The sequence below is a fragment of the Eucalyptus grandis genome, chromosome 7 (assembly GCF_016545825.1).
Source record: "Eucalyptus grandis isolate ANBG69807.140 chromosome 7, ASM1654582v1, whole genome shotgun sequence".
NCBI classification, from domain to species: domain Eukaryota; kingdom Viridiplantae; phylum Streptophyta; class Magnoliopsida; order Myrtales; family Myrtaceae; genus Eucalyptus; species Eucalyptus grandis.
In genome coordinates, this window is record NC_052618.1 from 19,434,233 (window position 1) to 19,506,321 (window position 72,089).

Sequence of the window (72,089 nt, forward strand, 5' to 3'; positions counted from 1 at the left end):
TAAATTGCAAAATTCTCATCGATCGGCATTAAACTGATTTTTCTGTTGTTTTGGTACCTTGTGTTCGTATTTGAAATCTTGAGATTTTCACAACCACTAAGAGTTGCCAATGTGTCGAAGGGGTTCATTGTAGCTCGAAAAAAATCAACCACGGGTCATTCGCATTAAAAATTTCTGAAAGATATCGGGTTGCCTAGGTAACGTTAAAATCACGTCAAATCAAAATTAATTGAGAATTTGAATCTGATTTCAAAAATTGAAAGTTTTTTCATGTCACAAATCATTTTAGGAACGTCAACTCAGTCTCTGAAGATTTTTCTGCAAAACTGAGACTTTTTGGGAAAAATCAAGATAAGATCATTTTTGTTCAGAAAATTCAGAGGACCGTTTTTTATCGCGAAATTGGGAAGCAAGTGAGTTCTATTGGCGAGGAAAAATGCTAATTTGATCGAAGACTCGACGGTTGGATTTTTCGAAGCCAAATTGAGTTGGTTCAAGAAGGAATGAAGTCCAATTTGAGGGAAATCAAATGAAATTCGTAAGACCCCCATGAACCTAATATTTGGACCACTTCAAGCTTCTAGAAGGGGTGTTTTAGTCTGGAAATTTTACTGTGGAAGACAACAAGCCAAGTGGGGCCACCAAGGGGGATAAAGGCATAAGAAAGAGAGACCAAGGTGGTCCCTCTTGTCCAACCGGTCCCTCTTCCTTCCTCCCCCTTCATTTCGGTCAAGCTCCTCCATCTTCAGGCAAGAAGAACTCCGGCAAATTGAGAAACTGGCCGAGCATACCCCCCCTCTATTGCGGCCACACGCCGAAGTCAGAGCCATCGCCGTTCGCCGTTGCGCGCCCCTGCGTGCTCACCCGCTTGTTGCGCTTCGCTATCACCCCAGCCGTGTCTTCTCGCCCAGCCCATGCTTCCAACAGCTTGCCAAGCCTGCTTAGGTCACCGCTGGAACTACCACCGTCGTCGTATGCCATTGCCTTTGCTTGCCTAGGCCGCTATAGCCCTCCCTCTCCTTTCCAACCATTGTTGGGGCCGTTTTCGGGCCGTTCCCAACCCCGAAAGGCATTCCCACTTTGGAGTTTCTCGACCCTCACCGCGTCCCCATCATTTTGATCCAATCGGATTGCAAATCAAGTGAGTTTAACTCACTTATCCATGGTTAGTAGGTTAATGATGTTTAAGGGTTGTTTAGTTTAGACTAAGTATGGATTAAATGGATAATTATATTACATTAACGATTTAATTATCCGTTATTGCATGTTAGGTGGTCAAAATAGTGTAGTTAGAGCCTAAATAAGCTCTAGTATTTATCTAGAGTGGTTCAAAAATTTCTTAGGCCCATCTTGGTTTTTAATTAGGCTTTACAGGCCTAAGTTGCATTTATTGACATTTATTTATTATTTTTCATAATTAATTAATTATTTATTTATTTATTTTCAGAAATTAGACCGGGATAGTCGGTGATCGGAATTTCGTGCTAATTGCATTGATGTGATCTATTTATTTAATTGAGTTCTAATTTGTACTGATTGAATGTGATTTGTGATTATGGGTAATTATCCCAAAATTAATTAATGATGGTAATTAATCAGAAAATCATTAGGTGTAATTTTACAACACGAAAAATGAATTTGTGAACTGTTAAAATTAATGGGATTTTCAAGATAAAAATATTGTATTTTGGCTAAGGCTGACCGTGTACTCACACACGATAAATTTTTATTGGGTATTTTTAATACAAGGGTTATAGGCCAAAATATTAAGTTAATTGAGGAACTTAATGGTGGAGTACAATGTCTTTGGCCCTGAGCGAATAATCGTGTGAGAATGTGGGTTAGGTTAAGAAAATCACCAAATTTGGAATTGGCTATGCCCATTGATTGGGCCATAATTATCCACCTCATAGAGAATGTGCCTTTTTGGGCCATAATTATCCACCTCATCGAGGTTGTGCATTTTTGGGCCGTAATTGTCCACCTTATAGAGGTTGTGCCTTTTTGGGTCGTAATTATCCACCTCATAAATGTTGTGCCTTCTAGGCTGTAATTAACCACCTCATATAGGTTGTGCCATTGGGCCGTAATCTATCACCTAACTTGAATCAGGCTGTGCCCATCGAGCAGTAATTCACCGCTAAACATTTAGCAGTAGGCTGTGCCCATGTGTGGCTATAATTGGGATGATCGTGATGACATGTAATCGATTAAGTCGATTGATCGAGAATTCAATATGATGTGATTGGATGGTATGGTTTGTAAGCATTTAAATTAAATTGATTTGTAGGAGGAGTCTGAGGCAAAGGTAAGTCCTCTATCTCGTGATTTTGCTTAGGCAGTTCTTGTGGGCATATTTTCTTACTAGTCGGGACTTAGGGAGTTAAACTTGCTAAGACGTCGTCTCATCTCGTTGTGGAATAACATTTTTAGATCCCTAGTTGACAATCGTGGAAGACTTGAAGCCTCGGAGTTTGGGAAAGTGGAGAGACCAGAATCGGCAAACGGGTCTAACTAGTAGATCATAAGATAGTTCTCTTTTGGATGAGCCGACATTTTGTAAACAGCCTGGTCTTGTAAATAAACATGTTTGTTTATAAAATGTTTGTTTTAGTTTTGAAAAATTATGACCCTACTTTTCTATCACATTTGATTGTTGTCTTGGATTTATTTATTTGCTTTCACATGTGTATTAAAATGAATGTGTTGATGACGCGTCCTAGGATGTCGCATTTAATCTACCGAGGAGAGATGGGCACTCGCTTGGAGGATCGGGGCGTGACAATATAGATGTCGCGTTAATTGAATGTTAAGATGATGGCATAATATTTATCATGTTCGAAAATAAAATAATCAACATATTTTACTTTATCTATCTTTGATGCCAAATGTAAGTTCTAATAGATTTTTAAGGGAGTAGTTACATAAACTCAAGTTAGACATTAGGTATGTTTGAATTATTATCCGTATGGTATTGAAAGTGTAGATATATGCTTAATGGAAATAAGTTAATACCGTAATACGTATTTCAGATTACGTATGCATGAGATGATCAATAAGAGTGGCAAAATTTTTTATCTCAACTTTTATGCCATGTGAGAATTTTGAAAAAAAGAGTTCCTCAATTAAGTGCATTCATGACTCATACTCATTCTCAAGAATTCTATTAAATGTTTGCTATCGTAGAATGTTGCAAATGATCATGAATTAATTCGATTTAATGAGATATTTTTAGAAAAGCAAGTTGAACTGAAATTGAGATTTTCAAGAATAGAGGAAGATCGAGTTTGGAGAGTTACATTTTAGTTTTGTATTTACTGATCAACTAATTATAATTGTTTTGAGATAATCATAATTGTGAATACAATATATCATTATTAAAAAAGATTAAGAGAGATATAAATATGATCAATCTATTTTAGGGTATTGTATACTATATCTACTAAAAAATGTAATGTCCATTATGAGCTGTTATATATTCCTAACAGATGTATGGCAACGAGTTCTCGAAATATGCTGGTAGCACATATTATTTATTAGTATGAACATTGCAGAGAGGTGAAGAAAGAGTTTTGTTTAGCTTACCATGTGCGAGTGGGAGATGATAGATTTTTTTATTTGATGGGCCAAGTTAGGCATGTCCGTCCATGTTGGGCCAAACTCCAAAGATTTCAATCCATTCCTTTGTGACTGCAGCGGCTACTTAATTGTGAGGTATGCTCGTCTTTGTGATATGGTTACATGTTTCTCGGGCATGTTTTCGCATTCGTTTTCGATATTCAATTCTTTGAGTATCGGTTCATTTTATTTCAGGAATTTCATTTTCGACAGATATAAACTAAGGTCGAGAAATACTCGAGTGTGTGAGTGATTATAAACTCTATAATTCTCTAATTTATTAATGGATTATTTTCCGACTCTCTCAGTGGAGGTAGGTTTTGACATTCGAATTGAACCACATAAATTTCTTGTGTCCTTTTATTGCTCCTTTTTTTCTTTCTTGTCGATTTTATAGCTTCAGACTTAATTACAAAGGCAAGATCCGCTTCCGCTACGTTGCCAATTACAACAGAAAGTAATTATTATACTCTAGGTACTTCAAATAGGCGTCGCTCTTTGGCTCATCATCTGTCTTCCATGGGACATAATTGTCAAAGGGGCGGGTGCGTGTGTATGGCTTTGGATAACCCTCCTTGCCCTCGGGGATTCTCGCGGTACCATAAGCAAGTTTATAATCGCGCCACAGCTGGTGCACGAACTTTCCAAGCAACTCGACGAAGAAAACCTCAGAATAGGAATCTTTCATGAGAGCATTGAGCTCCGCGACGAAACCGTGCTTAAGGCCATTGCAGTAGTCGAGAAAATAAGCCGTGACCGCATAACCTTCGTCCCATCTCGATCCTGATCCCCTCCTCGGCCAGCCCTTAGATGCGTACCCCGCTTTCAATCTCACGTAATCGGCGATGCCGTTGATAAGCCCTGCGGGGGCCATGCCGTGGCCGGTCCATTGCCAGACATGGGTCATTTCGTGGTACACCACTCCGGCGAACTCTTCTTTTATATCTCCTCGATAGCGTCGGAGATAATCCGCGTTCAACCGAATGACGTTGTCTTCAGTACTGGCAATTGCGTGTGGCGACTGAGCAAACCTCTCAATTTGGAGAGTTACCATATCGTACTTCTTGCCCTCACCTTCCTTCTGACTGAAGGTCTTCAAAACTTGTTTAGCCGCGCCAGATAGAACACTCGCTCTGTAGTCTCTGCTCAATTCATCGGCATATTTGTTTCCTCCGGGGTCTGTAGGAGAATGGTCGATGATTTTGTACATCATCACGGGCGTCGATGTCAGAGAAATCAAGAGCAGGAGTGCGAGAACAAATTGTTTCGGAGACATCCTGAACTATGATTTTTGGATGATCGGTAGTTTTCGCAAGAAGATGCGACTCTATTTATATAGAATAGGAGAGGAACATGACTTGAAAATATCGATTAGTCGACCTCTGTTTCTACGTTGTTTTTGCCGTCCTCCGGTAATTGATGAAGGAACATAAATTGAGGAAGGAGCACAAAGCCCGGAGCATATATTTTATCGAAGTATCGTGCGCTTCGATGTTTTTCTTGTAGACATGATGCGCTCACTGCTCATCATTCGAATTACTTATTCTTTTTCCACCCCAAAATCCTAGTAGAAAATAGGGATGCCACAACCTATCTTTCGCTCGAAAGATGCGGTGTCAAACTATATTCAAAAGTCAAACTTCAAAATGTCCCCATCGATATGCTGTCACCCTATGGAGCACTCTTATTTCATAATAGTTTGAATAGCACGCTTTCGAAGCATTTGTAAACAACCAAGGAGTAGTGCATGCTTGATTCGGCTTTTTATGCAAACACAATGTTATTTTGTAATTCAATACTATATATAATCCACACTATTTTTGGAACATGAATTTTACAAATTTAAATAAGATAGAGCATTGCTCATCTTGAAGCGCGTATGACCAAACAATAAATGTTACTCGAAACGTTGAACTTGGCCTCCTATCAAATGAGTGAGAAATATATTAAAATTGAGTAACATGCCACCAGAACCATGAAAACACTATACTAAGGGTTCATTTGGTAATAATTATATTCATAAGAATAATTTATGCTTCAAAAAATATATATTTTTTAATTTGTTCTCCGGACGAGTTTTTTGAGCATTCAAATGCATTTGATAACTATATAAAATTTCTATCCTTAGAATTGAAAAAGAGTAGGAATATGTTTGGTACTATTCTTAATTTATTTTTGTGACTAAGAATTTCTTTTAATGTTTTAAATAATTCTATGAGATTTTTCTTTTTTTTTCTTTTTCCTTTCTCTTATTCTTCCTTGTTGTTAGCCATCGCCGAGCCGAACAGCTAGCTAAAGGAGGAAGAAAAAACAAAAAGAAGAAAAGAAAAGAGAGAAAAAAAGAAGAAGAAGAGAAAGTGGTTTGATTTTAGTTCTTGATTCTATTCCAAATCTATTTCCGGAATTAAAAAAAAAAATTAACTGACGTTACCAAATGGGTTTTTGTTCTTTTTTTTTTTTTGTTTCGGAAAAAAAGATTATAAATAGCCAACAATTGACCAGTTATCAAACATGCCCTAAGTCTAAACATTAATGAAACAAGTTTTACACGCTAACAAATTGCACACTTGAAGAGATTATTTAAACCGTTCACAATACATTGTCCAAAAAAAAAAAAAAAAAAAAAAACCGTTCACAATACGGAATTTGAGTGCGAAACTTGGTCATGCCATTGTGATCTCCATTGAACCACGTTCCAAACATTTTAATATAAAGCCTTTTCAATGTAATACAAGAACCCGAACTTAACTGACCCAAAATTAAGTCAAAAACCGACAAAATATGGCCCCAAAGTTGCTAAACGTGCGTTGTTCATCTTGCATGGGAAACTTCATAATTTTATTTTGGATAAACTGTAAGTTCAAATCAAATTCCGTAAAATTGTACAGCTCCACAACGCCTAAACTATTATTTTTTTATCAAATTTTATAGATCAACAACTCAAAAATCAGTTTTCATAGCTCGAAATTTAACATAATTCCAAAATTAAGTCTTAATCTTGAAAATTAATCTAATTGAAAGAACAAGGGACGCGATAACTTACGGCACATGACTTTATGGAATTAAATTTACTTGATGAGGGGTTCCAGCGAGCACTTGGCGTGAACCCTCTTTTCTTCTTCTTTCCTTTTTCTTTTCTCTTTCTTTTCTTTCTCGCGAGCTCTCTCGCTTCCGAGGGTCCCTTTTACTCCTATCGTTGATGCCCTTTTTATTTTTTATTTTATTTTTTTAAGGTGGGTCCCACGACCTTTTCTCTTCGGACGCGGTCAAAGGTCCCAAATGGTACAGACTTATTATTATTCTATTGAGAGAATTTTATTGTTTTAGTAAGCAATACATGACCAATAAATAAATGGCAGAGTCTAGCCTTTAAGTTATATCGTGATTGGTCTTGGAGATTTGGTGACCCACCATTTTAAAAATCAAGTGATGGAGGGTACTACTCCTTTATTTTATGAGTATTTTAGGTAAGAGACGCGTTTTTTTTTAAAAATAACAATACAATAGTTTATTAACAGCATTCAACACTACCCATTGGCGGGGCCATAAATTCAGGGAAGATGTTTTTAGAATTTTAATGCAAAGAAAATATACGTGCTAAAAGTGAATGGGCAATAAATATTGATGAAAAGACAAGAAATTAAACACATTGGCAACTTGCGCATGTAATCATTTCTTTTACAATGAATATCACGGTGTTTATAGGCTAATAATCATGACTACAATAAGTGGTTATTGCTCTAGACGTAACATGTAATTTGTATGCTGCCAATCATTATTCACAAGAAGTTATAAGGACGTTACATCAAGGGTTGCTAGTGACCCTCGCCGGCACAATGACAAAAAAAGGGAAAGAGAATATTGCCGGCGCGAAGATAAGGAAGGACAGTGGTTGTGAGATTAGGGTTTTGACTGAGCAGCTGCCCGCGTGCGCTGCTGCCGGCGAAGAAATGATAGAGGCAAGGGTGGTGCTTGCAACGTTCAAGGTAGAGTTATGCCCATTTAATAGATAATTAAAGAGTCTTATGATTGCGGCGCGGTGGCGTTTGCGCCCTTTTGGAAAGGTTTTAGCATGAAATAGCTGGTGTGACTATCGAGGCGAGGTCCTGTTTGGCTTTCCGCTGGAAGATTGTTACTTTAAGTGTTATGACTCGACTAGGATTCTTGCTGCGGCTTTGCGTAAATCTGAGAATGAGAGAGCAATGACCAGGGTCTTCTAAGAAACTTTAACGTGTGATTCACAAGTTCACATGTAAAAATGTCATTTGGTTTCCTTGACCGATAAAATTGACTGTCGTTTGTTAATGAACGAGAACTGGAGTGTATTTTGTTCCCATTTCCTTGCCTTGTGCTGTCTAAAATATTGCATCAATGATCAATTAGATGTTGCTACCTTATGGTTCACCTCATGGGAAGGGCAATGGGGTGGTCTAGTCGCAAACAATTTGTTACATAAGAAATACAAACAGATTGTCTGCTAGTTTTATTCGGAGTTTTGACCTTATCATAATATGATGCTATTATCATTTGCCTGTGTCACTAGATATGGGAAAGTGGTTAATTAAGTGGAGTTTGTTGAGCCCAAGGATGCCATAAGGAATAAAGTGATGTTTCTCCTAGTAAAATTATTATTGTGGTGTTGCTATGTGTGTAAGTATCCACTCATGTGGCCGATTGAAGGGGAGGTTCATGGAGTAGAGAAGGCACTTGTTGCGGTCTGTGGCTGCCTTCAAGTATGTCCACCAACTGATAAGATACCCGACAAGTCTCGGACAACTGGTGGCAGAACTCTTGATTCTTTATCCCGCCATACTTTGCCTGACTTTTACGTAGATCTTCCTCAGCGGAACGCAGGGTTACCCGCAATGCCAAGTGGAGCAGTTAGTTATGGTGCAAGAGTTCATCCTTTGACTGTTGAAGCGGACCGGGCCCCTACCATTGAAGCAAAAGCACTTCAGCAAGAAGTTAGCTACAGGATTCTTTGTTCCAATGACAGGGTTGGGGGTGTCATTGGAAGGGGGGGCTCCATTGTTAAGGCTCTTGAGAATGAATCAGGTGCTTCAGTAAGTGTTGGACCTACTGTTGCTGAGTCTGACGAGTGACTAATAACTATTATGGCTTCTGAGGTGTGTTATTCGGTATCTTTTACTAATTAACATCCAGTTAGCCTTTGATGGATTGTGATGTACGTGATGTTGGCTTTGAAATACAATGCAGAATCCCGAATCATGCTACTCACCTGCACAAAGGGCTGCTGTTCTTGTTTTCATTAGGTCAATTGAAGCTGGCACCGAAAAGGGTCTGGATTCTGGCTCAAGTCCTGTTACTGCTCGTCTTGTAGTCCCATCGAACCTCGTTGGTTGCTTGTTGGGAAAAGGAGGCTCTATCGTTTCAGAAACACGGAGGATAACAGGAACTAACATTTGGATAATGGTGGGTGACCAGGTCCCTAAGTGTGCTTGAGAAGATGATGAAGTGGTACAGGTGTGATGCCGCAGCTATTTTAATTTACCATAATTTTCTTGCAGAAAAATATATTTGAGTATATGAACAGTTTGAGTATTCAAGTCAACATGGGGTTAGCGTTGTATGCTACAGTTTGAATATGATGCCAAAGGCCTAAACTATTGTGGTGCAACTGTTCAAGAGTTGATGAAACTTTTTGTCGATTGCTTGTTTGTCTTTGCAAGTAGGCAAGCTTTATCCACCTATCAAGAATCAACTATTTTGATTCTTAAGGGTTTTCATGGATGCTTGGAGATGACCTGAGTCTCATGAAAATATTGCAATTATGTCATCATGTTGTGATTCATCTTTGTCGTGTGCAAGAAATGTGGCCTATGTTCTATGCAAGATGAAGCACAATATAGTGGACCAAAAAAGAAAAAAAAAGGGTTTGTACGTTTAGGAGACTCTATGCAGATTTTGTTGCAAGCCACTGAGGGATGTGCCATCTCCTGGATTTACGAGAATTCATGCTAATTAGATGCTTGTTACAGTGTTATTAATATTCTGGGCGATTTACATGAAACCCTTAAAAGTTGTACGGTTGATATGTGATGGTAGCTTTGTGTGTATGCTAAGGTTCTTATGTGTGTGGACCATATTGATAACTTTTAGCATGTCTAGTGAACACAACTTGTTGAGAATAGTTTGCAGATATACATAGGTTTCTACTATATTCTAATTAGTCTATTATGCAGATTTCAGGGGAGTTTTCTAACATTCAAAATGCGTTATACAATATAACTGGTAGACTGCGAGATAATATTCTTTCCAGCTCATCGAACAATTTGGGATGCAGGATGGCTTCCTCTGTTTTGGCAGAGAGTAGTCCTTATGGAAGACTAAAGGATCCTGTTTCTCTGGGTTTGGACATATCACCTGGTATTTCTCCAGGTCTTAGCAGATACATGACTTTGACAGCTAGTACAGATCAACTTGAATCAAGGCATCATCTTGATCATCCTTCCCCACCAAGGTTGTGGACATCACAGGTGTGTTCTCTTTGCTCAAATTTCTTTGGTGCATACTTAATGTATGTGGGGATCAAATGGATATTTTTCTGAGCACATTCACTTCTATAGTCATTTTATTTGCAGGGAGTTGCTGGAATTCCACAAAGGAGCAATTCAGATGTTGGCAGAGGTTTGACATCACTAAGAAGTGGTACAGAACTTGGCAGGTTGGTGGTCTGTGGTCTACCTATAAGAGCATATTGCATTACTTATTTTGTGAAGAATATGAGAGGTGGCATTTAAAGGTAGAAAGGAATTGGGTTTATGGATCATGTTGGCTTTTCTTTCTTTTTGAGGGCGTGATTGAGCAATTTCCATGTTCTAGATTTCCTTTATCACTTGAAAGTTGGCCCCAATTGATTTTAGTGTTTGAAAACTAAGTCATGGCAGTCCATGGCAAGAGACCTGCATGTTACTGTTTAACCATTAATTCACTGTTGATGCTCTTTGTGGGACTGCTGTTAACTGGGATTCTCAGTTTTTGTTCTTGAGGCTTGCAAACTTATTAGCCATTCGGTTCCAAGTTATTAATATTTTCCTATTAGCGAATTTTGAAACACGTCTGCAGTTGTAGAGACCAAATTACTCATTTGCAGCGAGATAATGTAAACGATGCTTGTCTTGTGCATACGCATAGAGTGAAGTGCCTAACGAATGTCAGGAATTTGTAATGGATACCACAGAAAGCATACTTATTAGTTTTAGCCTTGCAACTCTTCTGTTTACTAATCTGCAGAACCTAACTGGTGCAGTGGGAGTAAATCTGCTATTGTGACGAACACTACGGTCGAGATCGTTGTACCTGAAAATGTCATCCACTGTGTGTATGGGGAGAACGGTAGCAATTTGAGTAGACTGAGACAGGTAGACTCATACATGCTTGTTTGGCAGATTAACTGTTTCATTTGGTGTGCTTAATTTGGCAAATAAAAGTTCTGCTCTACTTTTCAATTTGTGTTTGTAGTCAGTTGAAATGTTTCCATCACTCTGTCTAAGTGTTAAAAAAATGATCTATTTTTAGAAAATTCTAGACTACAATAGACTACACAAGACAGAAAAAGTTGGCGGAAACAAACCGGCAAAAAGCAAGCCTAGAGACTCTCAAACGCTGAAGAATTTTCTGGTACGTGGACAGCAAAAAGGCCAAAGAAAAGTCAACAAAAGCTGCTGAGATTAGAAAAATGAAGAAAAATGAAGAAGTCCCCAGAAGATCCGTAGAAGTCGCTCATGTAGCAAGTTTGTAATATTATATTACTTTTTGTACTCAATGTCGGTGAAGGAAAGGCGGTGCTCACGCCTATAAATAGGGGTGTGGTGTCTGTGTGGTGTCTGTTTTAGGTAGCCGAAAAACCAGAAAGCACTCCTTCCCTTGTAATATTAACTTCCATAATAAAAGTTCCTTTTTTTACCTATACTCTCTTGCCATTGTAGTCCACTTTTATTCACATACACACTTGCACAAACACTCAAGATTCCACAAAAACATCAACAGTGGTATCAGAGCCACGTTTTTGGTTGGTATTGGGCGTTTGTCCTACCTACCCATTCCTAAAATTACCCTTTCCAAATACCCACTAACTAAACCATGGCCAACTCTGCCTAATCCTCATTTCCCATTCCCATTTTTGATGGGAACAACTATGACTTTTGGAGCATAAAAATGACTACATTCTTGATGGCCCAAGACTTATGGGACATCGTGGAAAAATGTTGCGAGGCTCCGCCAAAAGGTGCAAGTGTTTCGAAGGATCAACTACAAATGGATACAAGGGCGCTATATTTTATCCAGCAAGCGCTCTCAGAAACCGTATTTCCAAGAGTTATTGGAGCGAGGACTGCAAAAGAGGCTTGGGATATACCATGAGAAGAATTTCAAGGATTGGAAAAGGTATGCACTATTCGCCTTCAGACTCTAAGAAGAGATTTTGAGAATTCTAAAATGAAAAGTTATGAGACCGTACAAGAATATTGTGGAAAATTAAAGGAACTTGTTAATCAAATGAGAGCCTATGAGATGGGATAACTTATCAAAGGGTTGTTGAAAAAATATTGGTGTCACTTACCAAAAAGTACAACTCCATAGTTACAACTATTGAAGGAACTAAAGACTTGACGACCCTATTAATAAGTGAATTAATTGTCTCTCTAGAAGCACATGAGAAAAGACTAATGGCACAAGATGAAGATTCAGTTGAAAGTGCCTTTCAGTCTAAAGTAAATATACGGTCTCATCAAACTAAAAATGGTGGAAGGAGCTCATGGAAAAACAAAAGAGGAGGAGAAATTATAAAAAAATGAAAATTATCCACCTTGTGGTATTTGCAAGAAAACAAATCATTTGGAGAAGGATTGTTGGTTTAAAAATAAAAAACAATGCCGCTTTGTAAAAGATATGGCCACGTAGAAAAGATTGTCGCTCAAAAACAAATAATCGAGCAAACTATGTAGAAAAAAAAAGAAAGTAAAAAGAATACATTCTATGCAGGCCAAGCGGCAAATAATAATAAAAGTGAAACATGGTACATCGATAGTGGGTGTAGCAATCACATAACGGGGGACGAATCTATACTCACTGATATTGATAAGTCGGTGAAATCACAAGTAAAGTTGGGCAATGGTGCATTAGTAGATTTCAAAGGAAAAGGCACCATCGCCGTGGAAACGAATAATGGGCCAAAATATATACGTAATGTATATCTAGTCCCTCGTCTTGCACAAAATCTCTTAAGTGTGGGCCAAATGATACAAAGTGGGTATTTTCTATATTTTAATAGAGATACTTGCATTATCTATGATAAATATAAAAATATCATTGCCTCTGTTAAGATGAAAAATAACAATTTTCCTATTCAATGGAAATTGGTCAAAGATATAACCATGAAAGTTCAACTTGATGATTCATGGCTATGGCATCGAAGATTTGGCCACTTCAATTTTGTTGGGCTAAAAATTCTCCATCAGAAAAATATGATGAGAGATTTTCCAGTCATCGGAGAAATTTCAGATGTTTGTGAAGGCTGTCTTCTTCGAAAACAATAGAGATAGTCCTTCCCATCTGGAGGTGCATGGAAAGCTAAGAAGCCATTGGAACTTGTCCACACGGACGTGTGCGATCCGATGAGGACACCTACACCCAATCAAAATAAATATTTCATCCTATTTATCGATGATTATACAAGAATGACATGGGTATACTTTCTTCGAGAAAGATCTGAGGTTTTCTCTATCTTCAGAAAATTCAAGAACCACGTCGAGAATTAGAGTGGCCAAAGAATCAAAGTCTGAAGGAGTGACAGAGGCACATAATACAATTCAAATGAGTTTAATAAATTTTGTGAAGATGAAGGAATCCATCATCAACTAACTGTTGGCTACGCCCCAAAACAAAATGGAGTAGCTGAAAGAAAAAATAGAATTGTCATGGAGATGGCAAGGTCTATGCTAAAGGAGAAAGGTCTTCCCAACACTTTTTGGGCAGAAGTAGTTTATAATGCAGTATACCTGTTAAACAGGTGTCCAACTAAAGCTGTTCAAAATAAAACACCAGTCGAAGCATGGAGTGGACAGAAGCCTTCAACAAAGCATCTCAAAGTGTTTGGATGCATTTGCTACGTCCACATCCCTGCTCAAAAAGGAGTAAGCTAGATGAAAAGACAGAAAAAAGGAATATTCCTTGGCTACAGTGACCAATCAAAAGGCTATCGAGTTTACAACCTAAGAACCAAGAAGCTTATGATTAGTCCAGATGTCGAGTTTGACGAGAATGCTGCCTGGAATTTGGAGGACGAGAAGATTGAGAAGAAGTATATCACCTTGCCAGACATACCACCTGCTCAAGAGGAGTCAACATCACAAGAAGAAGGAGAAACACTGGATTCCACCACTCATGACATAACTCCACCAAGCTCTCCAAGAGTAACGCAAGAAGAATCTACTCCAGAGTCTCCAATACTAAGGGTAAAAGCCCTTAGAATAATTTACGACACATGCAACTTTGCTATTTTGGAACCAAAAAACTACAAACAAGCGTCCAAAGAAGAAGTTTGGATAAAAGCCATGGAGGAAGAAATCAAGATGATCGAGAAAAATGAAACTTGGGAGCTTGTCGATCGACCCGAAGACAAAGAGATCATTGGCGTCAAGTGGGTCTATAAAACAAAGCTCAATGCTGATGGATCAATCCAGAAGCATAAAGCAAGGCTTGTGGCGAAAGGATACTTGCAACAACCAGGTATTGACTATGTTGCTCGCCTTGATACTATTCAGGCACTCATAGCTCTAGCAGCACAAAAAGAATGGAAGATCTACAACTAGATGTAAAATCAACATTCCTAAATGGATATCTTCAAGAAGAAATATACATAGAACAACCACAAGACTTTATCCTCAAAGGCCAAGAAGAAAAAGTTCTCAAACTCAAAAAAGCCTTGTATGGGTTAAAACAAGCACCACGAGCATAGTATAGTAGGATTGATGAATACTTCATCAAGCAAGGATTCAGGAGGAGTATGAGTGAGCCAACACTCTACGTCAAGACCCAAGGTAAGTCCGACACTCTCATGTCTCTTCATATATAGATGATCTCATATATGCAGGAAACAATGAGACAATGATTCGAGAATTTAAAGAAGAAATGATGAAAACATTTGAAATGACGGACTTGGGCTTGATGAACTATTTCCTCGGTATTGAAGTCAATCAAGATGAAGGAATTTTCATCTCGCAAAAGAAATATGTAGAAAAGCTCCTTGAAAAATTCAAGATGAGTAATTGCAAAACAGTGGCAACACCACTTGTGATGAATGAAAACCTATTGAAAAAAGATGGAGCTGAAAAAGCAGACGCTTCACTCTACATAAGCCTAATTGGGAGTCTACTATATCTTACCACTACACGGCCATATATTATGTACGCGACAAGTTTACTATCACGGTTTATGCAGAGTCCAAGCCAAATTCATTTTGGAGCAGCCAAGAGAATTCTAAGATACTTACGAGGAACCACTAATTATGGTATTTGGTACCAACCTAGTGCAACAACTAAGTTGATCGATTATACTGATAGCGATTGGGTAGGATCATCTTATGACAGGAGGAGCACCACTGGTTATGCATTCACATTAGGTTTTGGAATATTTTCATGGATATCTAAAAAACAAGACTTAGTGGCACAATCCACTACAGAAGCATAATATGTTACGGCTGCTACAACTATTAGTCATGCAATATGGCTTTGAAGAATTTTAGAAGACGTTGGAGAACGGCAAATGGAATCAACGCCAATATTTTGCGACAACAAGTCCGCGATTGTAATATAAAAAAATCCAGTCTTTCATGGAAGAACGAAACATATTGATATAAAATATCACTTCATTTGTGAAGTGCAAAGGAAAGGAGAGATCGAGCTAAAATATTGTAAGACTGAAGATCAAATTGCGGACATATTCACTAAAGCACTACCAACAACAAAATTTGAGACATTGAAAAGTATGCTTGGAGTATCACAAAAATGGATCAAGGAGGAGTGTTAAAAAAATGATCAATTTTTAGAAAATTCTAGACTACACTAGACTACACAAGACAGAAAAAGTTGGCGGAAACAAACCGGCAAAAAGCAAGCCTAGAAGACTCTCAAACGCTGAAGAATTTTCTGGTACGTGGACAGCAGAACACGTGGACAGAAAAAAGGCCAAAGAAAAGTCAACAGAACCTGCTGAGATTAGAAAAATGAAGAAAAATGAAGAAGTCCCGAGAAGATCCGTAGAAGTCGCTCAAGTAGCAAGTTTGTAATATTATATTACTTTTTGTACACAATGTCGGTGAAGGAAAGGCAGTGCTCACGCCTATAAATAGGGATGTGATGTCTGTTTTAGGTAGCCGAAAAACCAAAAAACACTCATTTTCTTGTAATATCAACTTCCATAATAAAAGTTTCGTTTTTTTTACCTATACTCCCTTGCCATTGTAGTTTACTTTTATTCACATACACACTTGCACAAACACTCACGCTTCCGCAAAAACACCAACACTAAGCCCTCATCTTACAGAAGCACCGTTTCTGTGCATGTTTTGAAGGCCAATTATATTCTTGCCCAATGCTATGTGCCCTTGTTACTCCCTGAACTCGAGTTGACTGATACACTGGAATACATGAGTATCTTGTCTCAACTAGTGTTTGATACTTCTGTTTGTTTCTTTTGGCCTAAAAATTTGTAGACTACACTCTTGTTTTGAAGGCAAAGAGGGTGAAGGAATGAAATTTGAGTTCTTTTAGGTTTTGATAAAGGTGAATGGCCAATGTGCCAAAATTTCCATTCCTTTATCTTTTGACTATTAATGTTCAGGATGTTGAAAACTATGGAAATTCTTTTATTGGTTCAGTGCTTTGTTCCTTGCCTTGAATACATAAACTACATTTCATGTGAAGGTGCAAAATGTCAACATACCATTCTTCTGTTCTTGAATATTAAAGTACATGGATATTATCATAAGGGTACTTTAATCCTTTCTTTTTATTCTGTACTGTATTTCAATCTGTAGCTATCAGTTTTTGAGTGGGCATAGTTCAGTTCAACTTATGTTTACGCTATGATGCCTTTCCAATAGATCTCTGGTGCGAAGGTTACAGTGCATGAACCTCGTCTGGGGAAAAGTGAGAGTACCGTTGTCATCTCTGGCACACCGGATGAGGCTCAAGCTGCGCAAAGTCTTCTTCATGCGTTTATTCTCACCGGTTCATGACTACACATTCACTAACGAAACCATCGGCTCTGCATTTTTGAGCAGTTTCTTCTCTGTAACGGGTACACAAACATTAGAAAGCCAATTCATTTGGAAAGATTTTTGTCATAAATTTCATAGCTATTCTTTTTCTGCAGAGAGATATTTATATTTCATTCTTGTACATTGTAAAATAGGAAATTGAAAAAAAATAAAATGTCTATTTCAAGAGTCTCCATTGGATCAAGTTTTCTCTTTAAATTATTCTTTTCTGCAGGCCAGGGACTCTATACTTTTACTTGAATGTTTTATACATATCCTTTTATTCACTCATCAAGTTTCCTTCTAGTTTCTAGAGGTGCTATGAGGACCCATGCGGGCATCTGCCGAGCCGTGAAGAGGGAGAGGGAGAGATTGGGCGAGAGAGAGATGTTGCGCTGGGGTCATTGCCATGACGGTCGTCGGAGATGGCGCGACTTGGTGTCTGTTGAGGCTGATACTAAGGCAGGATTGAGAATTTTTGGACTGGGGATTTTGAATGGCCTAGATTATTTTTGTATTTTAGGGATAAGATTCTATTTGTTTCACAGAAACTGATTGATTCTGAAATGTTTTTTCCTAAAAATGATTAATTATATCGTTTGCAAAAATGAACAGTAAATGTTTTCATGGTTCATGAAAATGTTTAGTTATAAATTGTTATTGATAATGAAAATATTTTGCATTGATTAATTATTTTAAACACTATAAGCGATTATTTTCAAGAAAATATTTATTAAATTATTTATTTTTTGCAAAATAAACTGTTCCTAATCTTCATAAAACGGAGTAGCATGGGCAAGTACAGCTAGCACTGATTGGTCGTGCAACTTTGAATGAGACAAATGGGATAGGTCATACCTGTCTGAAAATGGAGATGGACTCTCATCTATATGGTAAGGAGTGTACAATCTTTTCCACAGCTCGAAACATTCTCTACGGTCTCGCCATTTCTGCTCACTTGATTTACGTCGGGCGAGAACAAGCAAAAGTAGACAAGTTTCGCGTTGTTAATTAGTTTTCGAATTGCGCAAGTTAACGGGATCAATCTGTATATTGATACAAAATGAATTTTGTCAAGGACCGCTACTGATGCACTTGTAAACAAGTTGATCAAGAAAACCTTACAGTTTTTAATGCACCGACTTCTTCTTCTTCGGTTTTTTTTTTTTTTTTGTAAAATGTAATCAGCCTATACCGATGCTTAATTACATCCTCGAGACCCTTGTTAAGGCTCCATTTGACCATATAAAGCAACCACAACGAGTGTGTTCATTTAACGAAAAATGAATGACTTGAAAAATATTTTCCAAAAATAATAGATTACATCATTTAAAAAAATAAATGGAAATTTTTTTCAACCCCCACAAAAATAGTCGAGTATAGATTGTTATCAATGATGAAATATTTTTTGTTGACTAATTTTTCTAAATAATGAAATAATCATTTTTTTGGAAAATATTTTTCACATTGCTCATTTTTTGCAAAATAAACTCACCCTAAAATTATCGTCATTTTCCATGATCGTCGAAAATGGTCACTAAGGAACATATTATTGCTAGAATCTGGACTGAATAATCTTGGTCGTTGATCCTGTGAATCTCACGTATAGTTAACTTGTTTTAGACTTTTATGATTAAGCCGGTCCCCGTGGATTGGGTCAGCGCAAGTATTTTTTCTCACGAGGCCATAGAAGATCTCGAAGTGGCGATAATGCGAAACAACTCCTACAAGAAGTAAGGCTGACAGAATGATTTGGCGTTCGAAACTTTAGGAACTTATTGCAGTCTCTACGACAAATGCATCGTGTGTCAATCTCCACGTCTCGTAGCCTTATCATAGGTAGAACCAGACTGTTGTCGTCGCCGGTGAGCCGCCGACAGTACAATACAATCGATGGGTCTAAGAGTCTTGAAAATTTATCGAGAACAGAAGGGAATTGCATTCCGTGTCATAGAAGATTCAACGGCAGAATAACATAGTTCAAACTTCCAAACGAAATATACGTACGCCTTTCACAAACCAACAAGCATACTGAAAAAATACAGAGCTTGCGAACGAAAACGTAGCACTTATTTATTACCGAGCATGGCTGTGCATAATCATGGACGAGTCGCCCGTACTAGCGGAATAAAACCGCTGTTAAGCTTACCAGTTGGTCACGGGCACATCTGTTTCCGATCTGGATGTCCTACCTTTTGCTCTCTGCCAATTTGGGTCTAGTTTCCTTGAATTGATCGATGGAATCGGTGCGCCATTCTTTTCGAGCATGGTGGAGAGCTCAGCGAGCCAGCCCAAGGCTTGTGAACTCTCTGCATTGTCATTTTGTTGAAAGTCTTTAGCGTCAAGCACAACTCCATCGAACTCTATGCGGAAGTAATTGTTATTCTCCAGGGAATTCAAGTCGCCGTTGTTCTTCAGCACATCATCTATCTTCCATGGGATGGAATTGTCAAAGGGGCGGGTGCATGTGATTGGCTTTCGATGGCCCTCCTCGCTACCGGGGATTCCTGTGGTACCATAAGCAAGTTTACAATCGCGCCACAGGTCGTGCAGAGACTTTCCGAGCACCTGGATGAAGAACGTCTCAGAGTAGGAATATTTCATGAGAGCATTAAGCTCCGCGACAAAGCAATGCTTGAGGTCATTGCAGTAGTCGAGAAAATAAGCCGTGACTGCATAACCGTCGTCCCATCTCGATCCTGAACCCTTCCTCGGCCAGCCTTTGGATGCATACCCGCCTTTCAATCTCACATAATCGGCAATGCCATTGGTAAGCCCTCTAGGGGCCATACCGTTGCCAGTCCATTGTCAAACATGGGTCATTTCGTGGTATGCCACTCCGGCGAACTCTTCTTTTAAATCTCCTTGATAGTGTCGGAGATAATCTGCGTTCAACCGAATGATGTTGTCTTTAGTGCTGGCGATAGCGTGTGGCGACTGAGCAAAGCTCTCGATTCGGAGGGTTACCACATCGTACTTCTTGCCCTCGCCTTCCTTCTGACTGAAGGTGTTCAAAACTTGTTCAGTCGCGCCAAATAGAACACTGGCTTTGTAGTCGCTGCTCAATTCATCAGCATATTAGTTTCCTCCGGGGACTCAAGCAGAATGGTCGATGATTTTGTATATCATCGCATGCGTCGTTGTCAGAGAAATCAAGAGCAGAAGCGTGCGAATGAATTGTTTCCGAGATATATTGAGCTATGATCGCTGGATGCTCGGTAGCTTTCACAAGAAGATGTAACTGTATATATACACCGAATAGAAGAAGAACAAGAGAGGGAAGTCTTGATTAGTCAGCCTCTCTGAGGAGCTATCGTGGAATGACATGGGCAAGTGTTTCTGCAGTTTAGATTCTCTACGTTGTCTCTGGAAAACTGATGAGAACGTCGCCTGATGGGCTAGGGAAGAAGCACAAAACTGTCACTCTCCTCATCATTTGTTCAATCGAAGGATTGCATCTGTTTTGGGCAACCAACACTTCGATGTTTCCTAGGAAACCTGACGTGAATGCGTCCAACTGAATAGCAGCGATGTCTTAGGAAACTTGGCGATAAACCATTGAGACCAGACACAAAGAAACTCCAATATTCAATGTGCTCACAGCTCTCATTAATGAGTTACTTTTTTTTTTACTTATTTCTCTATTGAGTACGTTTCATCTTTTAGTAAGAAATGGATGACAATTTGCAAATTCTAGCTTTCCCTTGTGTCGTAATTGGTCTTGAAGGAGCTTTGGTGACCCACCATTTATAAAATCATAGTAATCGAAGGGCAATTAATTCTTTAATTTTACTTTTTTTTTCATAAATAAAAGTAAGAACATTTTATTAATAGACTTTTGCGCAACATAATGTGGCCAGGCCACAAAATTGAGGAAACGACATTGTGTGAATTCTAATCCAATATGGATGGCCTATTTTTGATTGGATCGGTGGAGTGAACTTAGTTTGGTGCATTTATAATGGCCTAGAACACCGATAAGGCAGGGGGGGGGGTAGTTGAAGGCGCAAGACATTTAAGGAAAAGGGAACAAAAGCTCCTAAAGCTAGTCGCAAAAGTACAATTGAGTACTAAAACTTTTTAAAAGTGCAATCAACACCAAAATTTGCCAACTTGATGCAGTAATGGATTGAACGACATTGGTGTATTGGAAATAAGACAAGTGGGTAATTTAAAACGAAACGAAACAAATAAACATCGGTATCTAACTCAAATAAGAGTTAGTAGCGTGAAATTAGTTGGCAATGTGATCGGAGAAAAGTTGGTAATCACTCTGATTGACATTGGTAGTTACTTAAAAAAGAGTTCGTAAAGTTTGAGAGTTCATAAGTAATGCAAATAGAAGCCTGAACTCAATAGAGAAATTATTACTTTAAGAAAAAGACATAAATGTTGGAAAGCATGAGATTTGAAACTCAACACAAATTGGAAATTTAATAAGAGAAAGTTTCATAAGTTACACAAATAAAGTTTGATAATTTAATATGATGGATGATAATTTTAATCTGTTGCTAAAAAAGGAAAATAAAATTTGGTATACAATAGAATTTTTTCCCTTAAAGATAATAAAGTTGATATCTAAACAAATCGAACCAATATTGGTAACTACTCAAATAGGAGTTGGTAGTGATTTAAGTGATAACTAAATAAAAAATTTCAAAATAGAAAAGAGCATAAACGTTGGTAATAAGCTCCCGGATGAGATTTGGTAAACCAAAACTAGTTAGTAACTCAATTGAACAAAAATATAAGTCACTCAAGTAAAGGCTGGTAAGTCAATGTAATGGTTAATATATTTGAGGCGTTGGTAATAAGGGTGGCAAAAGAATAATTTTTCCATCAGAGAAGAGAGAAGTTGGTAAAAACATCGAATAAACGTTTGGTAACTAACTCAAACAAGAGTAGATAACCAAATAAGAGAAAAGGGCAAGACACAGATAAAGGTTGGTAAATTCATCAAATTAGGATTTGATACCCTTACGGCTTTTGTAAGACAGACAAGGAAAATATGGTAAACCATAACGAAGGTTCAAAAATCAAAATAAAAATCAAATACATGTTTGTAAGTATCGAGAGTTGGTAAACCAGAACTAATTAATAATTTAATCCGTAAAAGGTTAGCAAGGCACTAAAATAGACATTGATAGACACATATAGAAGATGGTGAATTAAAGTCTTCGCCCAAAATAAAATTTAAGTCACTAATAAGAAAGAAAAATAAATTCAATAAAAGGTCAAAACTCTCAAGAATTTCTAATTGTTAAAAAAATTATCATTGAGTGCTGGTAAGCTATCAACAATTTACCATAAAATTAGGTGGCCTATAACTTCTTATACTGTGACTGAAATAAATTCCGCTTCGGAACAAGTCAATTGTCCAACATTAATAAGTGAAAGGAGAAAGTGAGAGAAGATAGAATATGAAGATTAGGTGTATTGATTCTTAAGCAGTTCGTTTCCCACTCAGGAATCAGGAACTGGACCAGAGGGGCAGATTGGGAACCGGACTACTTGGTCTTGGGACTAGATTAATCAGGCTGGTTCGGTTCCTGGATGGGCCAATGAAACCGGTGGTATTTTTCATTTTTATTTTTAAGCATGTGGTCCCAAAAAGCAGTAATCCGGAAGACATGATAATGATCCATATTTAAATTGGTTTTATTTGCGGGAGAGAACTCAGATTGTCTTTGGCCGTTCGTTGTTCTGAGAACTGCACCGAACAAGACCAAACATGAGTACACGAACTCTCTTCGAGTCACTATGATTAAAGGGGGCTAGTCAAGCAACAACCCAGAACGCACACGCATAAAGCAGGCAACGAGAAAATACATAGCAGAAAAGAATAAGAAACTAGCAATAATAGCAGCCAGAAGAAACTCTCTTGAAAATTCAGCGAGAAGCAAAGCAATATCAGAAAGGGATTAGGGCTTTTTACTTTTACATATTTGTAAGAAATTTTTAAAAGAATTAATTGGTCTGATCAAGATGGTCCGGATCGAAGATCACTAATTCCAAAAAATTGAGAACTGAGAATTGGACCGATGCCTTTAGTAACTGCTCAGAAACGACCAGTTCGGTTTAGTTCGAATGGTTCCTGTTGCTCACCCTACATAAGGTCACCAACTGATCCTACAAATCATTATCGTGCGCAGGGGATTGGCAACAAGAGGCGGAGGGCTTATCTTCTTCGTAAGAATAGAGACCTTAAAGTATTATCGGAGACGTAAAAATGGAAAACAGGACTTTATGTGATAAAAGAGAGTGTTAAAATATACTCTTATATGGCAGAATCAGTAACATCTGAACCATATATAATCTCCTTTACAAAGTAGTTTCATATATCAACAGTAGAGTAACATAGTTCAAATTATAAAACAACGTACACGTATGCCCTTGCCAACAAGCACACTGAGGATACATAGTTCACAACACGTAGCGCTTATTTATAGCCGGACCATCGGCGATGTATGTTCCGATGGCTGCGCATAATCATGAAGAAGTCATTCATACTAGCTGATAGAAACTGCTGGGAAGGAATCGAAACTGCGGGTGGGCGGCTTTCGATAGCCCTCCTCGCTGCCGGGGATTCTTCTGGTAGCATAAGCAAGTTTATAATCGCCCCACAGCTGGTGCACAGACTTCCCAAGCAGCTGGACGAAGAACGCCTCGGAGTAGGAATACTTCATGAGAGCATTGAGGTTGGCGACAAAACCGGGCTTTAGGTCATTGCAATATTCGAGAAAATAAGCCGTGATTGCAAAACCATCGTCCCATCTCGATCCTGAGCCCTTCCTCGGCCAGCTTTTGGATGCATGCCCGCCTTTCAATCTCACGTAATCAGCAATGCCATTGATAAGCCCGCTAGGGGCCGTACCATTGCCGGTCCATTGCAAGACGCGCGTCATTTGGTGGTACACCACTCCAGCGAACTCTTCCAGTATATCTCCTCTGTAGTGTTGGAGATAATCTGCGTTCAACCGGATGAGGTTGCCTTTAGTACTGGCGACCGTGAGTGAGTCGTTGAAGCTCTCGGTTAGGAGTTTTATTACCCCATTGTACTTCATGTCTTCGCCTGGCTTTTGATTGAAGGTGCTCGAAATTGCTTGAGTAGCACCAATTAGAACCCATAATTTGTAGCAGATGTTCAATTCATCGGCACATTGGTTCTCTCCGGGGACTTCGTAGGAATGGTCGTCGATTTGGTCCCTCGTCGCGTGTGTCAACTCCAGAGAAATCAAGAGCAGGAGCGCGAGAACAAATTGGCTCGGAGACATCCTGAACTATGATCTTTGGATGATCGGTAGGTTTCGCAAGAAGATGTGACTCTATCTATATAGAAATAGAAGAAGAACAAGACACGAACATCTTGATTAGACAGCCTCTCTGTTTCTACGTTGTTTCTGCCGTCCTCTTGTAAAATAATGAAGAAGCAAAAAGCTGTCGATTCTTTTTAGTCAACCTGATGTGCTCGCTGCTCACATCATTCGATTTACTTATTCTTTTTCGAAACCCCACATCCCAGTAAAAAATGGGGATGCCACGGCCAATCAATCATTCAAAGAAATCAATCTCAAACTATATGCAAAAGTCAACCGACCAAAAAAAAAAAAAAAAAAACTATATGCAAAAGTCAAATTTCGATAAGTCAAATTTCCAAAAGTCCCCATCAATATGCCGTTACTCTATGGACCACTATTACTTCACAATACTTTGCATAGCATACTTTCAAAACATTCATAAACAATCAAGAAATAGTAAATGCTCGATTTGGCTTTTTATACAACAACAATGTTATTTCGAAATTTATACTATATGTAATTCACACTATTTTCGGAACATGAGCTTTACAAATTCAAAGAAGATAGAGTACCACTCATCTTGGAATGCCTAGATCAAACAACAAATGTTACTCGAAACGTTGAACTTGACCTCCTATAAAATTAGTGAAAAACAACATTAAAATTGAGTAACAAGCTACCTCAACTACGAAAAGATTACACTAAGGGCTGTTTAGTAATCATTTTGTTCCCGAGAATTATTTTGCTCCAAAATAGTTTTTTCTTATTCTATTCCCTAAATGAGTTTCTCAGCATTTGAATGCGTTTGGTAACTGTACAAAATTTCTATCTTAAAATTGGAAAAGGACAGGAATGCGTTTGGTACTATTTTTAATATTTTTTAGAATTAAGAATTTCTTTTAATTTTTTAATAATTCTACGAGATTTTTCTTTCTTTTACTTTTTTCTTTCTCTTCTTCTTCCTTGTTGTCAGCCATTGCTGAGCCCAGCGACTGACTAAAGGAGGAAGAAGAAGAAAAGAAAAAGAAGAAAAGAAAAGAGCAAAAAAGGAAAATTGCTTGATTTTAAAATTGTTCTTGAGAACATAAAAGTAACTTTTTTTCTATTTTTTATTTTGTTCTAAATCTAATCTTGGGAGTAGAAAAATTAGCTGACGTTACTAAACAAATTAATGTTCTTCTTTTATTTCGAGAAAAAAATTATAAATAGCCAAGAATTGTCCAGTTATTAAAAAATGCCCTAAGTCTAAACATTAATGAAACAACTTTTACACGTTAATAAATCACACACCCAAAACGATTATTTAAGCCATTCATAATGCAGAACTTGAGTGCGAAACTTGGTCATGCCATTATGTCTCCACTAAACCCCATTCCAAACATATTTATGGTTAATAGAAAGCTCTTTTAACTTCCAAACTTGACCAACCCATGATCAAGTCGAAAACCAACGAAATATGGCTCCAAAGCTGAACATGCACTATTCATCACGTGCAGAAAATTTCGTAATTTTGTTTTGGCAACATGCTGCTCCACAGCGCCCTGAACTATTATTTTTATAAAATTCTATAGATTAACAACTCAAAAATCAAACTTCGTGGCTCAAATCTCACATAATTCAAAATTTAAGCCCTAGTCTTAAAAATTAATCCGATTGAAAGAACAAGGGGCGCGATCACTTACGACACATTGCCTTACGGAGGTGAATTGGCTTGGCGAGGTGTCCATAATAAGCACATGGGGTAAACCCTCTTTTCTTCTTCGTCTTTTCTTACTTTCCTTTTTCCCCTCTCTTATATTTCTCCCGAGCTCTCTCGGACCCGAGCGTCCCTTTCGCTCCCATTGTTGAATCCCCCTTTCTCTAAGGAGGGTCCCACCAGCTTTTCTGCTTAGAGCCGGTCAAAAGTCCCAAAATATTTCAGACTTATTATTACTGTATTTAGAAAAATTTTCTGTTTTAGTAAGAAATACATGACCAATAAATGGCAAAGTCTGGCCTTTAAGCTATATCGTGATTGGTCCACCACTTTACTCCTTTATTTTATGAGTATTTTACGTAAAGGACGCCTTTTTTTTTTTTTTTTTTTTAATAAATAACGGTATGAATGGTTTATTAATAGCGTTCGGCACTACCTATTGGCCGGCCCACAAAATCAGGGGAAGATAATTTCAGAATTTTAATGCAATGAAAGTATACGTACCAAAAGTGAAGGCAAATAAATATTGATGAAAAGACAAGAAATTAAATACATTGGCAACTTGCGTATGTGATCATTTCTTTTACAATGAATATCATAGTATTTATAGTCTAATAATTATCTAAGTAGCACCGACACTGACATGTGACACGCGACATGACAAGACACAACACGATACGCGGACACGGCGTTTATAAAAAAATAGAAAATTTCGACACGTTGGGACACGTTATATATTAAATATATATTTTTATATATACATAATAAATTATCATTTTTATGATTATTTCAATCAAATTAATTTGAATCAAATTCATAAATAAATAAATAAATAAATAAGCCTAGAATGAATTTACATTAAAAATATTAATCCGCCATTTATTAAAATGATTCATTGTTCTAATTTGACAAATTCAACTCTATTTCAATAATTCATAAAACTTGGAGAAAAAACAAGCGATCCATATTCTGGACTTGCATGTTGAATATGTTGGAAGAGGAGAAAAAAAACTTAAGGGCTGAATTTTATATCACGAGAAGTGGAAAACAGAAGAGAAAAGAAGACTATGTTTTTATTCTTTCTCAATTTATTATTTTTATTATCTTGTTTTATTTTTCACACATATATATATATATATATATATATATATATATATTGACATCTCATTTATTGAATTTTTAAAATTGACATCGATATCGGAATCATATATTGGAAACTCGTATGTTAGAATTTCAACTCGAGTGTTGGAAAATGTCAGAAAAGTTGACGAAGTGTCAGATTTTCCAACACGTGTTGATCGAGTGTCCGAAAGTGTCTGAGAGTGTCGGACACGTGTCGAAGTGTCCGACATGACATGAAAGGTCTTGGAGAGTGTCAGTGCTTCATAGATAATCATTTTTACAATAAGTGGTTATTGCTCTAAATGTAACATGTAATTTGTTCGATCACAATCATTATTCACAAGAAGTTTCCAAAGTCACTAGGATACTACACCGATGGTTACTAGTGACCCTCGCCGACACAATGAGAATGAAGGAAAGAGAAAAAAATCATTAATTTATAATTACATAAATTGTCTATGGTAGTGCTGGCAATGCTACATAGGATGACTGATGTTCATGTCACGCCCCAATCCTCGAGCACATGCCTATCCCTCTTTGGTTGATAAAAATTATGCGACTTTCTAAAACGAGTCGTCAACCCTTTCATTTTATTGCACATGCAAAAGCAAAAAAATAAAATCCCCTAACAATAATTATCTCGGGATAGAAAAGTAGAATATCACATTCACAAACAAACCACACTTTTATAAACATACCGAGTTATTTACACAAGTCTATAATCAAAAGACTAGTTTTCAAAAAGAGGCTGTCCTATCTGACCTATTCTTCAAGTCACCTCAGCTCAGCTCTAGGTCCTCCCTCTATGGCCTTGAAAATTTTAAGCCCACGACGGGGTAAGATATAAATCTCAGTAAGTTCACGCTCTAAGCCCCGATTAGGAGGGAAATACACCTAGAAGTCTCCTAACCATACAACCACTCAATTAGTACAGAGGACTTACCTCGTCTCAAATCTCCTTTGCAGGTCAATACAATTCACATCACAAGGCATATAATCAATTCACATAACAAATGGAACACCTCATCCACACAATTAATCACAAGGGTCCTGATTATAAGGCAAAATTATTACGATATGTCCCATATCATGCCACATAATTTTATCTCATAATCAAGCGCATCACACTCAATCAATCTTGCGTTCCAACGATTACATAACCCACTCAAGGCACAACTGACTCCCATGTTCGGCTGTCTACTGGCGTAGCCAGGTATCGTCTCTTCTCCACTGAGCACGGCTTCGTCTTTTATAGACAATATTCCCAAAGGAGCATAGGTTCAAAATTTACTGCGACCCGATACCCTAATGCATGGGTAACCTGAAAAAGGGATTTAATAATGTTTGACATAATTGCTCAAGATGGGTTCTCTTAACCAACACACGACCAATCAATCTCGGTCCAGGTCACCGTGAATTGCATTCAAATGCCTTAATTAAAATAGTGATCCTGGCCTATTTTCTTTGTATTAAAAATACACAGTAGAATAATCGTGTGTGGGTGCATGGTCAGATTGGATCCGAAAAATTCATAACCTCCAATTTAAAATCTCACTGTTTTATATAGCATATAAAACCATTTTCAGTATTAAAATCCAACACCTGGGATTTTCTAAATAAATATTGAATTTCACAAATTTTGAAATTAAATACTCAAATTTTCAATCAGCACTCAATTTGCACAAATTAACATCCAATTGCATACATTGCACACATCATTACAATCAACACGCAATTCCGGTCACCAGATATCCTAGTCTTGTCACGCCCCGATCCTCGAGTGCGTGTCCATCCCTTTTTGGTCGATAAAATTTTACGACTTCCCAGGACTAGTCGCCGACCATTTTTCTTTATTGCACATACGGAAGCGGATTATAAATCTCCTGACAGTAACCATCTCGTGATAGAAAAGTAGAACAATAATTTCACAAACAAACATGCCTTTATAAACATATGCTGAGTCATGTACAAGAGTCTATGGTCAAAAGACTACAAAAGACTGTTCTCCAAAAGAAGCGGTCCTATCCGACCAATACTTCAAATCACCTCCTCTTTGCTCCAGGTCCTCCACTCGATGATCTTGAAATGGTTACTCAATAACCAGTGAGACAATGTCTCAGCAAGTCCATGCTCTAAACTTCAACTAGCAGGGAAAGACGCTAAGAAGCGTCCTAAACACGCAATCACACAATCAAGGAGACTTACCTCGTCTTAATTCCACCCTGTAGGTCAGCACAGTTCATATCACAAATTAGAGTATAACTCAAGCTCAATTAATTGGAACACAATACTTAATTCATCATGCGTTCTTAGTTTTGACCTCGGCATATAGCACGGCCTACTCTCAGTTCGGCGGTCTTCTGGCATTGCCAGGCTTCGTCTCTTTATTAGACGGCTTTCCCAAAGGAGCATAGGGTCCAGAATCTACTGCAACCGACTTCCCGTTGTCTAGAGGGTATCCCAATAAGGATAACGTTCAGCTTAATAGCCCGGGACGATTTCTCTTAATCACCACACGATCACTCAAATATGGCCTTGGGCACTGTGCATTGCAATGCTTCAATTAAAATGGTGAACCTGGCATTTTTCTTCGTATTAGAAATTCACTGAAATTACTAGTGTGTGGGTATACGGTCAACTTGACCCAGAAAAATTGATATTCTTTCTTTTTTGAAATCCCACTATTTCATATAGTACTAAAAACCATTTTTTGTGTCAAAACCCGACACTCGGAATTTCTAAATAAATATAGGAAATTCACAATTTTTTTGGAATTAAATACCAAAAATCCAATCATCACTCAATTTGCATAATTTAACAATCAATTGCAGAATTTAACCACACCATTGCAATCAGCACGAAATTCCGGTCACCGGCCATCCCGGCCTAATTTTCCAGAAAAATAATTAATAAATAAATAATTCGAAAATTAATTAATTAACTCAATTTAATTTCTAAAAATACTAACCTAGGCCAAAATTATTAAATTAAATACCAATACGGACCCGGAAATTTCCCAAACCCTTCTAGATAAATAATACAATATAATTAGGCCTTAGCTAAATTATGCTAACCACCTAACATGCTCAATTAAGTAATTAAATCACTAATTTAATATAACTAAACACCTAATTCCTAATTAAATAAATCTAAACACCCCTTAGCATCAATAACAAACTAAGAATAGTTTAGAGTATAAACTCACCGGTTAATGGCGGAAATCGGTTCACCGCGGCAATGGCGCGACGGTGGCCAAAATCTGAATTTTTGGCGGCATCGGCGGACTTGGGCTGGGCCTAAAACAGGCCCAACAAATTTCAGCCCAACTAAGATTTGTTGCTGAAATGGGCTGGGCTTCACTGGACTGAGCTGACTTCAAGATGGGTTGAAAATCACTAGGCTGAAGAATTCGCTGGATCCATGGGCTTCAAAGGCTGGACTGTGAGCTTCTTCTTGCCAAAGATGCTGGATTGGGCTTGCGAAGGTTTGGGCTGGAATTCCTGGGCTGATACGGGCTGAAGAAGAAGACCGCTTGGGCTGAAGAAATGAAGCTGGGCTTCGTGCGTTGCTGCTGATCCACGAGCGGGCCTCGCTGGCAGCTGGATGCGGGAACAACCGAAACAGAAACGGAGTTGAGAGATTCGCTGGCGTCGAGCTAGCCAAAAAAATGAAATCGCTGAAGATGATGGCTGGCGTGTGGATCGACGGAGGCGGAGGAAACGTGGACACACGGGCAGAGGAATTCACGGATGCAGGGTCAACGAAGGGAGAGTTCCACCGGCTGTTGGCTGAACGAGAGGAGACTTGGACGCGTGGAGAGGGACACTCGCTTGTTGACCGAACCGAATGAAGACTTCGGCGTGGCAGCTTCGGTCGTGCGGTGTCGCTTGAAGACTTCAGCTGAAGATTTACCGAAGAAGACACGAGCGTGGAGATGAAGACACGAGGGGCAAGATGGAAGAGCTTCGGTGGTCGAATCGAGGGCTTCGCTAGCCGAACTGCTCGGTGGGATTTGGTGGAGATGCTGGCCGAGACGGTGGGATCATGGGCAAGGAAGTTGGGTCAACTAACTTGAAGAAAATCGCTGGAATTGACTAGCTTGGGGACAGCAACGAGAGAGACAAGATCGGTGGGTTGTGGCTTCGATCTTCGTGGGGAGCAGCTCGGTGGACTTTGCTGATTGAAGGAAAAAGGAAAAAAAATGAAAGCAGAAGCTGAAGTTTGCGTGGAGGAGGAGGGGTCGGCCGAATCGTGATCGAGAAGCCAAAGGAAGGCTGCCAAAGTCAAGATAAACATCAAATTTCATCATTTCCTAGTCCTACCAGCCTTCAAGATTATCCTCATGTCCCCCATTTCTTTCTTGATTTATAATTTCATAATAATCAAATTTGAATGCAAGTGTTGCACCCCTCCATCTTATGCTTCGAATTTCATCCTCAAATTTTCCAAATTTGAAGCCCAAAATTGATGAAGAAATGCTCACAAAATTTCCACACTTTCCTGTCGTCAAGTAACTCAGTCTGGAAGTCCAAATTTCCATCAATTTAGCCCATCTGAATTTCCGTTAATTTTCTGTAACGTCCATACCGATTTTCCGCAAAAATCCCGAAATCTTTGAAAATTATTCGGACGGTGAGTCGACGTTCCTAAAATAGCTCATGACACCACAGAACTTTCAATTTTTGAAATCGGGTTCAAATTCACGATTAATTTCACTCCGGCGCACTTTTAGCGTGACCTAGTCTACTGGGTCACTTTTAGGAATTTTTGGTGCAATTGACCCGCGATCGATTTATCTCAAGTCACAAAGTACATCTTCGACACATTAGCGACTCTCAGTTGTCATGAAAATCTCGAGATTTCAAATACGGGCACCGGGTACCAAAACGATAGAAAAATCGGTCTAGTGTCGATCGACGAGTATTTTACAATAAGGTGGAATCACCAACACTCTGATCACATATCTCAGTCGAATCGACCTATCTCCGGTCTCTAATCGATTTTGATAGTGCCGTAATGATCTCGGCAGATGGACACGGTCGAGCAGTCGATTCCTAGTCGAATTCTCAATTCTATTGCACTTAGAATCCTTAATGGCTTCCACAGATAGTCTAGTTATCTCGTGAGTAGTCAACTCAGAGAATAGCACTATAGACGCATCGACGAAAAGCCTGATTTATTTAATCGAAAATAAATCTGAAAATTCAGGCTGTCACAAGTCTAATTTCCGGAAAATAATTAATAATTAAATAAATTACCAAAAATTAAATAAATAGATTCAAAGCATTTAATCAAATCAACCTAAACTAACTAGGCTAATTAATCTACTAACAATTAAATCTAACCATTCTACCTAATTCTATCTAATTACATTAATTAAATAAACTAACTAATTTCTAACTAAATCCACCTAACTATTTTAATTGAACTAACTAAATACTAACTATATACTTAATCCACTAATTAGCTAACTAATCCACCTCTAAGTGTCATTAGCCCACTAATTAGGGATTAAAATGCAACTCATCGGTTTATTGTAAGAACCGGTTCACCACAATGAGTCGACGACGGCGCGACGGCGGCTGAAATCCGAATTTTCGACGGCATTGATGGAAGCTCAGGCCAGGTCGAGAAGCCTTGCAAGCCCACAGCAAGTGCTGGGCTTGTTCTTGGGCTTTGGCTGCAACTGGGTTGGGCTTGCTTCGCGGGACCAAGATGGGCTGAACTGCTGACTTTTTGGGCTGCTGCACTTGGCGAAATTGGGTCGAAGACGAGCTGTCTTGGATTTGTTGCTGGACGAAGATGGGATCAACGCCGAGGCTGGGCTTGCAGAGATGGGCCGCACAAAGGAGCGGCTCGATTCTTGGCCGCGTGGAGGAGAGGGCAGCAAAGTCGGCGTTTGCTGTGCATGGATCGAAGGAGAAGGAGGCTCGGACGTGGCGCTGCAGGTGAAGTCAACTTTGCTGGGGGAATTCGCTGGTTTGTTGACTCGGTGGCCGACAGCTTAAGGTGTTGGTGGGGTGGAGAAATAAACGTGAAAGTGGAGGTGGCCGCGTGGCTTTGGGGTAAACAAGATGGGGAGTTCGACGGTGAAGGTTGACCGGGCGTGGAGGAAAGCTTCGCTGGCGTCGACTGAGAGGGGAGCAGAAAAGAGAGACGGTGCTTCGGTTGCTATGAGGGGGAGGATCAACGATAAAGAAAAGAAAATAAGAAGGAAGACCGAAGGATATGGGGCGTGCGGTGAGTGGAGAAGACGGTGGAGAAGCAAACGGGTCCTCGAAGAAGCCAAAATGGAAAAGAAGAAAGGCAGAACAGCTGGCTCGGTGAAGCAGAAACGCGAAGAGGATAGGAACGGGGAAGGTGCTCGAGAAGCATGGGAAGAAAAAGGGGAAAAGGTCAGCAAGCTATCCTTTACATTGAAGGCTTGGTTCCTTATTTCTTTCTAGCTTAAAATTCCATAAATAATCCCATTTTTGAAGCCAACATTTGCTGTCCAAACCTAAACCCGAATTTCACTCAACTTTGGCTTCAATTTCTCCTCCAATTTCTCCAATTCAAAGTCCAATTTCGTTGAAGAAAAGTCCACAAAATTTCTATAAGTTCCGAATGTCAAATAGCTCAGCTTAAAAGTCAAAATTCCCTTCAAATGAGCTAAACCGAAATTTCCGTTCATTTTCGAATCGTCCGAATCGATTTTTCGTAAAAATCGCAAAATATCCAAAAAGTTTTAGAAGATGAGTTGACAATCCTAAAATGAATCGTGACACGATAGAATTTTCAATTTCTAAAATCGAGTTCAATTTTACGGTTAATTTTAATCCGACGTGATTTTAGCACGTCCTAATCTACCGGGTAGCTTTTAGGAATTTTTAATACAATCGACCCGTGGTCGATTATTTTCGAGCCACAACGTACATCTTCGACATATTGGCGACTCTCGATTGTCGTGAAAATCTCGAGATTTCAAATATGGACATAGGGTACGAAAATGATAGAAAAATCAATCTAGTGCTGTTCGACAAAAATTTTGCAATTAGGTGGATGCACTAACCACATACCTCTATCGAATCAACTTATCTCCTGTCTCTGATCGATTTTGACGGTGTTGTAATGATCCTCACAAATTAGCACGGTTGAGTAGTCAATTCCGAGTCGAATTCTCAAGGTTATTTAATTTAGATTCCTTAATGACTTTACTTGATAGGCTAGTTAACTTGTGAGTGGGCAACTAAAAGAAAAATGATATAGGCACGTTGATGAAAAGTCCATTTCATCTCATTGAAATTAGACTCGAAAATCAGGATGTCACAGTTCACATCGACGATTTCTGGTTAAAATTGGTCGGAATGACTTAATTGACAAATTGTCAAAAAAATTTATAATTAAATTGCCTAATTAAAACATTTAGGAGTAAATTCATATAAGTGCAATAGACTTAGTATCTTTTTTGTGGGATAATTTTGCTGATTTCTATTCATACACATGACTTTTTTTTTTTTTGGTGAAAGGTAATTATATTGAGCTATAACCAATATTTACAAATAAACGGTACCAAAACATATACTCATAGTGAATAAAGGCATAATGAGTGGAAGGGTGCCAAAGAGGACACGGCTTTTCTTTGTTGCCCATAAAAGTGAAGGTTTGCATGAATTTGTCTTATTTTTTAAAAAGGTTCCAAAAGAGAAATATCTCTCTATTGTTTCTTCCGACGTGACCATAGTTTTGAATTTGAAAACCAACTTTTTGGGGACTCGCGTAGAACAAGGTCTTGATCAAATTTTTGAGAACCTAGAACTCTTCAGCAAAATTGAGTGGTCGAAAGGAAAAATTGCACTCTTCAAGAAACATAGTATTTCATCGAAAATGGTCGTCGACAAAAGATCTTTTACAAAAGCAACGAATCTTTGGTTTTTTTTTTAATCAATCGGGTTTCTATGCCGATTCAGACAAGAAACAATTGGTATGGCTACTCTAGAACTAGGCTAAACAATAAAGAATACAGGTAAAGTAAACTGATAAGATACATTACTGAGAAAATTGTTCAAGTGTCATTGATGATAATTCCCATACAACAAGTTCACTTTGGGCTTATATAGGCTCATACATAAGGAAACCATCAAAAGCGGTTATAATTCAAATTCCGAACCTATCCGAGATTTTAGGCCTCTACTCAATTTGCTGATAACAGCATAATCTTTATCCATTAGCGGTTATCATTAGGCTTTGTCTCTACTTCGACTTCCTTCATGTAGTTTACAATTGGTCAGCTTTGTTGATTCTCACCTGCCGCCAATTCTATACTGTCAATGGCAATCACCCATTTCACCATCGATTCATGGAGATAGTTTGCAGCTGATCTTTCGACAATACGCCTTGTATCTTCCTTGAATTATTATGATTCGGATGTCAACACACATCTAGTTATGTTTTGAATTTGAGTTTAAAAATAGAGAAACCCGATATTACTTATTTTCATAGTTTTGGTTGTAAGTGTTTTATTCTTAACAAAGGAAAAGAAAATCTTGGTAAGTTTGATGCTAAGAGTGATTAAGATATCTTCTTTGATTATTATTCTTTGCACGGTAAAGCATATAGAGTTTCCATAAAAGAACCTTGGTTATCGATGAATCTATTCATGTTATATTTGATGAGCCTTATTCCTCTTTGAAGAAAAGCACGACATATAGACTTTTGGAAGAGATTTGCCTAAAGATTGCAAAATCTTATCAAAAAAAAAAACGCATGATATACAGACTTTTGGAAGAAAAGCATGATCTTTCTTCACTTAGTTTTTTTTTTTTTTTTTTGGTCGGTAAAAAGGAAACTTCATTCACGAAATAGCAAAATTACAATAGTTAAATGCCTCAGTACTTAACATATCAAACAAAGCAAGAGGGGGGGACTCGGCCCAGTTGGAGAGGAGGAGATTTTGGCCGTGGGCTTTTGCGGCCCAGTCAGCCACAGCATTCGTTTCTCTTCTGCAGTGGCTGATGCGTAGGGTTGGGAAGAGACGGAGCAGTGCCGTAGCTTCAACAAAGAGAGCCTTGTGCTCCCATGGTGTGCGATCTGGCTCACAAATCGCATCAACCACAGCCAGACAGTCGGATTCAAGAAGGAGGTCGTGTTGATTCCTTCCTTTAGTGATGAGATATTGTAGAGCAAAGATGAGAGCATGGATTTCTGCTTGCAGGGGCGAAACAGCGGGGGTTCGTTGGGCCCTGCCATCGATCAGTTTACCTGAGGAGTCGCGGCAAACGCAAGAGACAGCCATCATTCATGACCGTTGGGAAGGAGGCGTCAATATTGATCTTAACCACACCAGGATCAAGAGAGCACCATATCAGATCCGAAGGGGGACGACGAAGAACAGGCTTCCTTGCCGATCGAGAACAGGGTCGAGTACAAGCTGCGCCTAACATGTTGGTAAGTGATCGTATATTAGTCTGGCTTCGGACTTCTTGCTATTTGTTCAGAGAAGCTGGTTTCTTTGGACTTTGTTGCAGTAAGGTCATATGGCAGCTATAATAAGATCAGGCATGGGCAAGAGTAGCAGATACAATTTGATTCGGGTTTGGGTGTTTCCTGCGGAAGACAAAATCGTTTCTGGCCTTCCAGATGTGCCACAGAACATATGTAATTTGCGCAGAAACTTGTAAGTCCCTCTCCTGTTCGAATAGTTGCAGTAGCCAGGCATCAAATCTGTGTTTCTGAGTGCTCTGAACAGTAAATGGTAGTTGTGTGTGACTCCATACTTTCATTGTCCATGGGCAATGTAGGAACAGATGTTCTGTAGTTTCAGGGACTGGGCAATAGTCTCTACAAAGCTTACATGTAGGATATGCTATAATATGACAATAGCAGAGATTCTCACCAGTAGCTAGAGCATTTTGGCATAATGACCATAAAAATATACGCAATTTGGGAGTAGCTGGTACTTGCCAAATATTAGTCCAAAGTCATTTAGGGGTTTGAAAAGATGATGAAGCCCGACTATGAATGACTCTGCTCTCTACTGATCTGATCTGATTATATCCATTTTTAACAGTATAAACACCATTTGATCACCCTGTCCAAATCAGTCTATCTTCAGTATATTGCAATCTAATTTGAATTTTGAGAATTTCATCGATCATATGATCATCAAAACTACTAGAAAGCAAAGGAATATTCCATGTCTGTAGTTCTGAACAGATGAAGTCAGCTACCATAGTAGGTTCATTTCTAGGTGTCGGGCCCCCAATGATGCCTGTTGACAGCCACCTATCCTCCCTAACTTTAATGTGCTGCCCATTGCCTACCGACCATTGTAGATTAGATGAAATAGAATCTCGACCTAGCAAAAGGCTTTGCCATCCCCAAGAGGGACGGGGGCCTCTATCCGCATGACCGAAGTATTTGAACGGGAAATACAGCCCTTTAAAGATCCTACTCCATAGAGAGGTAGGTTGTTGAAATAGATGCCAAGCCTATTTAGCCAAGAGTGCTTTATTAAAAGCGATAAGATCCCTGAAACCAAGACCACCCATGTCTTTTTGACCCTTAAGGGATTCCCAATTCCGCCAATGCATACCTGACTTGTTGCCTTGAGATTGCCACCAAAATCTAGCAACCTTCTGTTCAATAGACTTGCGTAGCGATATAGGGATTTTCAAGATTGACATGGCATACTGTGGAATAGTTTGCACAACTGCTTTAATCAAGACTTCTTTACCGCCCTTTGAAAATAACTTTTCTTTCCAGCCATCAAGTTTCGAGTGAACTTTTGCCAACATCCAGGAAAACATTTCTTTTTTAGATTTTCCCCAATCTGATGGTATGCCGAGGTATTTGCCTGTCTTTTTCATCATTGGAACTCGTAGTTTGCTGGTGAGAGACTCCTGTAGGTCAATAGGACAAGCACTGCTAAAGATGATTCCAGATTTATTACGATTAACCTCTTGTCCCATTGCCCAGCAGTATTGGTGTAGTATATTTGCTAGGTTCTGACATTCTAGCATTTTCCCTTCGATAAAAAAGATAGCATCATCAGCAAAAAATAAGTGGGAGAGGGTAGGGCACCTGTTGTTGAGTTTAACGCCTTTAATGTTGCCCATGTCCATTGCTTGCTATATGAGAGTTGAGAGGACATTCGCCACTAAGATGAACAAATATGGGGACAATGGGTCGCCCGCTGAGACCTCTCTTCATTGGAAACAGAGGGAGGGGTTCGCCATTTAGCTTGACACTCATAGAAGCAATAGTAACACATTGCATTACCTGTTGGACCCAGGATGTATGAAAACCTATCTTCAATAGATAATCTCGTAGAAAATCCCACTCGACACGATCATAGGCTTTTTTCATGTCAAGTTTGAGTACAGCCTGAATCTTGCGCTTTTGTTTATGTGTTCGAATTTGATGTAAAACTTCCTAGACCAATAGAATATTATCCTGGATCTGGCGTCCACTGACAAAAGCACTCTGCTCCGTAGAGATTAGGGTCGGGAGCCAAGGCTTTAAACGATTGGCTAGTATCTTTGATATGATTTTATAAGAAAAATTGCATAGGCTTATTGTTCTATATTGGTCCAGCTTTTCAGGGTGAGATGTTTTCGGAACCAAAGTGATAAAAGTCTTGTTAAGTGCAGGGTTTAGCACACCCGAAATAAAAAAAAAAAAAAAAATCTTTAACAGATATAACAATGTCCTCCTGTAGAATATCCTAGTGAGCTTGATAGAACTGACCGTTTAAACCGTTTGGGCCAGGTGCTTTTGTGGCTCCTAATTGAAAGGTTGCTTGGCGGACTTCCTTTGGAGTTACTTCAGCTATAAGGCAGGCATTCATAGGATCAGTCACCACTACTGGGCATTGATTTAGGATTGGGCCATAGTCTCGCTGTCCCATGGAGGAGTATAAATTCAGAAAAAAGTGTTGTGTCATATCCTGTAATGGTTTCTGATCTCTAACCCATTGCTGATCTTCATTTAGTAACATATTGATTCTGTTGCATTGCCGTCTCTGAATGGTGGTAGCATGAAAGAACTTAGTGTTTTTATCTCCCCATTTTAGCCATTTGACTTGAGAACGCATTGCCCAATATTGTTCTTCTTGTTGCCACAAATGCTGAATTTCATTCTTTAAAGCATCCATCCGGGATTTGTCATAATGAGAATTTGTTTTGTTGGTCAGGATCTGAATTTGATGCTGTAGTTCATTTATTTGACGATGGCTATTCTTGAATTTGGACCTACTCCAACTGGTGAGGGCTGTCGATACTCTTGTTAACTTCTGAGGTAAGTCCAAAATTTGATTCTGAGTAGTTTTCCAGGCAGCTGATACTACTGAACGGCACTCGTGTTCTTGTAGCCAATAAGATTTAAAGATAAAGCCTCTTCGTCACCTAGGTTTTATTTCAGTTGTCATCAAAAGTAGTGGGCTGTGGTCTGATCCGATGGATGGTAGGGCGAAGATTTCAGCTGCTGGAAAGGTAAGTCGCCAGTCCATAGTACAAAAAGCCCTGTCTAATCTTTCTTTAATTAAAGCATCCCCTGCTATGTTGTTGCACCATGTGAAAGAACACCCTTTGCTATCTAGATCCATCAGTAGACATTCATTTAACATCTCTATAAAAGAATGCATTCGCTGAGTAGAGGCTAGCTGCTTACCTTGTTTTTCCCACGGGTACATAATCTCATTAAAATCTCCAATGCACAACTAAGGTAAGGTGTTAAATTGGCTGATGAGTTTCAGAGCTCTCCATAAGGATTGTTGTGACTAAAAACTGCCGATGCATGAAGACAAGTCAAGCGCATCATAGTTCCACTCTCCCCTTCCGCACAAAACATATCAACATAGTCTGGCATCTGTTGATCCACTGCGAGGTAGATCCTTTCTTTCCAAAACACCACAAGGCCCCCCTGCAATGCCCAAGGGATGTTCCAAAAGGCCGTTTGGATAATTAAGTTGTTTCTGAAGTTTTCTAAGTACCACTTCTCTATTCTTTGTTTCCATAAAAAATAGAATATCAGGCTGTTCCTGGGCCACCAACGCCCTTAGGGCTTGAATTGTCAGGGGATTGCCCAACCCCTAACAATTCCAACTGATGAGCTTCATTGGTTTTTGGGTGGCTTATTAGGGCCAGCCACCATAGCCCAACTATTAGTGCTCTCAACTTGAAGGATTGGAGTCTCCAAGAGATAGGATTCATCAAGTCCCTCTTTCAACAGATTGTAACGTTTGGCCTTTTTTATCGGACCTGACTTTGTACTCAACTTGCTACTTCTGACTTTCTTTGATTTTGGGGAGTGCTCTGAGCCTTCTGATGTAATTATATTATGATTGGATACAAGGATCAGAGGTGTCGGAGCTTGGACATCTAAGTGACTGTCGGGTAATTGACGCCAATTAATTGGTTCTGCTGCAGTAAAAGATTGGCCATCTTCTAAAAACTGAACAATCTCTTTACCTTTGTTACCAGGGGGCTGTTCTGGTGGAAGCTCAGTCGCAAGCACTAGAGGGGTTTCTGGAACTATGTCATCTGTTTCAGAATGGGGTTGAGGTGAGGCATAAAAGGTATGCCAAAATGGGCTATGCTCTCGTACCTCTGCCCTGAGCCATTGTCCAAAGTACATACTATCCCTTCCTTCAAAATTTGCCTCATCATAGGGAATATCAAGGCAGGACATGGCATAATGTCCTAGTCTACCACACGAATAGCAGTAGTGTGATAGGCGTTCATACCGAAAATCTAACCAGAAAGTTGTTCCTTCGACTCGCAGAAGTTGTCCCGGTTTAAGAGGTTCGAGAAGACTAAGCTCAACCCTTGCTCGGCCAGCACGAAGAGATGTACCATCCTTACTATCAATTTTAACTACTTGAACCTTACCAACATGTCGAGCAACTTTGCTAATGATTTCCTCTGTGCAGCGTTCTAACGGAAGACCAAAAACTTGGACCCAAAAGGCACAAGTAAAGAAATCATAGCAGTGCAAGGGAGTGTTAGGTATCCAAGGTTTGAGAATGACAAGATGATTTCCAAAATGCCAAGGCCCAGTATCTAGAATTCTCTGTTTTTCTATTTCAGTTCTAAACTTCACAACATATAATCCTGCTTCAGGTTGTGCAATATCAACATGATCTACTCGTCAAGCTCTCCACATAGTACTTTGGAAAGCTAGAAGATTGATTGAATTTTGAGTTAGAATCTTACCCACAAGGATGAGTTTACATTCTGCTATTTTGTCAGCGGATGGCGCTTCATCGCATACTTCAATACTCTGTTTCTCCCATAGACGCCCAAGGTGAGTACACAATGCAGCCAGGTGTGCATCTTTTGGAGAGCCTGGAGTTTGGCCAGGAGGTTCCATGGATGGGGACGATGGCAAAGCAAAGCTAATCTAGGTGTAAGTATTGTTGATTACAGTAACCAAGTAGGGCAATTGTCATAATTGGCAACCAATTCTGAAACTTTGGCGACCTTCTAGGATTGGGAACAGTCGATGGAGAGGGAAGTAGTTGGAAGGAGAATTGGGTAAAAAACGACATGGCGAGAACAAGGGAAACTGCAATAGGAGGAAACAGTGAAGATGGAAATGTTCAAAATTTGTGACAATATTTCATTTTCTTGTACGGCATCCGTCCATCTTATTCTACGTTCATCAATTCCATGTGCTATTTTTCGTCCAATTGGCACATGACAAAAGGGTGTTATGACTATCAAATTGTCCAAAATTTATCATATCAATAAGATATAACACAAAGTTCGCTTCTTAGTGCCCGGCATAGCAAAGACAGAGACCATTAATTTGCAGAAGTGTTAGAACAATAGTTATCTCTCTCTTCTTCAATCTTTATTAGCTCACTATCACGACTCAGATTTGATCCTCAAAACTGGAGTAGTGATGCAGTCATCAACCATCAATATTCTGATTTTTCACAGCTATGAAGCCAATCAAACAACCCTGGAGAAATTATCTAGTAAGCTCGGGTAAAGATACGGGTGCATGACCACTCGACGGGCACGAGTGATCTATCGTTCTTATTAGTGATCGTGTATGTTAATCATTTTGGGGTAAAATTTTTGTAAAATTTTACGTTAGAGTGTCATCATCAGGGCTAACCAAATAGGAAAAGAAACAGCAGAATTCAGAAATATCTCCAAACAAATTAGATTCAGACTTTGAAGTTCGGAGTCTAATTGCCCTCTCTTGCTCTGCAGCCATCCATTTTCCTATGAAAAGACCCTAACAGTTTTAAGCCACGTTAAGCCGGTGGCTCGACCTAAATCGACACGCAGCCCCATTTGAGGATGTGGTATTCAAATCGCGAAAGATCATAGCATTCTTACAATCAATGGGAGACAATACACATTTGCACAATTGCCAATCAAGAATTGCTCGGCCCAATAAATTATCCATCTTCCATTCGAAATACTGCATCTTTACGGCTCCTGCATCGTCACAGGGCTCAAAGAACGCCAGCCCACATGAGTGGGAAGGTGTTTCAGGGTCAAAGTTTGAATCTTTTGCGAGGTGATGGTTGTTCGACAATCAAGCGTGAGAATAAGATCAGCAGAAGGTTCCTACCTTGGCAACGCGCAAAATCAAAATCAAGTCCACGTCTGAAGCTTGTAGCGCTTGCTTCTACTTCTTCAGTGAGTGGCTCAGGTGCAGAATATTCAGGTACTCCGCCCGCAGTCTCTGAGCTTCTGAGTCAATTTTATATTTTCTTGGGTGAATTTGTGTAAGTCGGTGTTCTTTGGGATTCTATTCTGTGTTGTAACTATAAGAGAATTTGAGCTGAATTGCACGTTCTAAATTGTTGAGCATATCAATGAGTAGCTGGAGTTTTTCTGAAGTATTTGGGTTAGTTGGTTATGTAGCACAAGGCACAGCAGTGAATGTTCGTTGGAGTGTCCACCGGGGGCAGAGTAAAAAATTTGAACGGCAAGTTAACGGGATCATAGCATTCTTACAATCAATGGGCGAGAACAAGCAAAAGTAGACAGGTTTCGCGTTGATAATTAGTTTCGAATTGCGCAAGTTAACGGGATCAATCTGTATAAAGTTACGAAATGAATTTTGTCAAGGACCGCTACTGATGCACTTGTAAACAAGTTGATCAAGAAAACCTTACAGTTTTTAATGCACCGACTTCTTCTTCTTCGTTTTTTGTTTGTTTGTTTGTGTAATATGTAATCAGTACTTTGAGAGTTGACCTATACCGATGCTTAATTACATCCTTGAGACCCTTGTGAAGACTCCATTTGACCATATAAAGCAACCACAACAAAAATAAGAGTGCATTCATTTAACGGAAAATGAATGACTTGGAAAACATTTTCCAAAAATAATAGATTACATCATTTAAAAAAAAAATGGAAATTTTTTCATCGCCCACAAAAATAGTTGAGTATAGATTGTTATCGGTAATGAAATATTTTTATTGACTAATTTTTCTAAATAATAAAAATAATCATTTTTTTGGAAAATATATTTCATATTGCTCATTTTCTGTGAAATGAACTCACCCTAAAATTATTGTCATTTTCTATGATCGTTGAAAATGGTCACTAAGGAACATATTATTGCTAGAATCTGGACTGAATAATCTTGGTCGTTCATCCTGTGAATCCCACATATAGTTAACTTGTTTTAGACTTTTATGATTAAGCCGGTCCCGTGGATTGGGTCCGCGCAAGTATTTTTTTCTCACGAGGCCATAGAAGATCTCGAAGTGGCAATAATGCGAAACAACTCCCAGAAGAAGTAAGGCTGACAGAATGATTTGGCGTTCTAAATTCTTTAGGAACTTATTGCAGTCTCTACGACAAATGCATCGCGTGTCAATCTCCACGTCTCGTAGCCTTATCATAGGTAGAACCAGACTGCTGTCGTCGCCGGCGAGCCGCCGATAGTACAATACAATCAACCGGTCTAAGAGTCTTGAAAATTTATATTGAACAGAAGGGAATTGCATTGCATGTCATAGAAGATTTAACAGCAGAATAACATAGTTCAAACTTCCAAACGAAATATACGTACGCCTTTCACAAACCAACATACATACTGAAGAAATACAGAGCTTGCGAATGAAAACGTAACACTTAATGAGCATGGCTGCCCATAATCATGGACGAGTCGCCCGTACTAGCGGAATAAAACTGCTGTTAAGCTTACCAGTTGGTGGCAGGCATATCTGTTTCCGATCCGGATGTCCTACCTTTTGCTCTCTGCCACTTTGGATCTAGTTTCCTTGAATTGATCGATGGAATCGGTGCGCCATTCTTTTCGAGCATGGCGGAGAGCTCAGTGAGGCAGCCCAAGGCTTGTGCCCTCTCTGCATTGTCATTTTGTTGAAAGTCCTTAGCGTCAAGCACAACTCCATCGAACTCTAAGCGAAAGTAATTGTTATTCTCCAGGGAATTAAAGTCGGCGTTGTTCTTCAGCACATCATCTGTCTTCCATGGGATGGAATTGTCAAAGGGACGAGTGCATGTGATTGGCTTTCGATGGCCCTCCTCGCTACCGGGGATTCCTGTGGTACCATAAGCAAGTTTACAATCGCGCCACAGGTCGTGCACAGACTTTACAAGCACCGGGATGAAGAACGTCTCAGAGTAAGAATATTTCACGAGAGCATTCAGCTCCGTGACAAAGCCGTGCTCGAGGTCATTGCAGTAGTCGAGAAAATAAGCCGTGACTGCATAACCATTGTCCCATCTCGATCCTGACCCCTTCCTCGGCCAGCCTTTGGATGCATACCTTCCTTTCAATCTCACGTAATCGGCAATGCCATTGATAAGCCCTCTAGGGGCCATACCGTTGCCGTCCATTGCCAAACATAGGTCATTTCGCAGTACGCCACTCCGGCGAACTCTTCTTTTATATCTCCTTGATAGTGTCGGAGATAAGCTGCGTTCAACCGAATGATGTTGTCTTTAGTGCTGGCGATAGCGTGTGGCGACAGAGCAAAGCTCTCAATTCGGAGGGTTGCCAAACGTACTTCTTGCCCTCGCCTTCCTTTTGACTGAAGGTGTTCAAAACTTGTTCAGTCGCGCCAAATAGAACACTGGCTTTGTAGTCGCTGTTCAAATCATCAGCATATTTGTTTCCTCCGGGGCTCTAGTAGAATGGTCGATGATTTCGTATATCATCGCATGCGTCTTTGTCAGAGAAATCAAGAGCAGAAGCGTTTGAATGAATTGTTTCCGAGACTTATTGAGCTATGATCGCTGGATGCTCGGTAGGTTTCATAAGAAGATGTAACTGTATATATACACTGAACAGAAGAAGAACAAGAAAGGGAAGTCTTGATTAGTCAGCCTCTCTGAGGAGCTATTGTGGAATGACATGGGCAAGTGTTTCTGCAGTTAAGGTTATCCACGTTGTCTTTGCCGTCCTCTGGCAAACTGATGAGAACGTCGCCAGATGGGCTAGGGAAGAAGCACAAAACTGTCACTCTCCTCATCATTTGTTCAATCGAAGGATTGCATCTGTTTTGGGCAACCAACACTTCGATGTTTCCTAGGAAACCTGACGTGAATGCGTCCAACTGAATAGCAGCGATGTCTTAGGAAACTTGGCAATAAGCCTTTGAGACCAGACACAAAGAAACTCCAACATTCGACGTGCTCACAGCTCTCATTAATGAGTTACTTTTTTTTTTTACTTATTTCTCTATTGAGTACGTTTCATCTTTTAGTAAGAAATGGATGACAATTTGCAAATTCTAGCTTTCACTTGTGTCGTAATTGGTCTTGAAGGAGCTTTGGTGACCCACCTTTTTTAGAATCATTGTAATCGAAGGGCAATTAATTCTTTAATTTTACGTTTTTTTTTTCATAAATAAAAGTAAGAACATTTTAGTAACAGACTTCTGCGCAACATAATGTGGCCGGGCCACAAAATTAAGGAAACGACATTGTGTGAATTCAAATCCAATATGGATGGCCTATTTTTGATTGGATCGGTGGAGTGAACTTAGTTTGGTGCATTTATAATGACCTAGAACACCATTGGCCGTAATGCCCAGGAATATAAGGCAGAGAGAGAGAGAGAGAGAGAGAGAGAGAGAGAGAGAGAGAGAGAGAGAGAGAGGAGTAGTTGGGAGCGCAATACATTTAAGGAAAAGGGAACAAAAGCTCCTAAAGCTAGTTGTGAAAGTGCAATTGAGTGCTAAAACTTTTTAAAATTACAATCAACACTAAAATTTGCCAACTTGATGTAGTAATGGATTGAATGACATTGGTGTATTGGAAATAAGACAATTGGGTAATTTAAAACGAAAGAAAACAAATAAGCATTGGTATCTAACTCAAATAAGAGTTAGTAGCGTGAAATTAGTTAGTAATGTGATCAGAGGAAAGTTGGTAATCACTCTAATTGACATTATAGTTACTTAAAAAAGAGTCCGTAAAGTTTGAGAGTTCATAAGTAATGCAAATAGAAGCCTAAACTCAATAGAGAAATTATTAAATTTAAGAAAAAGACATAAATGTTGGAAAGCATGAAAGTTGAAACTCAACACAAATTGGAAATTTAATAAGAGAAAGTTTCATAAGTTACACAAATAAAGTTTGATAATTTAATATGATGGATGATAATTTTAATCTGTTGCTAAAAAAGGAAAATAAAATTTGGTATACAATGAGAGAAATTTTTTTCCTTAAAGATAATAAAGTTGATATCTAAACAAATCAAACAAATATTTGTAACTAACTCAAATAGGAGTTGGTAGTGATTTGAGTAAGTTGGTGATATACTTGAAAGAGTGAAAAAAATAAGAAAAGAATTTCGGTGAACAAGGAAATTTTAAGTGATAACTAAATAAAAAATTTCGAAATAGAATAGAGCATAAACGTTGGTAATAAGCTCTCGGATGAGATTTGGTAAATCAAAACTAGTTAGTAACTCAATTGAACAAAAATATAAGTCCCTCAAGTAAAGGGTGGTAAGTCAATGTAATGGTTAATATATTTGAGGCGTTGGTAATAAGGGCAGCAAAAGAATAATTTTTCCATCAGAGAACAGAGAAGTTGGTAAAAACATCGAATAAACGTTCGGTAACTAACTCAAACAAGAGTAGGTAACCAGATAAGAGAAAAGGGCAAGACACGTAGATAAAGGTTGGTAAATTCATCAAATTAGGATTTGATACCTTTACGGCTTTTGTAAGACAGACAAGGAAAATATGGTAAACAATAACGAAGGTTCAAAAATCAAAATAAAATCAAATACGTGTTTGTAAGTAACGAGAGTTGGTAAACCAGAACTAATTAATAATTTAATCCGTTAAATGTTGGCAAGACACTAAAATAGACATTGATAGATACATATAGAAGATGGTGAATTAAGGTCTCCGCCCAAAATGAAATTTAAGTCACTAATAAGAAAGAAAAATAAATTCAATAAAAGGTCAAAACTTTCAAGAATTTTTAATTGTTAAAAAAATTATCATTAAGTGCTGGTAAGCTATCGACAATTTACCATAATATTAGGTGGCCTATAACTTCTTATACCGTGACTGAAACGAATTCTGTTCGGAACAAGTCAAATTGTCCAACATTAATAAGTGAAAGGAGAAAGTGAGAGAAGAGAGAATGAGAAGATTAGATGTATCGATTCTTAAGCAGTTCGTTTCCCACTTAGGAATCAGGAATTGGACCAGAGGGGCCGGTTCCTAGTTTCTGGATTGGGAACCGGATGACTTGGTCTTGGAACTAGATTAATCGCATTGGTCTGGTTCCTAGGTGGGCCAATGAAACCGGTGGTTTTTTTTTTTTTTTAAGCATATGGTCCCAAAAAGAAATAATCTGGAAGATATGATGATGATCCATATTTAAATTGGTTTTATTTGCGGGAGAGAACTCAGATTGTCTTTGGCCGTTCGTTGTTCTGAGAACTGTACCGAACAAGACCAAACATGAGTACACGAACTCTCTTCGAGTCACTATGATTAAAGGGGGCTAGTCAACAACAGCCCAGAACGCACACGCATAAAGCAGGCAACGAGAAAATACATACCAGAAAAGAATAAGGAACTAGTAATAATAGCAGCCAGAAGAAACTCTCTTGAAAATTCAGCGAGAAGCAAAGCAATATCAGAAAGGGATTAGGGCTTTTTAGTTTTTACATATTTGTAAGAAATTTTTAAAAGAATTAATTGGTCTGATCAAGATGGTCTGGATCGAAGATCACTGATTTCAAAAAATTGAGAACTGAGAATTGGACCGATGCCTTTAGGAACTGCTCAGAAACGACCAATTTGGTTTAGTTTGAATGGTTCCTGTTGCTCACCCTACATAAGGTCACCAACTGATCCTATAAATCATTATCGTGCACAGGGGATTGGCAACAAGAGGCGGAGGGCTTATCTTCTTCGTAAGAATAGAGACCTTAAAGTATTATCGGAGACGTAAAAATGGAAAACAGGACTTTATGTGATAAAAGAAAGAGTTAAAATATACTCTTATATGGCAGATTCAGTAACATATGAACCATATATAATCTCCTCCACAACCTAGTTTCATATATCAAGAGTAGAGTAACATAGTTCAAATTCTAAAACAACGTACACGAATGCCCTTGCCAACAAGCACACTAAGGATTTCACCAAAAGAAAAAAAAAACAAGCACACTGAGGATATATAGTTCGCAACACATAGCGCTTATTTATAGCCGGACCATGATCGGCAATGTATGTTCCCATGGCTGCTCCTAATCGTGAGCTGATAGAAAATGCTGGGGGAATCGAAACTGCTGGTGGGCGGCTTTCGATAGCCCTCCTCGCTGCCGGGGATTCTTCTGGTAGCATAAGCAAGTTTATAATCGCCCCACAGCTGGTGCACAGACTTTCCAAGCAGCTGGACGAAGAACGCCTCGGAGTAGGAATCCTTCATGAGAGCATTGAGGTTGGCGACAAAACCGGGCTTTAGGTCATTGCAATATTCGAGAAAATAAGCCGTGATTGCAAAACCATCGTCCCATCTCGATCCTGAGCCCTTCATCGGCCAGCTTTTGGATGCATGCCCGCCTTTCAATCTCACATAATCAGCAATGCCATTGATAAGACCTCTAGGGGCCGTACCATTGCCGGTCCATTGCAAGACGCGCGTCATTTCGTGGTACATCACTCCAGCGAACTCTTCCTGTATATCTCCTCTGTAGTGTTGGAGATAATCTACGTTCAACCGGATGAGGTTGCCTTTAGTCCTGGCGATCGTGAGTGGGTCGTTGAAGCTGTCGGCTAGGAAAGATACCCCATTGTACTTCATGAGGTCTTCCGTTTGATTGAAGGTGCTCGAAATTGCTTGAATAGCACCAATTAGAACCTCGAATATGTCGCCGACTTCGTAGGAATGGTCGTCGATTTGGTCCCTCGTCGCGTGTGTCAACTCCAGAGAAATCAAGAGCAGGAGCGCGAGAACAACTTGTCTCGGAGACATCCTGAACTATGATCTTTGGATGATCGGTAGGTTTCGCAAGAAGATGTGACTCTATTTATATAGAAATAGAAGAAGAACAAGACACGAACATCTTGATTAGACAGAACGTTACAAAAAGAAAACATCTTGATTAGACAGCCCCTCTGTTTCTACGTTGTTTCAGCCGTCCTCTTGTAAACTAATGAAGAAGCACAAAGCTGTCGCTCTCCTGATCATATATTTTATCCAAGTATTGTATTCGATTTTTTTTAGTAAACCTGATGTGCTCACAGCTCACATCATTCGATTTACTTATTCTTTTTCGACACCCCACATCCCAGTAAAAAATGGGGATGATACGGCCGATGTTTCATTCAAAGGAATCAATCTCAAACTATATGCAAAAGTCAAACTTGAAAAAGTCAAAAAGTCCCCATCGATATGCTGTCACTCTATGAACCACTATTACTTTACAATACTTTGCATAGCATACTTTTGAAACATTCATAAACAATCAAGGAGTATAAATGCTCGATTTGGCTTTTTATGCGACAATAATTTTATTTCATAATTTATACTATATGTAATTCACACTATTTTTGGAGCATGAGCTTTACAAATTTAAAGAAGATAGAGTACCACTTATCTTGGAATGCCTATGATCAAACAACAAATGTTACTCAAAACGTTGAACTCGACCTCCTATCAAATTAGTGAAAAACAACATTAAAGATGAGTAAGAAGCTATATCAACTACGAAAAGATTATACTAAGTGCTATCTAGTAATCATTATGTTCTTGAAAATTATTTATGTTTCAAAATAATTTTTTTTTATTCTATTCTCTAAACAAGTTTCTTAGCATTTGAATGTATTTGATAACTGCATAAAATTTATATTTTTAAAATTGAAAAAGAGCAGGAATGCATTTGGTATTATTTTTAATTTTTTATAACTAAGAATTTCTTTTAATTTTTTAATAATTCTATGAGATTTTTTTCTTTCTCTTCTTCTTCCTTGTTGTCAGCCATTGCCGAGCCCAATGATCGGCTAATGGAGGAAGAAGAATAAAAGAAAAAGAAGAAAAGAAAAGAGCAAAAAGGAAAATGGCTTGATTCTAAAATTGTTCTTGAGAACAAAAATGTAACTTTTCTTTATATTTTTTGTTTTTTTTTTCTAAATCTACTCTCGGGAGTAAAAAAATAGTTAACGTTACCAAACAAATTTCTATTCTTATTTTATTTCAAGAAAAAAATTATAAATAGCCAAGAATTGACCGGTTATAAAAAAATACCCTAAGTCTAAATGTTAATGAAACAACTTTTAAGCATTAATAAATCACACACCCAAAGCGATTATTTAAGTCATTCGTAATGCGGACTTGAGTGTGAAACTTGGCCATGCCATTATGGTCTCCACTAAACCCCATTCCAAACATACTTACGGTTAAGAGAAAGCTCTTTCAACTTAATACAAAAACCCAAACTTGGCCAACCCATAATCAAGCGGAAATCCAATGAAACATGGCTCCAAAACTGAACATGCACTGTTTATCACATGCAGACAACTTCATAAGTTTGTTTTGGCAACGTACTGCTCCACCCCTAAACTATTATTTTTATAAAATTCTATAGATCAACAACTCAAATTTGCCAAAAAAAAAAAAAAAAAAAAAACGACTTAAAAATCAAACTCGACATAATTCAAAATTTAAGCCCTAGTCTTAAAAGCTAATCCGATTGAAAGAACAAGGGGCGGGATCACTTATGACACATTGCTTTACGGAAGTGAATTGGCTTGGCGAGGTGTCCGTAATAAGCACATGTGGTAAACCCTCTTTTCTTATTATTCTTTCCTTACTTTCCTTTTTCCCCTCTCGTTTCTTGCTCCCGAGCTCTCTCGGTCCCGAGCGTCCCTTTCGCTCCCATTGTTGAATCCCCCTTTCTCTAAGGGGGGTCCCACCAGCTTTTCTGCTTAGACCCGGTCAAAAGTCCCAAAATATTTCAGACTTATTTAGAAAATTTTACTGTTTTAGTAAGAAATACATGACCAATAAATGGGAAAGTCTAGCCTTTAAGCTATATCGGGATTGGTCTTGACGGAGCTTTGGTGACCCACCACTTTTAAAATAAAGTGATCGAGGGTAATTACTCCTTTATTTTATGAGTATTTTACGTAAAAGACGCGTTTTATTTTTTTATATAATAAATAACGGTATGAATGGTTTATTAATAGCGTTCGGCACTACCTATTGGCCGGCCCACAAAATCAGGGGAAGATATTTTCAGAATTTTAATGCAATGAAAATATACCTACCTTATCCTTACCTCTTACCACTATATATATTGATGAAAAGACAATAAATTAAATACATTGGCAACTTGTGTATGTGATCATTTCTTTTACAATGAATATCATAGTATTTATAGCCTAATAATCATCTAAGTAGCACCGACACTGATATGTGACACACGACACAACACGACACCACATGACACGCCGACACGTTATTTATAAAAAAAAGAGAGTTTCGACATGTTAGGACACATTGTATATTAAATATATATTTTTATATATACATAATAAATTATCATTTTTATAATTATTTCAATCAAATTAATTTGAATCAAACTCATAAATAAATAAATAATTAAAAAATCCTAGAAGGAATTTACATTAAAAATATTGATCCACCATTTATTAAAATTATTCATTGTTTTAATTTGACAAATTCAACTCTATTTCAATAATTCATAAAAGTTGGAGAAAAAACAAGCGATCCATATTCTGAACTCGCATGTTAGATATGTTGGAAGAGGAGGAAAAAAAAACTTAAGAGCTAAATTGTATATCACGAGAAGTAGGAATTATAAGAGAAAAGAATACTAGGTTTTTATTCTTTCTCCATTTATTATTTTTATTATCGTGTTTTATTTTTTCACATATATATTTTGACATATCATTTATTGAATTTTTAAAATTGACATCGATATCGGAATAATGTGTTGGAAACTCGTATGTCTGAATTTCGACTTGAGTGTTGGAAAAGTTGACCAGGTATCAGATCTTCCAACACATGTTGGCCGAGTGTCGGAGAGTGTCCAAGAGTATTGGAGAGTGTCGGACACATGTCGAAGTGTCCGACATGACACGAACGCTCTTGGAGAGTGTCGATGCTTCATAGATAATCATTTCTACAATAAGTGGTTATTGCTCTAAATGTAACATGTAATTTGTTCGATCACAATCATTATTCACAAGAAGTTTCCAAAGTCACTAGGATACTACACCGATGGTTACTAGTGACCCTCGCCGGCACAATGAGAATAAAGGAAAGCGAAAAAAAAAATCATTAATTTATAGTTACATAATTGTTTATGTTAGTGCTGGCAATGCCACATAGGATGACTGATGTTCATGTCACGTCCCGATTCTCGAGCGCGTACCCATCCCTCTCTGGTTGATAAAAATTATGCAACTTCCCAAAATGAGTCGCCAACATTTTCATTTTATTGCACATGCGGAAGCAAAAATATATATATATTCCCTGACAGTAATCATCTTGAGATAGAAAAATAGTACATCACATTCACAAATAAACTACACTTTTATAAACACACTGAGTCATTTACACAAGTCTATAATCAAAAGACTAGTTCTAAAAAAGAAGCTGTCCTATCTGACCTATTATTCAGGTCACCTCAACTCTAGGTTCTCTCTCTACGGCCTTGAAAATTTTAAGCCCACGACGGGGTGAGATATTAATCTCAGTGAGTTCATGCTCAAAGCCCTGATTAGGAGGGAAATACACCTAGAAGTGTCCTAACCATACAACCACTCAATTAGTACAGAGAACTTACCTCATCTCAGATCCTTTTTGCAGATCAGTACAATTCATATCACAATACATATAATCAATTCACATAACAAATGGAATACCTCATCCACATAGTTAATCACAAGGGTCTCGATTATAAGCCAAAACCGTTATGATATGTCCCATATTATGCCACACGGTTTTGTCTTATAATCAGGCGAATCACACTTAATCAATCATGCGTTTCAGTGGTTATTTAAGTCACTCAAGGCACAATCGCCTCCCATGTTCAGCTGTCCATTAGCATAGCTAGGTATCGTCTCTTCCTCACTGAGCACAGCTTCATTTCTCATAGATAGTATTTCCGAAGGAGCATAGGTCCAGAATCTATTGCGACCTGATACCCTAATGCATGGGTAACCCGAGAAGGGATTTAGTAATGTTCAACATAATTGCTCGAGACGGGTTCTCTTAACCAAGACATGACCAATCAATCTTGGCCCAGGTCACCGTGCATTGCACTCAAATGCTTTAATGAAAATAGTGATCTTAGCATATTTTCTTCGTATTAGAAATATACGGTAAAATAATTGTGTATGGGTACATGGTCATATTGGATCCGAAAAATTCATAACCTCAAATTTAAAATCCCACCATTTTATGTAGCATATAAAACCATTTTCGGTGTTAAAATCCAACACCGGGACTTTTTGAATAAATATCGAATTTCACAAATTTTGGAATTAAATACTCAAATTTCCAATCAGCACTCAATTTGCATAAATTGAACACATCATACAATTAGCATGCAATTTCGATCACCGGCTACCCCGGTCTAATTTCCAAAAAATAATTAATAATTAAATAAATTACCAAAAATTAAATAAATTACAAAATAAATAAATAAATAAATTCGAAGCATATAATCAAATCAATCTAAACTAACTAGGCTAATTAATCTACTAACAATTAAATCTAACCATTCTACCTAATTCTATCTAATTACATTAATTAAATAAACTAACTAATTTCTAACTAAATCTACCTAACTAATTTAATTGAACTAACTAAATACTAACTATATACTTAATCTAACTAAATTACCCTAAGCTTAATTAACTTAACAAATCCACTAATTAGCTAACTAATCCACCCTAAGTGTCATTAGCCCACTAATTAGGGATTAGAACGCAACTCACCGGTTTATTGCAAGAACCGGTTCACTACGACGACGGCGCGAAGGTGGCTGAAATCTGAATTTTCAGCAGCATCGATGGAAGCTCGAGTCGGGCCAAGAAGCCTTGCAAGCCCGCAGCAAGTGCCGGGCTTGTTTTTGGGCTTGGGCTGCAGCTGGGTTGGGCTTGCTTTGCAGGCCCAAGATGGGCTAAACTGCTGAATTCTTGGGCTGCTGCACTTGGCGAAATTGGGTCGAAGACGGGGGCTGTCTTCGATTTGTTGCTGGACGAAGATGGGATCAACGCCGAGGCCGGGCTTGCAGAGATGGGCCGAACAAAGGAGCGGCTCGATTCTTGGCCGCGTGGAGGAGAGGGCAGCAAAGTCGGCGTTTGCTGTGCATGGATCGAAGGAGATGGAGGCTCGGACGTGGCGCTGCAGGTGGAATCAACTTTGCTGGGGGAATTCGCTGGTTTGTTGACTCGGTGGCCGACAGCTTAAGGTGTTGGTGGGGTGGAGAAATAAACGTGAAAGTGGAGGTGGCCGCGTGGCTTTGGGGTCAACAAGATGGGGAGTTCGACGGTGAAGGTTGACCGCGCGTGGAGGAAAGCTCCGCTGGCGTGGACTGAGAGGGGAGCAGGGAAGAGAGACGGTGCTTCGGTTGCTGTGAGGGGGAGGATCAACGATAAAGAAAAGAAAATAAGAAGGAAGACCGAAGGATATGGGGCGTGCGGTGAGTGGAGAAGACGGTGGAGAAGCAAACGGGTCCTCGAAGAAGCCAAAATGGAAAAGAAGAAAGGCAGAACAGCTGGCTCGGTGAAGCAGAAGCGCGAAGAGGATAGGAACGGGGAAGGTGCTCCAGAAGCTTGGGAAGAAAAAGGGGAAAAAGTCAGCAAGCTATCCTTTCCATTTAAGGCTTGGTCCCTTATTTCTTTCTAGCTTAGAATTCCATAAATAATCCCACTTTTGAAGCCAACATATGCTGTCCAAGCCTAAATCCGAATTTCATTCAACTTTAACTTCAATTTCTCATCCAATTTCTCCAATTCAAAGTCTAATTTCGTTGAAGAAAAAGTCCACAAAATTTCTATAAGTTCTCAATGTCAAATAGCTTGGCTTAGAAGTCAAAATTCCATTCAAATGAGCTAAGCTGAATTTTTGTTCGTTTTCCAAGTCGTTCAAATCGATTTTCCGTAAAGATCGCGGATTCTTCGAAAAATTTTGGGAAGATGAATTGACGTTCTTAAAATGAATCGTGACACGATGGAACTTTCAATTTTCAAAATTGAGTTCAATTTCACGGTTAATTTCAATTCGATGTGATTTTAGCACGTCAAAATCTACCGGGTAGCTTTTATGAATTTTTAATACAATTGACCCGTGGTCGATTATTTTCGAGCCACAATGTACATCTTCAACATATTGGCGACTTTCAGTTGTCGTGAAAATATCAAGATTTCAAATACGGACACAGGGTACAAAAATGACAAAAAAATCGGTCTAGTACCGTTCGACAAATTTTTTACAATTAGGTGGAATCACCCACGCACTAATCACATGCCTCTATCAAATCGACCTATCTCCGGTCTCTGATCGATTTTTAAGGTGCGGTAATGACCCTTTAAGATGCCGATTCCGAGTCAAATGACATTTAGATTCATTCACTTAATAGGCTAAAACTCAGAGAAAAATGCTAGCACGTTGATGAAAAGCCCATTTCATCTCATCGAAATTAGACTAAAATCAGGATGTCACGATTTTTTCTAGTTAAAATTGGGACTAATTGACAAATTGTCAAAAAAGTTTATAAGTAAATTGGCCTAATTAAAACATTTATGAGTAAATTGATATAAGTGCAATAAATTTAGTACCCTTTTGTGGGATAATTTTGCTGATTTATATTCATACACATGACTTTTTTTTTTTTTTTGTGGGTGAAAGGTAATTATATTGAGCTATAACCAATATTTACAAATAAACGGTACCAAAACATACACTCATAATGAATAAAGGGATAATGAGTGAAAGGGTACCGGAGAGGACACATGACTTTTCTTGGTTGCCCATAAAAGTGAAGGTTTTCATGAATTTGTCTTATTTTTCAAAAAGGTTCCAAAAGTGAAATATCTCTCTATTGTTTCTTCTGACGTGACCATAGTTTTGAATTTGAAAACCAACTTTTTGAGGACTCGCGTAGAACAAGGTCTTGATCAAATTTTTGAGAACCTAGAACTCCTCAACACAATTGAGTGCTAGAAAGGAAAAATTGCACTCTTCAAGAAACACGGTATTTCACCGAAAATGGTCGTCGATAAAAAATCTTTTACAAAAGCAACAAATCTTTGGTTTTTTTTTAATTCAATCGGGTTTCTGTGCCGATTCAGACAGGAAACAATTGGTATAGCTACTCTAGAACTAGGCTAAACAATAAAGAATACAGGTACAGTAAACTGATAAGACACATTACTGAGAAAATTGTTCGAGTGTCATTGATGATAATTCCCATACAACAAGTTCACTTTGGGCTTATATAGGCTCATACATAAGGTAACCATCAAAAGCGGTTATAATTCAAATTCCGAAACTATCCGAGATTTTAGGCCTCTACTCAATTTGCTGATAACAGCATAATCTTATCCATTAGTGGTTATCATTCGGCTCTGTCTCTACTTCGACTTCCTTCATGAAGTTTACAATTGGTCAGCTTTGTTGATTCTCACCTGCCGCCAATTCTATACTGTCAATGGCAATCACCCATTTCACCATCGATTCATGGAGATAGTTTGCAGCTGATCTTTCGACAATACGCCGCGTATCTTCCTTGAATTATTATGATTCGGATGTCAACACACAGCTAGTTATGTTTTGAATTTGAGTTTAAAAGTAAAGAAACCCAATATTGCTTATTTTCATAGTTTTGGTTGTAAGTGTTTTATTCTTAACAAAGGAAAAGAAAATCTTGGTAAGTTTGATGCTAAGAGTGATGAAGATATCTTCTTTGATTATTATTCTTTGCATGGTAAAGCATATAGAGTTTCCATAAAAGAACCTTGGTTATCGATGAATCTATTCATGTTATATTTGATGAGCCTTATTCCTCTTTGAAGAAAAGCATGACATAAAGACTTTTGGAAGAGATTTGCCTAAAGATTGCAAAATATTATCCCAACAAAAAAAAAAAAAAAAAAAAACGCATGATATACAGACTTTTGGAAGAAAAGCATGATCTCTCTTCACTTAGTTTGAACCTTAGGTTGGACCTTTTAACATGGCTCCAAGGCCTACTCGTAATTCTTCTTGTGACAATATTTCATTTTCTTGTACGGCATCCGTCCATCTTATTCTATGTTCATCAATTCCATGTGCTATTTTTCGTCCAATTGGCACATGACAAAAGGGTGTTACGAATATCAAATTGTCCAAAATTTGTCATATCAATAAGATATATCACAAAGTTCGCTTCCTAGTGCCCGACATAGCAAAGACAAAGACCATTAATTTGCAGAAGTGTTAGAGCAATAGTTATCTCTCTCGTCAATCTTTATTAGCTCACTATCACGACTCAGATTTGATCCTCAAAACTGGAGTAGTGATGCAGTCATCAACCATCAAAATTCTGATTTTTCACCGCTATGAAGCCAATCAAACAACCTTGGAGAAATTATCTAGTAAGCTCGGGTAAAGATATGGGTGCACGACCACCCGACGGGCAACGAATGATCCGTCGTTCTTATTAGTGATCGTGTCTGTTAATCAATTTGGTGTGAAATCTTTGTAAAATTTTATATTAGAGTGTCATCATCAGGGCTAACCAAATAGGAAAATAAACAGCAGAATTCAGAAATATCTCCAAACAAATTAGATTCAAACTTCGAAATTCGGAGTCTGATTGCTCTCTCTTGCTCTACAGCCACCATTTTTTCTATGACAAGACCCTAACACTTTTAACTCACGTTAACCTGGTGGCTCGACCTAAATGATACGCAGCCCCATTTTAGGATGTGGTATTCAAATTGGGACATTGAAGCTTTTAACGTGGTCAATGTCTAATGGTCATGCTTTGGTCTTGTGTAAATAATCCTTAAACCTGAAACACAATGTTAACTTGTCGAACAACTATGGTTCACAGCACGTAATGTCGGGTCGTTGATCTGTCTTTATATCTGATTGTTATAGTTTGTTAATATACGAAATTGCACATGTGCGCAATATGGAATTTGTCTTCTTGTTGCATGCAAGGTATAATAATGATGTCTTATGCGATCTAATTATGACACTGCATCGAAATCCTCGGCCAGGGTTGTAACCAAGAATAAATTGTTTATGTCTCGAATAAAATGTATGTCAATTAGATTTGTGTATATGATCAAATTGGTGACTTGACAAATATTCATTGGTCTTTGTTTGATTAGGATATAGTAAGACAGATGGATTGAATTACATTGTAGCCAAAACTGACATATTTATTATGTTTTTAAAGCATTCACACTATCTGAGTAGCCATCACATATTGCTAGACGTCAATCATGACTTGTAGGACTCAAAGATTAATCGGGACAATCAATTCTTTTTGGAGTACTAATGTGTTAGTACAAGTCCTATTACCGGTTTAATGATAAACCTAGGGATGTTACACACCATAAGCAATTAGGATAACATGGAATAAGAGAGAAATAATGTTGTAAATGTGTTTGCAATTACTGCAATCGAATTAAGTCGATTTGAAATTAAATTAATGATTTAATTTAATATTTGTATTATAGTCATGAGCCTACGTGCATATGATGCACACGCATGCCTAAAATGAATACATAGTAATGTATTCCAAATGTATATATAAAGATTATGTCATTTTTATTTTTTAAGATGATTGATTAATTATGAATTTATTCATATAATTAATTAAAGTGGAAATGTTCAGTAATTGTTGGTGACCATTTCACACGAATTGTGCACATGCACGAAGCATGGATGGTCAGCGGTTTGCTGACCATCATGCGCGAAATTGTGCATGAATCAGCGTTGCTGACCGCATGCATGATCGTGCATGGATGATCAGCAATGCCCACACGATTAGCAACACGATCAGCAACTGTTGCTGATCGCTTCAGCTTTTTTTTTTTTTTTTTGAATTACTGCTTAAACGAAGGGCTTAAAAAGGCAGGAGCAAAGTGTGCGCATGTTCTTGTGTTTCTGAGACGCAAGAAAGAAAATGATTTTCTCTCATTCGGGCCGTGACTAAAAACATCAAGGATACGCACAATTATAGTGGTGATTATTTGAAAGTTCTTTCTTCCGTTCGATGTCTATTATTGATGTGTCTAAACTAGAGATCCAACGTTTGTGGGGCTCGAACTGTAGAAAATCCGAACCAATTCGTATAAAGCGCATTTCGAGAAATAATTTGTTTAACTCCCTTTTTATATTCATATTTTTTATTAATACGCACAAATAATACATTTGACGAATCACGTATAAATTATATAATCTTTGTTTCCTCTGTATTTTTTTTTAATTTTACATATACATCATTCATGAAACCCCAACAGACGTGCCAAGCGCATTTCAACACCATCTGCAACCACCCCTCCTCATGCGTAACATGACCTTTGGTGTCACAACCAACTCGTGGAGGTCGAAGCCGCCCCCATGTTCCTCATCAAACCAACTTCAACTCCAGCTCATGGACCTCAGCCCCGATACCGACATCACGCATTTTGGTATCGTATTCCCTCAGAAGTGGCGGCACCACTGGAGGTACTTCAGGAGGGGACTGAGCTACTGGCATCCCTGGACTAAACTTGTCGGCAACTCACATGATGTCGTCATCGCTCGAGGCGGGGCAAGCCCTTCCAAGGTCTATCTCTGGAACCCTGTTGAATCTTGGTACTCGTCTCTCCCGCCTTGGGTTGCAAAGTTCTGCTTAAGCGTGCCGTCCTGAATTTGCCCCATGCGAACCGTAGTGGGAGTTCCGACCATGTTGTGATGGTGGTGACTGGCATGAACCGTCCGGCTTTTGTGATCTGTGATCTGTGATCTCTCCAGGAGGAGGCCGGGCGAACTCAAGTGGGTTAAGTGTGATTGCAATGTTGAGGACCCGAATTATGGGAACAGTTCAGAGCGGTGCATGGAGTTTGCCAATGCCATTGGTGCGAATGGCAAGTTCTATGCCCTGAGTTCGCAGGGGACGCTTGCGGTTATAGAGTGTGTGGGTTTGGGCGCCAAGATTGTCGACCTGTGTCCAAGCAGGGCGGTTCCTAATGCTTCGTGGAGGAGCTTCAGGGAGTGTTTACTCGAGATTGAGGCCAAAGTTTTGGTGGTTTTTCTTGTGTCCAGGAGGACAGTGAATGTTGTGGATGATGTGGAAGTTCTGAGGCTCAACGTTGACAATTACTCTCGGAGCAGAGCGAGTAGTATCGGGGATTGAGCACTTTTCATGGGGGCTAATTGTTGTTTCCATGTCTTGGTGAGTGAAGAGGGGTGGTGTAGGAGAAACTGCATCTACTTCATACAGGAAGCAGAGGATGACGTTTGGTGGATGTTTGACATGGAAAATAGCTGCATTTCGCGGTGTTGGAATGATGAAAATCGTCCCGTTGGGCTAAACTTGATTTAGAACCGTCTCTGGGAAAAGAAATAGTCACGATGAATTGGTATCAGCCATTTACATTTACGGTTAAGAATTGATGATTACACTTCTACATCAATACAGAACCCTTGGACTGAGAACTGAAACCTGCTGGTTATAGGCCAATTCGTAACTAGTCTTTGGAACTGGTTAAACATGTCCGGTAAATATGATTAAATTAGACACAGATAATGTTGAGTATCGATCAGAACGGAAATTTGTAGTTCATGAAATGATCAAAAGTTCGGATTACAAAACTTGTCGAGCGCGTAACAAGCAACCCACCAGATTACTTCTGCTGTCTCCTGATAGTTTCCAGGCTTGCTATTAGCATTCATTGATTTCTGATTCATGTTATTGACTGCAAAATCATTGCAGTCGCCGTTACCCAGGCCGTCATGCGAGGTCCCACTAGGAAATCCTGACTCGAGACGAGTAATAGCCACTGAAACAGAATATGCTCTGTATATAATCCAATGATGCCTTTAAATCAATATGAAAGTCCAAAAGTAAAAGAGTGAATGGGAACCATTAATTGAAAAATGTGCAGATATATATGTAAAATTACAAAAAGGAATGATGGAATATCAGTCAGAATACACACTTTATAAAACCCTATAACTCATTCCTCATTCGAAAGAAAGGCAGAAGACGAACTGCAAGATTTCTGGGAGGACATAGTGTTCAGCAACTCGATTGGTAGAGATGGAGGTGCAAGATATGTTGGGACTGGCAATTTCGATGGGAGAACAGGAGGCGAAGCGTCAAAGTTCAGAAAAGTTAGTACTCTGCCTATGGGAGGCCGTACCTTTGGGTCTGGATGAGCGCAGCAGAGGCCTGTGATCATCAAGCGCTCCATTTGACTCACATCAAAATCCTTGCCTAACTTCGGATCCACTGCATCCTTTAACTTACCAACTCCATTGAGCTCCCAAACCCACCTGACAAGTTGGACCTGGTCTTCTGGTGCTCTCGATTCGATAACTTTTCTTCCACATGCTATCTCTAAGAGGACAACTCCAAAGCTGTAGACATCGGATTCCTTGCTTGCCTTGCCCGTGTAGATACATTCAGGAGCCAAATATCCCATGGTCCCAGCCAATAGAGTCGTTTGTGGCGCCTTCACATGGTCAACTATCCGAGCCAGGCCAAAGTCTCCCAACTTCGCATTGAATTCCGAATCGAGCAGGACATTGCTAGACTTTATATCCCTGTGCACGACGCATTGTTTCAAATCCTCATGCAAGTACTTCAGCCCTAATGCGATCCCTTTAGCAATGCTGTATCTCTTTTCCCATGTCAATGGCGTTTTTTCTTTGAACAAATGAGAATCTAAGCTGCCATTAGACATGAGTTCATATACAAGGAGGAACTCATTTCTCTCATGGCACCAGCCGATGAGTTCCACTAAATTTTTGTGCTTAAGGTGTCTAATGGTCCTTACTTCTGTCGCATACTCCTTTGGGCCTTGTTTGGACTCTGGAGTGATCCTCTTTATAGCAACAGAAGCATTCACATCGGCAAGCTGGCCTTCGTACACTCTGCCAAAGCCCCCTTCCCCAAGCAACCGGGCACCTGCAAAATTGTTTGTCGCCATGGTCAACATGCCGAAGGAGTATTTCTTGGGTCCCCTGGACTGTTCAAATCCTTCATCAATTGATTGAAAATCATCTTCTCCATTTGGACCATTTCTGTTTCTCCTTGGCCAATAACGGTACCAGCCAAATCCTGCAACGAGGAGAACCAAGACAAAAGAGCCTAAACCTAAGATAGCCCATACCCATGACCTGTTCTTTTTTCTTTGAATCGTACCACCCGTTGGTGTGTCGGGGACTTGAAGAGTGGAACTGAAATTCCATGAGAAAATAGTATGAGACTCGAAATATGCTCCCGTTGCTGCTGAGAAACCGAAATTTACCCATTCTGGCAAGTTGTCCGTCAGGTTGGCCAGATGATAGTGGAGTGTGGTCGAATTATTACTAGAATCTGCGAAAAAAACACTCAAATTCTTTTCCGTAGAATTAAATGTCACCTGAGCATGAAGTTGTTCACCGTTGAGTATGCTGTACTTTACCCACGGGACACAAGTGTGATTGACAGAAATCAAGCTACCTACATCGATACCAACATGACAACAGTCTGGATCCAATACAACATTCTGTACATTTCTAAAGGTATCGAACGAGCTGAAATGAAAAGAATTGGCACATGCCAATTGAATATGCGTGGTGGACGCACTTTGTTCCTTCATGATGTGTTGTATGCTCCGGAGATTTGTCGGAATTTAGTGTCTGTATTAATATTGGTTAAATTAGGTTTTAATATGAACTTCTATAGTAGAGGTGTGAATTTGTTTTTGGATACAAATTACTATGGTTGTGGTTATTTTCTGGATGGATTTATTGTATTAGATATTGATTATGTTAATGCTAATGTTTGTTATTCCCTTCTCACGTCTCCTAGTAAATATGATAATGATGTGAATGTGTGGCATGCTAGACTTGGTCACATTGGCCAACAGCGTATGAATAGACTAGCCAAAGAGGGCTTGTTGGGCAATATTGAAAAAGTCGATTTGTCCATATGTAAGCATTGCCTAGAAGGGAAAACGACAAAGAAACCATTTGGAAAATGAAAAAAGAGCTGAATTTCCTTTGCATTTAATCCATTCTGATGTTTGTGGTCCAATGAATGTGAAAGGAAGGCATGGGGCTGTTTATTTCATCACTTTTATTGATGATTATACTCGATTCGGATATGTCTATTTGATTATTCATAAGTCTGAAGCAATAAGTTGTTTTAAAAGGTTTATGAACCTGGTAGAGAATCAATTAGACAAGAAAATAAAAGCATTGAGATCCGATCGAGGTTGAGAATATTTATCTGATGAGTTCAGAAAATTATGTGAAGAAAAAAGAATAGAAAGACAATTGTCTATTCCATATACTCCTCAACAAAATGGTGTTGCGGAGAGAAGAAACAGAACCCTACTGGAAATGGTTATGTCCATGATGGCGCATGCTAACTTGCCTATCACCTTTTGGAGTGATGCATTGTTAACTGCTGCGTATATACTTAACCGGGTGCCTTCCAAATCAGTTACTTCCACTCCATATGAGTTATGGACAGGTAGAAAACCGGACTTGAGTTTTCTTAAGCCATAGGGTTGTGCTGCCTATACACATGAGTCCTCTCACAAGTTTGGGAAATTGGGTCCCAGAGGAAAGAAGAGTATTTTCATAAGATACTCGGAACACTCGAAAGAGTATGTGTTCATTGGTGAGCAGGAAAGTGGGAGTATAACTGAATTTGAATCACGGGATGTCACATTCTTAGAGGATGAGTTTCCTAAGAAGGGCGAAATAGGGGAAGATCACTCCCTATTTGAGACCTTGGATCAAGATAATGATATTAGTGGAGTTCATCCAAGTGGGAGCATAATAGGGAATGATGTGCAAAGTGTACAATCTCCCATACGGCGAACAAGTCGCCAAAGTATTCCCCATCGACATTTTGACATTGAAGGGGAAACTTTTATGGTTGCTCCACAAGATGAGGATGAGCCAAGAAATATCAATGAGGCTCTGAAATGCCATAGTAAGGAAAAATGGATTCATGCAATGGAAGAGGAAATAGAGTCAATGAAATCAAACCAAGTCTGGGAACTGGTTGATCTTCCAAAAGGACGCAGAGCTATTGGGAACAAGTAGGTTCTCAAAATAAAGCTGATGGCTCGATAGAAAGGCATAAGGCCCGCCTTATGGCGAAGGGGTATAATCAACAGGAATGAATTGATTATGAAGATACGTTTTCTCCTATAGTGAGATTTACCTCGATTCGCATTATTCTGGCAATAGTGGCAAGTTTGGATCTTGAATTACATCAAATGGATGTAAAGACTGCTTTCCTCAATGGAGAATTAGAGGAAGATATATATATAAAACAACTTGCTGGTTTCATAGTGAAAGGCCAAGAAGAAAAAGTATGTCGACTTTTGAGGTCGATATATGGTCTTAAGCAGTCATCAACACAATGGTATATACGTTTTCATAATGCCATAATGGCATATGATTTTAAAATGATTGATGATGATCATTGTGTATATATCAAAAGATCCAATGATCAATTTGTGATCATATCATTGTATGTTGATGATATACTGATTGCCGGAAGCAATATGGAGTTGGTTAATAGTGTCAAGAGATGGTTGTCTTTTAACTTTGAGATGAAGGATATGGGTGAGGCTGCATACATTCTTGGAGTTAAGATTTCGAGAGATCGTTCGAAGAGATCGTTGTCTCTTTCGCAAGAAACCTATATAAATAAGGTTCTTGAACGATTTCGTATGCAAGACTGTAAACCCATAGACACTCCTATTGCAAAAGGTGAAGAATTGAGCCACAGACTGTGTCCAGGGACTCCACGAGAGAAGGAACAAATTATGCTAGTGCTGTTGGGAGCTTGATATACACTATGATGTGTACAAGACCCGACATATGTTTTGCAGTTGGAATGGTGAGTAGATACCAATCCAATCTAGGTCCAGCACATTGGAAAGCCGTCAAGAGAATACTGAGGTATCTGAAGGGAACTGCTGATTACAAGTTGAATTACCAAGGAAAGGATCTGCGACTTGAAGGCTATTCAGATGCTGATTAGGGAGGAGATTTAGATGAAAGGAAATCTACCTCTGGATTTGCTTTCTTACTGAACAATGGCGCCATATCATGGAGCAGTAAGAAGCAACCGTGTATAGCTTTGTCCACGATGGAAGCTGAGTTCGTGGCATTATCAGCAGTGGTACAAGAAGGAGTTTGGCTTAAGAGATTTTTGGATCATTTAGGTGTTAATGAAAAGCTGCAAATCCATTGTTGGTTAACCTGTGATAGCCAAGCAGCTATAGCGTACACCAAAGATCCAAAATATCATGGCAAGACCAAACATATAGATACCAAGTATAACTTTGTGAAAGATATGGTTGTACGAAAGGATGTGAACTTACAGTACATATCTACACATAGAATGGTAGCAGATACTATGACAAAGCCAGTACTTAGAGATGTGTTTTATGGTCATGTAAAATCTCTAGGATTACGTAGAGTTTGATGTACTGGATATTGTAATTTCCCAGAGTTGTTCACATCAAATGAACTTGTGTTGTTTCATTATTAATACCTATGAATCTTTGTATGATCTTTATGCATCTTAATACTCAGTGCATTATTTTAAGTTGAGAAGTATGTCGGACAGATATAAGATTAGCCCAGTCACACGGGTAATCGCCTCTATTTACTGTGTGATAAATAGAGATGATACTGTTTTTAAGCTTATTATCTAGGTGATAATCGAGATCTCAAGCTTAAAATACGTATGTTGCCTTAACTGATTGTTAAGATGATGACATAATACTTACTATGTCCGAAAGTAAAATACCCCCCATATTTTACTTTATCCGTCTAAGATGCCAGATGTGAGTTCTGATGAATTTTGTAAAAAGAGTAGATACATGAACTCAAGTTAAACATTGGGTATGTCTGAACTATCATCTGTACGGTATTGAAAGGTGTAGATATACCCTCCATGGGAAAGGAGTTAATACAGTAATACATATTTCATATTACGTATGCATGAGACGACCAATAAGAGTGGCAAAAAGTTTGATCTCAACTTTTATGACGTGTGAGACTCTTGAGGAAAAGAGTTCCTCAATTTTTAGTCCCCTCATGACTCTTACTTATTCTCAAGATTTCTATTTTGTGTTTGCTATCTTAGGATGTTGCCAATGGTCATGAGATGATTCGATCTAATTGGGCAATTCTAGAAAAGCAAGCTGGACTGAAATTGAGAGTTTGAAGGAAAGATGAAGATCGATTTTGGAGAATCACATTGTGGTTTTGTATTCACTGGTCGACCAATTATGACTGTCTTTGTGATAATTATAATTGTGAATAAAATATATATATCATTGTTTAAAAGAGATCAAGGGAGATATAAATGTGATCGATCGATCTAGGGTACTGCATACTAAATCTACTCGGAGTGTGACGCCCATTATGAGCTGCTATATATTCCTAATAGATGTATAGTAACGAGCTCTCAAAGTATGATGGTCGCACGGATTATTCACCAGTATGAATGTTGAAGAGAGGTAAAGAGAATACTGTTCGGCCCACCATATGCGAGTGGGAGATGAAGGCTTTATTGGTATTGGGCTTAAGGCCCGTCCGCCCAAGTTGGGCCCAGAAAGCCCGGCCCACGGGAATAGGGCCCGTGGAAGGAGATAGGTATAAAAGGGAGGAGAGAGAGAGAAAAACACACCGTTTTGTTTAAAGGAAAAGACGTACGTTTTCTCTCAATGCTCTCCCTCTCTCTCGTTGTTCTTCAAAGCGAAACTAGTGAGACGCTCGAAGGATTTCGCCTCCTCGGATCGAACAGGATCAAGTTTCTCTTCCTCTAACGGTGTCGGTGCTTAATATGTGGCTAACAAGGTACGCTTGAATCCGTGGTGTGCTTTACGATCGGTGATACGTGTTTTCCCGGGCTTCGTCTTCCGCATTGATTTAGGGGTTCGATTCGGTGTCGAATCCGATTTTCGGGGATCCGCTATTCCCAACAAGTAGGAATCCTTCATGAGAGCATTGAGCTCGGCAACAAAATTGTGCTTTAGGTCATTGCAATATTCGAGAAAATAAGCCGTGACTACATAACCGTCGTCCCATCTTGATCCTGAGCCCTTCCTCGGCCAGCCTTTAAATGCATGCCCGCTTTTCAATCTCACATAATCGGCAATGCCATTGATAAGCCCTCTAGAGGCCATACCATTGCCGGTCCATTGCCAGACGTGTGTCATTTCGTGGTACACCACTCCGACGAACTCTTCCTGTATATCTCCTCTGTAGCATTGGAGATAATCAACGTTCAAACGGATGAGGTTGCCTTTAGTACTGTCGACCGTGAGTGGGTTGTTGAAGCTCTTGGTTAGGAGAGTTACCACATCGTACTTCTTGCCTTCGCTATCTGTTTCATTGAACGTGCTCAAAACTGCTCGAGTAGCGCCAAATAGAACCATTACCTGGTAGCCGATGTTCAATTCTTTGGCATATTTGTTTCCTCTAGGGACTTTGTAGGAATGGTCGTCGATTCGGTATATTGTTGCGTGTGTCAACTCCAGAGAAATCAAGAGCAGGAGTGCGAGAATGAATTGTCTCGGAGACATCCTGAACTATGATCTTTGGATGATTGGTAGGTTTCACAAGATGTCTCTATTTATATAGAATAGAAGAAGAACAAGACACGAACATCTTGATTAGTTAGCCTCCGTTTCTACGTTGTTTTCGCCGTCCTCTTGTAAACTGATGAAGCACAAAGCTCCTGATCATATATTTTATCAAAGTATTGGACGCTTCTATGCTCATTGCTCACATCATTCCAATTACTATTCTTTTTCGACACCCCAAATCCTAGTAGAAAATGGGATGGCATGACCAACCTTTCACTAAAGGACTCGGTATCAAACTATATCCAAAAGTCAAACTTCGAAAAATCCCCATCGATATGCTATCACTCTATGGATCACTATTACTTCACAATGTTAGAGAAAACTCCTCGACTGTTTTGAAGCTGACAAAACATTTCCAAAAGTCTAGTCTGAAAACTTGTAGACTCAAGTGTTATAGTATGAAAAACTCTAGATTCTTTTGTCAAAGTCTGAAGACTGCTAGACTTTAATCTTAAAGTATGTCCTCACTGATAGGTTCCAAACCGAAGAGTGAAAACTTATCAAGATGCGGGTTTATCTTCAAGGATTTGGTTCGTATGGATTGTGGAAGATCTTATGGTTGTATATAGCACCTTATTATCAATTATTCTTATTGGAATCAATTCAGATAATCAGATCTCTTGAAAGACAAAGTATACTTGGAAGGTTCTACTTATGGAAACCAAGATCCTGACTGTATGGGTGAGCAGGATTAATGGGTTCTCGTCACATTCTTAAAACGACTTGAGATCTCCTTAATTGATTCTGTCCAACGGGTAGATTGGAAGAACTCATTTCCAACGGGTAGATTGGAAGAACTCATTTAGAAACTGTTAATAGTTGAGAAGGCATAAATGAGTATTTAAGGCAGACCCTCAAGTTGTTCGAAGAAGTGGGTGAAAGAAAATTTTCAAAATCTGAAACTTCCTAGTTCTTTGTTATTTCAATTGTCGAGTTTAACTTGTATTCAAAAGAGAGAGCAAACGATTGTGAGACTTTGGAAGAGTGTAGTATAGTTTCTACACTGTAAAATTAAGGATGTGAGATTGTAAAATCTTTTTTGATTCATAGTGAAATCTAGCCAGTAGACCATCAGTACGGGAGAGTGGACGTAGGCTTGATATTGTGTTTCTATTCTCTTTCATTAACTCTTTTATTCATTCGTAAAATTATTTAATTGCTCTAGTCCATTACTTTGTAGATTCCAGCTCGAAAGAGTATTTACAAACGTTTCCGCAAGAATTTCTTTTAACACCTATTCATCCCCCTCTAGGTGTTCGTACTAGCTCTTTCACACAATACTTTGCATAGCACGCTTTCAAAACATGTGTAAACAATCAAGGAGTAGTAAATGCTCAATCTGGCTTTTTATACAATGAAAATGTTATTTTGTAATTCATACTATATATAATCCACACTATTTTTGGAACATGAATTTTATTAATTCAAAAAAGATAGAGTACCACTCATCTTGGAACACTTATGACCACAAAAAAAATGTTACTTGATACGTTAAACTCAACCATAGTGTTATTTATTTAAAATGGGGATGACATGACCAACCTTTCACTAAAGGACTCAGTCTCAAACTATATCCAAAAGTCAAACTTCGAAAAGTCCCCATCGATATGCTATCACTCTATGGATCACTATTACTTCACAATACTTTGCATAGCACACTTTCAAAACATTTGTAAACAATCAAGGAGTAGTAAATGCTCAATCCGGCTTTTTATACAAGGAAAATGTTATTTCGTAATTCACACTGTATAATCCACACTATTTTTGGAACGTGAATTTTATTAATTCAAAAAAGATAAGAGTACCACTCATTTTGGAACACTTATGACCAAAAAACAAATGTTACTTGATAACCACCGGCCTTTGCAGCGTGAATGGTAGATCCTTTGCCCTCCACCGAGGAGGCCAAGGTTCGAAGCCCCTGCAAAGTAGGGAGGCTGAAGCACTGTGTGGTGAGTTAAGCGTGGCGTCGGGGTGGTGGTTTCCCCGATAGTGACACCTAGGGGTTTACGTGGCGGCTGTCGGCCAAAGCGGTTCCTCTAGCAACCAAAAAAAAAAAAAAAAAAAAACAAATGTTACTTGATACGTTAAACTTAACCATACCATTATTTATTTAAAAGATACGAGTAGAGTAGCACCGACAAAAATAAAATAAAATAACGGTACAGATAATTTATTAATAGTGTTCAGCACTACTCCTTGGCCGGGCCACAAAATCAGGGGAAGGTATTTATAGAATTTTAATGCAAAGAAAATATACATACTAAAAGTCAATGGCAAATAAATGTTGATGAAAAGACAATAAATTATATACACCGGCAACTTGCGTATGTGATCATTTATTTTACAATGATAATCGCGGTATTTATAGCTTAATAATCATTTCTACGGTAAGTGGTTATTGATCTAAATGTAACATGTAGTTTGTACATTGACAATCATTATTCACAAGAAGTTATAACTTTCAAAATCACTAGGATACTACACCAAGGGTTGCTAGTGACCATTGCTGGCACAATGACAAAAAAAGGAAAGAGAAAAAGAAAAAACTAAAAAATAAAAAATTCATTTTTTTTTTATGATTATATAAATTGTTTATGTCAATGCTGATCCTGTCACATGGAATGATCAATGTTTACGTTAGTGATTTCTAACTAAAATTAACCAAAATAACTTAAATAACAAATTGTCAAAAAGTTTATGATTAAATTGGCCAAATTAAAACTTTTAGGACTAGATTGATAGTACTTTTTTGTGGGATAATTTTACCGATTTCTGTTAATACACGTGAATTTTCTTTGTTGTCCATAAAAGTGAAGGCTTTCATGAATTTGTCTTATTTTTCAAAAAGGTTCAAAAAGAGAAAAATCTCTCTATTGTTTCTATTTGACACGACCATGGCTTTGAATTTGAAACCCAACTTTCTGAGGACTCGCGTAGAACAAGGTCTTGATCAAATTTTTCAGAACCTGGAACTCCTCAACAAATATGAGCAGTAAAAAGGAAAAATTGCACTCTTCAAGAAACACAGTATTTCACCGAAAATGGTCGTCGGCAAAAGATCTTTTACAAAAGTAAGGAATCTTTGGTTTCTTGAATTCAATTGGATTTCTATGGCAATTCGGACAGGAAACAATTGGTATGGCTACTCAAGAACTAGGCTAAACAATAAAGAATACAGGTAAAGTAAACTCATAAAATAAATTGCTGAGAAAATTGCTAAGTGTTATTGATGGTAGCTCCCATACAACATGTTCACTTTGGGCTTTTATAGGCTCATACAGAAGGTAAATCTTATCCATTGGTGGTTATCATTCGGTTCTGTCTCTACTTCAACTTTCTTCATATAGTTCACAATCGATCAGCTTTGTTAATTCTCACCTATCGCCAATTTTATACGGTCGATGGTAATCACCCCTTTCATCATCGATTCTTCGAGATAGTTTGCAGCGATCTGTCGAAAATACGCCATGTATCTTCCTTGAATTATTATGATTCGGATGTCAACATAGAGCTAGTTATGTTTGAATGAGTAAAGAAACCTGATATTGCTTATTTTCATAGTTTTTGTAACATCCTTGATTCCAAGCCATGAGAATTAGGGTATGAGGGTCGGTAAGTCTTAGCTTGGCTTCTATCATGATGTTTTATTAATTGGTACATGGACACTGAATTTATGCATTGGACATGAATCGGCTTTTCGATCACGAGGCTTAGTTTTGGACTGATCTCACACCATTGTGAACACGAAGGATGATCATGGATTGGTTATGT

The 72,089-nt window shown here is 38.6% G+C and overlaps 4 protein-coding genes, 1 long non-coding RNA gene and 1 pseudogene across 8 annotated transcripts; 2 read left to right on the plus strand and 4 right to left on the minus strand.

Moving 5' to 3' along the window:
* Positions 1–4,063: 4,063 nt before the first annotated feature.
* On the minus strand, positions 4,064–4,831 carry LOC120295946. Its single transcript, XM_039317575.1, has one exon. It carries the CDS (start codon positions 4,829–4,831, stop codon positions 4,064–4,066), a length of 768 nt encoding a protein of 255 aa, XP_039173509.1.
* Positions 4,832–7,421: 2,590 nt separating this feature from the next.
* On the plus strand, positions 7,422–17,480 carry LOC120295947 (annotated as a pseudogene).
* Positions 17,481–23,219: 5,739 nt separating this feature from the next.
* On the minus strand, positions 23,220–24,205 carry LOC120295267. The gene has a single exon (XM_039316266.1). The coding sequence runs from the start codon at positions 24,169–24,171 to the stop codon at positions 23,407–23,409; it is 765 nt and encodes a 254-aa protein (XP_039172200.1). The 5' UTR covers positions 24,172–24,205; the 3' UTR covers positions 23,220–23,406.
* Positions 24,206–36,037: 11,832 nt separating this feature from the next.
* On the plus strand, positions 36,038–41,716 carry LOC120295648. Of its 4 annotated transcripts, none has more exons than XR_005553006.1 (7): positions 36,038–36,439; positions 36,520–36,668; positions 39,186–40,386; positions 40,474–40,568; positions 40,775–40,841; positions 40,923–41,398; positions 41,480–41,716. It is a non-coding gene; the product is annotated as an uncharacterized LOC120295648 (long non-coding RNA). The 4 variants fall into 4 exon arrangements; XR_005553007.1 differs by having other exon boundaries at positions 41,492–41,716; XR_005553008.1 differs by having other exon boundaries at positions 40,474–40,621; positions 40,923–41,716.
* A 6,803-nt stretch (positions 41,717–48,519) lies between these two features.
* Positions 48,520–49,479, minus strand: LOC120295328. The gene has a single exon (XM_039316355.1). The coding sequence runs from the start codon at positions 49,438–49,440 to the stop codon at positions 48,664–48,666; it is 777 nt and encodes a 258-aa protein (XP_039172289.1). The 5' UTR covers positions 49,441–49,479; the 3' UTR covers positions 48,520–48,663.
* A 12,179-nt stretch (positions 49,480–61,658) lies between these two features.
* On the minus strand, positions 61,659–68,105 carry LOC120295948 (L-type lectin-domain containing receptor kinase IX.1-like). Its single transcript, XM_039317576.1, has 4 exons — positions 67,745–68,105; positions 62,955–63,022; positions 62,817–62,883; positions 61,659–62,764 (listed from the first exon to the last, which is right to left on the minus strand). The coding sequence occupies exons 1-4, from the start codon at positions 68,103–68,105 to the stop codon at positions 61,659–61,661; spliced, it is 1,602 nt and encodes a 533-aa protein (XP_039173510.1).
* Between the last annotated feature and the right edge of the window lie 3,984 nt (positions 68,106–72,089).

Coding starts and splice junctions, on each gene's coding strand:
- LOC120295946 (XM_039317575.1), bottom strand. CDS start 4,831: ATGATGTACAAAATCATCGACCATTCTCCTACAGACCCCGGAGGAAAC.
- LOC120295267 (XM_039316266.1), bottom strand. CDS start 24,171: ATGTCTCCGAGCCAATTTGTTCTCGCGCTCCTGCTCTTGATTTCTCTG.
- LOC120295328 (XM_039316355.1), bottom strand. CDS start 49,440: ATGTCTCCGAGACAAGTTGTTCTCGCGCTCCTGCTCTTGATTTCTCTG.
- LOC120295948 (XM_039317576.1), bottom strand. CDS start 68,105: ATGGTTCTATTTGGCGCTACTCGAGCAGTTTTGAGCACGTTCAATGAA. Junction 63,023..67,744: donor AGGATCAAGATGGGACGACG/GTTATGTAGTCA, acceptor TTTTTTTCGCAG/ATTCTAGTAATAATTCGACC. Junction 62,765..62,816: donor GAAAAAAGAACAGGTCATGG/GTATGGGCTATC, acceptor TCCTCGTTGCAG/GATTTGGCTGGTACCGTTAT.